The sequence below is a fragment of the Scyliorhinus canicula genome, chromosome 2, assembly GCF_902713615.1.
Source record: "Scyliorhinus canicula chromosome 2, sScyCan1.1, whole genome shotgun sequence".
Lineage (NCBI taxonomy): Eukaryota > Metazoa > Chordata > Chondrichthyes > Carcharhiniformes > Scyliorhinidae > Scyliorhinus > Scyliorhinus canicula.
The window spans coordinates 78444851-78516939 of NC_052147.1; the positions used below are offsets into that span (position 1 = coordinate 78444851).

At 45.9% G+C, this 72089-nt stretch overlaps 1 protein-coding gene across 1 annotated transcript; it reads left to right on the forward strand.

Moving 5' to 3' along the window:
- The first annotated feature begins 911 nt into the window (after positions 1–911).
- Positions 912–57866, forward strand: LOC119955151 (prolyl hydroxylase EGLN3-like). Its single transcript, XM_038781088.1, has 5 exons — positions 912–1612; positions 36099–36218; positions 41309–41445; positions 56600–56673; positions 56769–57866. Exons 1-5 carry the CDS (start codon positions 1274–1276, stop codon positions 56798–56800), a joined length of 702 nt encoding a protein of 233 aa, XP_038637016.1. The 5' UTR covers positions 912–1273; the 3' UTR covers positions 56801–57866.
- The last annotated feature ends 14223 nt before the right edge of the window (positions 57867–72089 follow it).

The window sequence follows — 72089 nt, forward strand, 5'->3', positions numbered from 1 at the left end:
AACACAATTCCAAGTCAGGATGGTATTTGACTTGAAGGAGAACTTACAGGATCATGGTGTTTGCTCATGCTTAGGAGGTGCTTTTGAAGAAACCTTGGAGAGTTGCTGAAGCACAGCTTGATGAAGGTACTTTGCAGCCACAGTGCACTGATAATGGGGGATGGGGGGGGGGGCTGTTGTGGGGATGAATGTTTAAGGTTGTGGATGGGGTATCAGTGAAGCAGTTTTTCCCCTCTTTAAGACCCCTCTTAAAGCCAACTATGTGACCAAAGTTTTAGTCAGTTCCTTTTGTTAGGCATCGTTTATTTTTCTGATTACACTTATGTGGAGTACCTTGAAATGTTTTCTTCCATTAAAGGTATTACATAAATATAAGTTGCTGCTACTGCTACTCAAATGTTGGCTCCAGTCTGGTGACAATACATAAAACAGCTCCAAAGTGAAGCAGAGAAACTCCATTCACCAAGTAATTTCACTTTGTTCTCTTCTGGCGCCCTTACTCTGGATTCAGATCGCATTTGCACTGTAATTGGAGAGTTGACGTGAATGGCACTTTATAACGTGAATGCACCTTTAAGTTTTGTTTAAATCTAATTATTTAATCAAAACCTCTTGACTCTGAAACGTCTTTCTTTATTACAGTACTTGGAAAATATTTGGTGATATCTGCTAGTTCCTTCAATTTCTGTCATAGACAAAAAGCGGCGCACTTGAATGAGTTCGTTTCATGATTCAGCCATATTACTGATTTTCAATTAAATGTCACGTGCAGGGTTTTCCAGCCATAAAGAAAGAGACCGTGAATATATCACCGGAAAACTGTGCCCGTTTTCTTTTCTCTTATAATATTTCTGCGGACTGATGAAAGAGTTGTTGGCTAACAGGCTGGCACCGTGCAACCCTGCCTACATGATGCGCTGGAATTCCTCAATGGCGGCGGGGCAGTGTCGGCCCAGCCTCTCTTCCCAGCTCCTCCCACCCACACTCGGCACGTCGCCGGCCTGCTGCTGTGTAATCAGTGCATGGTGTAAGTTCAACAGCGTTGGTGCTGGAAGGCCAGTTTTAAGTAGTACTGATGTACAGGGAATTGAGGTCCGAATGTTTCTACGGCAGAAAATAGTAATTATCTGAGTCAAAGGTGAAAACAGCGATATTACTCAATGAGGTCAAGAACACTTGCAAGCTCATTGGTCAAAGGTTTCTAAAAACAACTTGAGTTTAAAAAATAGTAACCTTGGATCCTCTGATCGGATTCGAATTGCGCTTTGCTAAGATGTTTTCAGACCTCGAGAAACAAGTGAGGGAGTGCATTGTTCCTCGTTTAATCGAACACGGCTATTATTACATTGACAACTTTTTGGGAAGTATAGTCGGAGATTGTATTTATGAAGAAGTTCGTAACTTGTATTCTGTTGGAGCGTTACGAGATGGACAGTTAGCTGGTCAGAGAACTGGTTACTCCAAAAGACACCTGCGGGGTGATCAGATCGCTTGGATTAGAGGAAACGAGGACGGATGTTATGCAATAGACTTCCTTCTTTCATTACTAGATAAGCTGCTTATTCTTTGTGGAGGAAAACTTGAAAATTACAACATAAAACACAGATCCCAGGTAAGTTGGCTGGTTACGTTTTTCAATGTGTATAAATTTGGTTGACAGCAAATTAAACTAGTATATGTTCAAATTGGCTTGTTGAATTAGGACAAATATCTGAAGTATAAGTATGTTTTGAGAAGCTGTCATCAGCTGCAGTGTTTAGTTTACTATTTTAGAGTTTAAAATATGCGTTGTGTAGTGCAATACCATAACCGTCCTCATGTTCGCAGAGTTTTTATGGCCAGATTACCTTTTGCATTTAAATATAGAAACAGATTTCATGATCGGAGAGAGACGACATTGTCTTTTTTTATATTTAATTTGTATTGCAGCACTGGTTGGTGCACACACCTACAGAAACACAAAACCAGCCTTTGCAACTGCAAAAGGTTATGGCCACCACCAACCATTTAACTGCTGTTAAATTCACCAATTGGTGTTTATTTTCTGGCTTGTTGGTTGTGTCAGACAGCGCACGTTCTGGGAGTTATCACTTCCTGCACAATTTTTCCTTGGAGCCAAAGTAACGTCATACAAATCGATCGTAAGTGTTCAAACCAGAATTTAAGTGAAATGTTAGAAAAACATTTTATATATTGAAAGGAGATGTGAATGATGTATACTAAATAGTCTGGAGAAAGTAAACCCAGAAAACCCTTTCAACTAAATTGACAATTAAAGCAAGTGAATAAGATTTCCAATGAGTTAAAGACAAACTTAGACAAAAGCCTGGATGACCTCTGGATGGAGTAACAGAAATGAAAACTATTGGAACCCATTTGGAAGCTGCCTGAAGATTAGGATGGCAATGGAGGCAGGCAGGAAATGAAAATACCTGCGCAGGCTGCCTTGCCAGTTAGCTATTGTTGTTCTTGGCACTAGCAACTTTTATAAGATGGGGAGAGGGCAGCCCCAAGAGCCTGCCCGATGTGATGCAGATGCACTTAAAGTTGTTAAAGAGCTCATTGAAGACTGGTGGGGCTGCATGCTGGGTTAGGGGCAGAATGGGCATATGGAGGCAGATACACAAAGGAGTCAGCCATGAACACTCCTAGAAAATTAGTTGGGCGCACAAAAGGAAGAAGGGTCCAGAGGGGATTTGGTTATTGGCACACTGGTGCCATTGTGCTTGCACAGGTTGTCGGGAGAGTGGCCACCAAGTGCTTGGCAGTGCAGGGATCGTCACCCTTCTAACATCATGGGGCAAAAGAAGAAGGGGAATGGCTTCCAAATACAATTGGGAGGCTACCCAAGTGCAAGGGGGACAGCAGTTGACACTGGAGGCACAACTTTCAAATTTCAGATCTGATGGAAATAAGGAGGAAAGACAGATCCCTGGATCTAATGAGGAGCAGTAAGGTAGCAGAGGCCACACTCACAACTTGGCCTGTATCCCCCCCGCATGGGACAGCTATCTAGACATGCCAGAGAATTGGTGCTGCAGGAGGCTGCAACTCCAAGCAGATAGTCACAACGACTTATAGCCTTGTTGCGGAAGACCTCAATTTTTACAATATAGAACAGTACAGCACAGAACAGGCCCTTCGGCCCTCGATGTTGTGCCGAGCAATGATCACCCTACTCAAACCCACGTATCCACACTATACCCGTAACCCAACAACCCCCCCTTAACCTTACTTTTAGGACACTACGGGCAATTTAGCATGGCCAATCCACCTAATCCGCACATCTTTGGACTGTGGGAGGAAACCGTAGCACCCGGAGGAAACCCACGCACACACGGGGAGGACGTGCAGACTCCGCACAGACAGTGACCCAGCTGGGAACCGAACCTGGGACCCTGGAGCTGTGAAGCATTTATGCTAACCACCATGCTACCGTGCTGCCCCTAATATGGTTGGCCATGCCTGCCAGTAGCCATCAGCCACTGTGACCTTGATCCTTTTTGCCTCTGACTGCATCCAAGGATGAGCAGTGGATCTTTTGTGGCAATTTGCAAATAGCTGCACACTATTACAGACAGATGGGCCTCGCAGGTGCAAAGTGGGTTTCACCTTCATCACTGGATTCTCCCAAGAACAGAGCAGGTCATCGGGGTATTTAGTGATCATCCAGTGAAATTCATCAAGAGGAAAGACATTCTCATTCAATGTTCAACTGATCTGGTATTATCATAACAAGAGCTTCCTATACCAGTGACCTTCGCTCTGTCACTTCTATACTGTGCTCCTCTTGTGGCATTGGATAAGGTGGAGGCTGCATCCCCAATTAGTGTGTCTTGCGACTGAGATACATGTGGCAATTGTTCCTGTTTTGGAGGTGCCAATGGGGGCATCTCGCCTCCAGTGGCTCTTTTTTTACTGGCATCACTGCAGGACCAGTCACTATCACCTGGGCCTTGCTGCACAGATAATCGTTCAAAGGAGCCAAGGAGGTACATAATGGGTGGTGATAATGTGTAGAAAGGAATCTCCTTCTACTTTCTGGGCAATCCCGTGGGCATTATGTGCCAGTTTCTCCTGCATAGATGAAGAAAAATAAGACACTGCAGGTCTCCATGGCCAATGTCAAAGGCTCATGTGTGTCAGTGCTGGCAGGGCCTCAACAGCACTCTGGTCCTGAGTATTGTTGATGGGTCAGTTAGTACCCTGGATGCACCTTCCTCCCATGCTCAGGAGCATGATGTGTCCTCTGCCTTCTCAGCTGGAGTGTCTGCTGGAGATGGAATGCTCAGAGGCCTGTCCTGAGGGCTTGGCATTGCACTCATAATGTTGCCACGGTCATTGAACGCGGGACCCAGTTCCTATGGACTACAATCTTGTCAGCTCACTGCCTCGGCTACCCTGATCCAGCCTACGTGTTCTGGATGGGTGACACTTTTCCCTGAGACCCTTTGGAAACAAGACCATCCCATCACCCTGACTCCCTTGAGTAGGATCTTCCAGTCGGCATCCACAAAGCAAGAGGCTAGGTTCTAGCCCCCTCTCTCTACTGTTCAATCGGTTACAATACCAAATTATTCAGTGAAACAGGAGCTATGGTCGTGAGTCTTTATCAGGCTGTGTTCAGTTTAAATCAGGCCTGCTCTTTTTTGGACCTGTTTCTGTGGCCACTAATTGACCCCCCCCCCCCCCCCCCCCCCCCCCCCCCCCCCCCTTCCACCTTCCAACCAATTAACAGTTTGCCCTTGTGAAAATCACCTGGAAGGAAGATTCTGCCCAAATAGTTGTAATAAACATGAATCCTTTTAAGAAAAAGGAAACATAGCATTAAAAGTGGCAACCTTTTTCCAATTTCAGCTAACTGTGCAAGAATTAAGTTTCATTTTTTTAGTGACGCCTTCATCAGTTAACTATTTCCAAGCATCCTAAGTAGTCTCAACGTTCTTTAAAACTCAAATTGAGTCTTTTTGTTTAAGCTAACAGGTATTTTGTTATCATCTTAAAAATATGTAAAATTACAAGAAGTCTTTAAGTAATATTTTAATTGTGTTAATTTCCATATTAAATGTCAGACTTCTATGAGGAAAGCATTCTTCAGTTTTTGATAGTGAAGCATTTGTAGTAGAGCAGTTTCAGCCTCCGCACTTATTTTAGTGATTTCCTTATGACATAAATTTTCAAACTGGGATGCTTGCATTCAAAGAGACCTGCAAGGTGATTGGATTTCTGTTCAATTGCCATGTTTATTTTGTATTTGTTGACTGCAGATGATTTTTGTTATTGTATATACTAATTTAAAAAACTGCAGTCAATGATGACTCTGGATTTCTTTGGATAGATATTTTGCAAAAATTAGGACAGGAGGATCCAAGAACATCAACATGAGTGAGCAATACTTGTACAGGACTACATAAATAGTACAATTTTAAGTCTACACAAATTCTAGAGCAGGGATTACCAAATTGTGTATGGGTCATGACCTTTCTGAGGAGCGGCCTGCTCAAATTGGCAAGGCTGCATCCCCAACATGGTTGCTGCCTGCCTTTGCTGCTAGCACTAGACAGGCAGCATCTGCCCCCTCAAGGCACTCTAATGTTAAAATCACTGAAGTTAAGAAAGTTCCTCCGCTTTTCTGAGAATACGTTATAATTTTGATTTTATGCAACCACCACCAACAGCTGGTATTTGTGATGTGAAACAACCTATTCTAGGGAGGAAATTTAATGCCCTCTCCCATGGTGAGTTTGATGGGGGTTCACATATTAAACAGGTGAGAGGGTGGCAATAGTGGGGGGCACCAACTTCCTGACCCCAACCCAATTAAATTTATGGCAGGAAATCCTATGGACGGCTTTCCCCGCCACCAAACTGAGGCCGTTAAGTGGCAATTAACACCAGCGGCATGTGGTTAATTGTTATGTGGAAAGCTTGAGAAGCAAACACTTGCTTATGAGCTCCTGGGGTGTACCTTGTTTAAAGCCACTTGGTGGATTCCACTGAGACACCTCTTTCCTTGTTGCTGATTTTTCTTCTCGTACCCTGTGACTGCCTGCCATCACTCATTGTGCCTGGGCTCATTAAACCCTAGGGCTGGGCTGGGTGTAGTATTGGCAGAAGTCACCACTTCCCTGGTGACACTGGCCATTCAGTGAAGAACTGCCAGCCTCTATCTCACTGTTTTTGATTTCGGAAAAGTCCTGCCACTGCCCTGCTTAGTGACTTTCCTATCAGAGGTGATGAGCATTTGCCAGCTCTCCAGACAGTGGCGAGACCCCTGTTGTCTCCATTTAAGTACCACCCCAGGTGTTCTTAACATGTAGCTGAACTCTATTCTGCTGAGTCTACCTACATTGCACTGCATAATGTGCTGAAACTACTTAGCATAAATCCAACATATCCATTTGTTCATGTACCTGTAACGCTCTCCTCCAACTTCTTTCATTTTCTCAGCACGAGCTAAAGTCCTACACCATGACTCCAGAAAATATTGTTTACTATCTCTCCTTGTCCTTCTCAAGAAAGTTCAATATCATTGACCACTAAGTTAACCCTTGCATTGTTCAATTTACAACTTGGCTGTCTGGATGCAGCCAGCACATGGTAGCAAATTCCATTAATTGTATGGAAATTGGGCTTAAGTAGTGATAATTGATTTCTTGCCAAGCTACGGCGAGCTTCCGATTTCACACCTATGCCTCTTTCCTGAAATTGCCTTCAAACATAACTGCTTCCAGCTTGGACTACTATAGCATTCTGCGTGCTATTTTCTCACTCTCCATAAACCGTACCTTGTCCAAAAACATTAGTCCTATGGTATGTTTCTGGTGGCTTGCCATTGGCTGCTGGCAGGATCTTCCAGGCCTGCCACAGAGGCCATCTTGTGTTATTTGATGGCTGTTAATGTTATACTTAATGATTTCTTCCCTGGTCTTGGTCCACCCTATCTTTGAAATCTCCAGCATCCCTAGTTCCATTTCTCTAACTTAAAACTTGCATTCATCTCTCTTCTTGTTCCTTCAGTGGCAGACTCTACCGTCTACTTGGCCAGACTCTTTGGAACGCCTTCCCTGCACTGTCCATCACATCCATATCTTCAATGGTGGGGGGGGGGGGGGGGTGGGGTGGGGGGCCCTCGGCTGTGTTGGGGGGGTACCCTCCCAAGGGTTCGGCTGCCATGGGAAGAGAGGGAGGCGATTGTGGGTGATGGGGGGGGGGGTCATGGCAACAGCATGGCAACCCCTGGGGCATGCCTAAGGGCCATCCCGCTCCATGGGATGGGTCCGGGTTCTCACCCCGTCCCGCTCGGTGCCCATGGGGCGGAGGGGCTGCTGGTTTGAGCCCCGGCTACCCCTACATCATCTGGGTCTGCCCGCCCTGGATGCTCCCTGATGTTTGCACCAAGGTGTCGACGCCCTCGGTAATGCTGCTCAGTGACTGGGACATGCTGTGTAGCGCCTCAGCAATACCCACCTGCAACTGGGACAAGTTCTGCAAAGCCTCGGCCATTCATGTCTGAGAGCAAGACATGTCCCGCAGCACCACATCAAGGTCGGCCTGGTACTGTGTCACATCCATAGCGAGTCGGATATTCTGCTGAGATCCTCAGTCATGGCTGTCACTGACTGTGCAGCGCCTTGGACGCTTTCACTAATGATGCCAACATTGTGCACCAGTCTCTCCACTGTGGTTGCCACGCTAGCATTGTTGGCCTCAGTGCCATGCATTGCCAGTGACATCTCCTGTGTCTGTAGCCTCCAGGATTACTCCAATCGGCTATGGACCTGCAGGAGTGTTGCTGACATCTCCTCTGAATGTCTAAGCCGCACCCTCGCCCTATCACTTCCACCAGCTCTGGGTAACCCTGTACCAGAGCTCAGCATCAGGCTGGGACCCAGCTAGGTCCTGGGATCCATTGGACCTCCAACTGTGTTGCCTGGGGTTCCTACCTCCACCTGATGTGCATCAGCAGCTGTGTGGTGCTCACTAGATTGTGCCCCAGAAGTCTGACAAACGTTTTCCACCGAGGTATGTGTATCTGCACTGGCAAAGAGTGGGGATGACAGCTGTGATGCATCAAAGTGTTCTCCTGGGAGGCTGGAGAGAGTGCCACCTGGGATGGACTGGCACCATCGGCTGAAGGACCTGCGGGCGAATGAATATGTGGTCAGTGAGAGGGATGGGTCAGTCAGTAAGACAATAACAACTCGCGTTACACAGGTTCTCTGGGTGGAGCCTGGTAGATCCTTACCTCTGCAGCTTCTGCCAACCACCTCATTGGTGACCACTCTGTCCTCTGCCACCCCCGCCACCTCCAGGCCCCGTTCCTCTAACATGGTGAGGATTCTTAAGTCCGGCACGCTTCTGCCAGTCTAAGCCCTCTCTCGCCGATTATGCGAGAGCTTCTCTTGCGGGGAGACAGTGAGGTCTTTGTTAGCCACATGCGTGCTTCACAGTGGTGGCAGCGGGGTGTAAAGGAAGGGTTAGGGGGAATGAAGGGAGAGGAGGGTAAAGGGAGGATTGGGGGCCGCATGGAGAGTTAGGAGGAGTATGGATACTCACATGGGGTGGAAGATCTCGGGAGGGGGGTGTGGGTGGAACCGTGCTAGGCGTTGGTGTCAACTCACACATGCTGCCCGATGTAGGTCATTGACCTTATGGCACTGGAGACCAGTCCTCCTAGTCACGCTCACCGAGCTTACAGCTGCCGCCACCTCGTTCAGGTGGCACTGACTGCCCTGTGGGTCACCCTCCTGGACCCTCGGTCTCAACCACATTTAGGGGTCCTCATCGCCGATTCTTGGACCAGTCTTCTCGGCACCATTGCTGCAAGCTGACTGGGTTGGTTGTGCAAATGCTGTTGTAAGCTGCTCGACTTTGTTAGTGGATGGCTGGCGAACGCAGTGCTGGCGAATTGGCTGGTGAGCCTTTATTTGCAGCAAGAAGCCTGTGGGACCTTGTTATGTGGACCAATTAACATTGAGTAGCATTGCTGACCTTGCAGGGCTGAGCGTTGGGAACCTCACGGCAGTTCCCGCTTACTACCGGAGAATCGCGCCTCAATGACTGAGCATTCATAAACCCCTCGAGTAGGAAACTCCAAAGATTCACAACACTTTGAATGAAGAATTTTTTCCTCATCTCGGCCAAATTGGCTGTATTTTATGCCGAGATGATGCCTCTCATTTATAGATTGTGCAGCCAGGGGAACCTGCTGCTTAGCCTCTCTACCCTATAAAGCATTCTGAGAATCCTATGTTTCAAATTCTAAACTCCAGAGAACATAGGCCCATTCTACTCGATTGCCTCTCATGGGACATTAATCTCATGGACTAATCTAACTGGACCTTTGTTGCACCCCCTTTAAGGAAAGTATAAGCTTTCTTAGGTACTGAGATCAAAACTGTATGTAGTACTCCACGTGTAGTCCTGCCATGACACAATGTAAGACTTGCTTAGTCTTGTATTCCAATTGCAAAAAACACAACATACCAGTTGTTTTCCTATTTATTAATTGTTGTGCCTACATCTATTTAATGTACAAGGCCTCCCAAATCTCTGTGAAGAGCAACATTTAATAGTTTCTCACCATTCAAAAATATTCAGTTTTCTTAACCTTTTTCATCCTTCCTAGCAAGTGAATAGTGACCCATATTGTATCCCAAATACCCCTTGCCCACTCACCTTAATCTGCCTATATTCTTATGTAGATTCTTTGTATCCTCCTCACAGCTTCACAGCTTAGTTTTGGTCCCTTTTATTCATATAGATTGTAAATCGCTGAGGTCCCAACACAGATGCTTCCAGCAATCCACTAATGACAATCTGCCAATCTGAAAATTATCCATTTATTCCTGTTCATATTCTATGTTTTCTAACTTTGACCAATCCTCTTCACTCGCAAATACATTATCAAATTCATGATACTGTGATCACTTCCCCAGAGAAGTCCTTACTTTGAGATTGCAAATTAACACCGTCTCATCTCTCAACACAATATCTAAAATAGCTTATTTCCTTTTTTGGTTTCCTGGGAGTATTATTGGGAATTGTCTTGAGTGCACTCCATGAGCTTGTCCTCCAAAATAATTTGACCAATTAGATTTTTCCAGTCTATATGAACATTAAAGCTCTGCCAATGATTGCATTTTGTTTCTTACATGGTCCTTGATACTGTTGGTGTTTTCTGCCCTTCATAATTTCTTCAGCCATGTTGAATGTACTTTTGCACGCCAATGTCCTTTCTCATTGGGGCTACCGTGCTTTTGTTTCCAAATGTCAAGAACCCGTGGAATATTTAATTCCCAACCGTAGTCACCATGCAGCTATGTCCCTGTAATGCATTTTCTGTATTTGTGCTATTAATTTATTAATTTTTGTTTTATCTTGTTACAAATGCATTTTGCATTCAGATAAAGTGCTGAAACGTCCTATCATTTTCCCCTGACATGAATTTATTTACTGGACTATTACTATTGAACACTTTGTCCCTTCCTGTCACATTATGTTTATCTTTACCCAAACTGCTACACAAAGTCAGGGCCTTTACTTTTCAGGGCCTTTTATCTTTTCAATTTAAAGCTTTATCTACAGCCCGGTTAATTGATTCACCAGTCAGCTTTAAATGGAATTCATCCCAAAGAAAAGCTATCCTTTTCCTCATTATTGGCATCAGTGCCCTGTGAATTGAAACCTCTGTCTGGCATTCTATGTTTTGAACTTCGCATTTGGCTGTTTGATCCTATGCCAATTTGTGCATTGAAAGGAACCATTGAGGTTCTGCTTATTAATTTATACGCTATATTTTCAAACTCCAAGTAGAACCTTATTCCTCGCTCAGCTCATAACATTGGTTCCTACATGGACGATGACAACTGAATTGTTTCCCGCCTACTCTTAAGTTCCTCTTCAACCATAATGTATTCTCCTTCATCTTGGCACTGGGCAGGCAACACAACCATTGGAACGTCCAGTCACAACTTCAGTTGTCACCCTAACTATACTTTCTCCTATCATTCCTTTTCATTCCCCACTTGAATGCCTTCCTGTACCATGGCATTGTGGTCAGTTTATTTATCCATTGTGCAGACTTTGTCCTCATCCATACAGGCAGCAAGAATTGTTGGCTCGGTAGGCAGAATGGCTTACTTCTGTTTCTAAAGTCGTGTATTCATATGAGCGAGGGCAAAGGCCGAGGCTCCTCCAGCGTTCCATCTGGGGTCCACTTACCTACCTGATTTGCAGTCACATGCCTCCTCCAGATCACCAACCAGATTTGTATCACTTCCTAACCTAAGAGGTGTGACTGCCTTCTGGATCAGTGTCCAGGTAACCCCTGGGTTTCTCCCTCTCTCCGGTGCTCCATAATGTCTGTATCTCACACCCAAACTCAGCAACTCTGCTGAAATTTGATGCAGCCACCTGGGCGGCTTGATGGTTGACACTGCTGCCGCTGCATGCCAGGGACCCCAGTTCGATTCCTGCCTTGGGTGACTGTGTGGAGTTTGCACATTCTCCCCATGTCTGCATGCGTTTCCTCCGGGTGCTCTGGTTTCACAATCCAAAGATGCACAGGTTAGGCAAGGTTACAGGGATAGGGTGGGGGAGTGGGCCTGGGTAGGGTGCTATTTCAGAGAGTCAGTGCAGACCCAATGGGCTGAATGGCCTCCTTCTGCACTGTAGGGATTCTATGGAAGAATTTGCATTCTTTAAATATTGCCCGATAACAAACCACGACAATCATTGAAGGCAAAAAGTGGTACCTCCTTTCCCCTCTGCATCAAATTTGCACTCTCCAATTTCTGACCTTTTACATTTGTTTTTGATGAACTCTATTTACTCTCCGAAGCAGCCGATAATTTACTTTTTATGCACCTTTTCAAGCCATATCCAGGTTATAAATGTTCACTTGGCTTCCTACCGCAGTAATTAACCTCTATTCAGACAATCGTTTACAGCTGATTGAGTGTTAATTCCCACTGCTAAATGTTAACTCAGATTATTTTACAGTTTCTAAAGTTAAACCCAAAAAGTTAACTAAATTTCAGTTAGATTGCTCACCCACTACTTCGCAGAGAATTGCTACTCTCACCAAATTAATAATTTTTCTAGAAAGTCAAATTGTGTTGGTGCCGCTTCTTGCTCTTGCCCTGAACTAAAATATTTCCTAAACTTTGTTTCCAGCCTCCTGTCATTTTCACCTAGTCCACCTCTGACTCTTCCCTTCCTTGATTGTCTTTATGCCTGGGGATAGACTGTAGATGTAATCAACGAATACTTCCACGCCCAGGGACTCCACAGCTTCGTTGACCACATTTCCTCACACCCTGGGCGGGGATCTCCAATCCCGCGTGCAGAGTGTCCATGCCGTCGCAAATGCCGTCGCGTTTTACGACGGCGTGAACGCGTGGCTCCCAGGACAGATTATGGCCCCTACAGGGGGCCAGCACGGCGCTGGAGTGGTTTGCACCGTTCCAGTTGCCGATCCCGGCGCGGGATCTGCGCATGCGCAGTTCTACCGGCGCCAGCTAGGACATGCGCAGTGGCGCCGGCGCCAACGCGAGCATGAGCAATGGTCTCCTTCAACGCGCTGGCCCCGACTCAACATGGCGCAGGACTACAGGGATCGGCGCTTAGGTTAGGAGGCCCCCAGCCACAGGGGCCGGCCCACCGATCGGTGGGCCACGTCGGAGGCCCCCTCCGAGGTCGGAGGTTGCCACCCGTCCCTTCAACGCCGAGGTCCCGCCGGCTCAGAGCAGGTTAGAATGGCGCCGGCAGGACTCGGCTCTTTTCTTACGGCCGCTCGGCTTATCCAGGCCAGAGAATCAGCAGGCCGGCTGCGGAGAGTGGCCCACGACTGGCGCCTTGCCAACCACACCAGCGCCGATTCTCCGCTCTGGGCAGAATCGCGTGCTGGTGTCGGCGTGGCGTGGCCCTTTTGCAGGGATTCTCTGGCCCGGCCCAAGACCGGGAAAATCCCACCTGCTGTTTCTTGCAAGGGCTCTATTACCATTCTCCCAGTTTCTCTGTCTCTATATTATTTATTTGTTAGACAATACAACCTTGCAAGCTAGCTTTTCTGATATGTCTTCATTTTACTTAAATTGAGGATTCCTTCTAGCATGGTTCCCTCTCCCTCCACTTTGATCTATTTCATGTGCACCTGCTCTCAGTACTCCATGTTGTTGTCTTTGTGCTTGCTTTTCACCCGCCTGGCTTTATATTCAATAGATCTTGAATATTTTTAAGCAGAGGTAAATAGATTCTTGACTAACAAGGGAGTCAAAAGGGTTTGAGGGTGGGCAGGAAAATGGCATAAGGTCATAATTGAATCAGCCCTGATCTTACTGAATGGTGGAGCAGGATTAATAGGCCGATGGCCTTCTGTGTATGTTTTATTCTTATAGATTATTTTACACCATTTCCACCACCTCTTTTGTGATATCACCACCAAACACATTTTCCCTTCCCTCCACTTCCAGCATTTCGGAGGAACCGTTTCCACCGTGTTCCACCGGGGTAGCACAAGTGGATAGCACTGTGGCTTCACAGCGCCAGGGTCCCAGGTTCGATTCCCCGCTGGGCCACTGTCTGTGCGGAGACTGCAGGTTCTCCCCGTTTCTGCGTGGGTTTTCTCCGGGTGCTTCGGTTTCCTCCCACACTCCAAAGACATGCAGGTTAGGTGGATTGGCCATGATAAATTGCCCTTGATGACCAAAAAGGTTAGGAGGGGTTATTGGGTTACGGGGATAGGGTGGAAGTGAGGGTTTAAGTGGGTTGGTGCAGACCTGATGGGCCGAATGGCCTCCTTCTGCACTGTATGTTCTGTGTGTTATTCTGGCCCACCATTCGCCACTAGGTTCTTCTGCTCTCTTCCCAAAGACAGGTCCAACATACAGTGCTGCGATCTCCACCATGGGTGGGCAAGGAGACCGTTCCAAATCTGCACCAGGCTTCTAGCCAATTGAACACACTGCCTTCTCTCCACCCCCCCCCCCCCCTCCCACCGAAGGAGTCTGACTTTGTATGGCAAAATGCATGTTGTAGTCCAGAGCTATGAATATGATGATAGAGGCTCCAATTTCCATTCCATCACATGCTGACCAGGAATCTCTCTCGTTCCTGTTGAAAGATTTTTGCAGCTTGCTGCTCAATCTGTGTGGCCACGTTATGAATGCACCTTTCTTGGCATCCACTTCCTTTCCTATGGAACCTGCCCATGCAAGTCCAGAGATGCAATATCTTCCTTTTTACCTCCTACATGTGTGATATCATTAGGTTGGGTGTACAGCACCCTTTGTGGGCTTCCATCTGTACTAATTGTGCTCATGTGCAGGTTCCAATAACTTGGCTCCGTACATTTCTCATGTTACTTGGCATCTTTCAGGGGGCTGTCATTATCTTGTCATGTCAAATATAATCATTATATTTGAGAATTCCATTGGTGCAAGTGACATTGATGGATGTCAAAAATAAAATCTTACCCAGATGTGTGTTACCATTTACACACCTCTAAAAGATCACCAGCTAATTTTCTCTCTGTTTGGACTGAAATGTTTGCTTTCCTCTCTATACTCCAAGCCTTTTTTTCTGGCTAGATTAAAACATTTGCTTGATGTCCTGTGGAACTCCCCACAGATGTTTGTTTCCAGGATTTTCAGAAATGCATTTGTCATCGTTAGGCCTACGAGCCCAGCTTCTTTTCTGCCACATGTCCAGGTATCAAAGCAGACTGCTCCAAGCCAGAAGATGGCACCATATCTGCTATGTCACCAGTAGTGGGCGCTAAGTCTACATGTGCACAGCTCTCTGAGAAAGTAGGTCCAATGTTCCTAATGATATTAGAGAACCTTTGTATCGCCTGCAAATGTTTTCCAAATGTGCCCCAACCAGAAATCTGGAACACAGGACCTTTATGACCGCAGTCTTGCCATCATTCTGAAAGTTGTTCATGCGGCCTCTATTATGATGGCGCATGCTACAGATATTCCTGGAACTGCTATTTAAACTGCACTACTTTTCAGTTGTCTTCCTGTGTGCCACACAAGCTGCTAACAAAATCTTCCAATGTTTTTTTAAAAGGCAGAGCATGCAAGTTCCAGATCCACATGACTCTGGTCAGCAATGATGTCTTGCTTGTGTCACTACCAGATGCTGCTCCTCACTCGTGACCGAAAGCATTAAACATTGTTTCTCTCTCCATCTGTTGAGTGCATCCAGCAATTTTTGTTGTTATTTCATGCTGAGTGTATATTTCAAGAAGATATAACTGAACTCTTGGATCTTACCTACCTAATAAGATCATCAAGCATCACCTTGCAGTGTGTGGGTTATAGTGACCATACTTACAGGGATGAATAATACTCACCGTTGTCTCTGAATTGCTCTTATCGGCACTTTCCAATTTTCATTCCAAATAGCATGACCCTAACTTCCTGTCAAAATACTTCTGTATTTGCATAAGCAACCCTGAAGATGTACAATCGGTCTTTCGGATGGTCTATGCAATAGATTATTGTGATTACCAACAAGGATGGTGTATGAAACCTGTAACACAGTGATGGGCAACCTACAGCCCTTTGGATTTGCGACCCATCTGCATTCTGAATGTGGCTTACGAGACATTTTGTTGACCATTACCCATGTGCAGAGTTGCCACAATCTGCAGATTTCCGTCTCTGTAGTTTTTTCCTACTGGCATGACTGGAGTGATGCACGTTAAAGCAAGGACAAGTGAAGTCAGGTGCATATTTATTGCACATAACTGAGAGCTATGCACTATCTCTGCTTCCAAAGTGTAAATATTTATTTTGTTTTTATGGCCTCATTCAGCACTTTCAGGATTCTACGATTCTGATGGGGACAGGACATGGATTCTTGGTTGCCCTCCTCCTGTGAACGCCTGCTCCCTGGCTTTTTTTAAAAAAAATGGCTGGCACACTGGCACAGTGGTTAGCACTGTTGCCTTACAGCTCCAGGGTCCCGGTTCAATTCCAGCCTTGGGTCACTGCTTGTGTGAAGTTTGCACTGTCTCCCCATGTCTGCGTGGGTTTCCTCCCACAGTCAAAAGATGTGCAGATTAGGTGAATGTCCATGCTAGTGGGGTTACTGGGTCACGTGGATAGGGTGGAGGTGTGAGCTTGGGTGCTCTTCCAAGGGCTGATGCAGACCCGATGGGCCAAATAGACTCCCTCTGCACTGTAGGGATTCTATATTATGGCCCCAGCTGATTTTATAACTTGCTGGGAAAATCCCAGAATGGCTCAAAAAAATTATAACTTTTACTTCTTTTAAATAGAACATGGAGGAACAGTCACAGGATTGCTAATTAATTTTAACAAGAAAAAAAAAAGCATTTATTAAACATGAAAAGTTAGATTATTATACAATATTTCCTTAGTTTAAAAATTACACACAAACTTTAGGATTAACACAGATTGCAAAGTGCTTCGTAATCTACAATAGTCTCATTAACACAGTCCATTTTAAGCACACAAAATGATTGTGGCCAAATACATATACTCCAGTCTGAACCCAAGTTAGTGTCTGTGGATTTCTCCTCGGAACCCCCAGACTCCACTCCCAAAAATACGCTTTAAAATCTTTTCTCCTAATAATATTTTCGCTTGCATTACAATTCAAAACAGATTTGCCAAATAACATTTTTAAACCAAGCTTCCACTCCACTTTTAACAATGAATCCAATACAATTTTACTACACCTGTGGAAGGTGAGTTGAAGTAACCATGGAAATTTGTGGCAGGATCTAAATTTAAAAGGAGGTGGTGAGTGAATCCAATCCTTTTAAATTTAGATCCCGCCACCAATTTCCATAGTTATTTCAACTCGCCTTCCACAGGCTGTATGAAATTTCACTCATCTGAAGATCACTTCAGATATATTTCTGGCAGCTTAGCCTTCTTCTCAGCTCTGTTTGTCTTCATAGAACAGTGTTCTATTACCATAACCATGACTTTCTGGAAACGTCACTTGATTTCTCTAGTTTCCTTAACTAGCTGCTCTTCCAAGCAAAGCTGAGAGAGATATTCCCTCTCTAGCCTTCTAAAGCAAACTGCTTCTGGCAGAGGTGTAAGAGCTTCCTTCTCTCTCCATCTATCTCCCACTGCAGTCAAATAAGCTAAACTAAAATTTGAAAGTTTCTCTACCTTACAAGCACACGGTTAGCACTGTCGCTTCACAGCGCCTGGTTTGATTCCCAGCTTGGGTCACTCCCCGTGTCTGCGTGGGTTTCCTCCCACAAGTCCCGAAAGACATGCTGTTAGGTAATTTGGACATTCAGAATGCTCCCTCAGTGTACCTGAACAGGCCCGGGAATGTGATGGCTAGGGGCTTTTCACAGTAACGTCATGGCAGTGTTAATGTAAGCCTACTTGTGACAATAAAGATTATTATTATATTGCGAAGCAACCTCTGCTGGTTTATTTATTTTTCACATCGTAGCCTGCTCTAAGCACAATAGAAACTCCCTTGTAATAAGCTAAACTAAAACTTGAAAACTTCTCTACCTTACAAGGCCCAAATTTCTGAGTAACCTCTGCTGGTGTATTTATTTTACACATCGTAGCCTGCTCTAATGCACAACCCCTACACATGCAAATACTTTTGACCAGAATGGATCTGGTTATAGGTTTTGCCCTTCCAAGAACATAAATATTAAATTAAACCACTTAAAACTATACCTTATTTCTAATGTTTATCAATACAAATATAAATCCCTTAAAACTATATTTTTGTTTTCCAAACCATGAAGTTGACGAAAGTTCTATTTAATATATATGTATGATTATGCATTTGCTAAGGCTTGTTATGAAATACTTGCCATATGTTAAATGTATTTAATTTTATTCATGAAGTCATGATTAGTGAACAAGCCTGATTTCAATCTTGCGGCCCACTGAGATGAAGGACGGCCACACATGTGGCCCACTCATTAGCCTAGGTTGCCCATCACAGCATGTTTATTCCATATCTGATGGGCAAGTTCAAAGTGAGAATCTTGGTTGGATCCTCAGCTGAGCTCCACTTTTGCCACTTCGGGCCAAGTATGAGACCAGACCTGTGAGCTCCAATTATACAACTGGTCTTGACTAAAGGTATGGGGAAGGAGCTCCCTTCCCTCTCTCCGTCCCCTCCCACTCCATTTAATATTTGAGGCTGGGCAGAGGTTTCATTCTTGCAAATGGACAAACATAATCCCAATTAATGGACTGGTGGATGTTGTATCAATTTGCAAAATCTGCTGAGGAACAATCACAGATTTCTGGATCATGACATAAAATCAATCAGCATTCGTGTTCCTAGGAATATCATTCATTAGCATGGTTTCACGAACATAGGCACAAAATCACAGTAAACTACAGTGAAGAAAAACCATGCCTCCCATGTTTTTCCCATCTTTCATTTAAATACCTTCAAAGTCAATCCTGTTAAATGCAATTACTATGCCATCATAAACCAAGTAATCTGAATTAGACCTTTTAATGTACTTTTTAGTACATTGCATTCATGCAGATTTGGTCTGTCTCTTGTGGGGACCACTAATTGGATTCAATTTGAGTTTGAATTAGCTTTAGGAGCAGGCAAGGAGCTGGATTAGGGGTTCGCCCCTGTCCATATTCTGAGTTCTGGCTTTGTAACTCTGAAAAAGTAATAAATTAAAAAAAATACTGCATTGTATCTACAAAGATGTTGATGTAATTCAGCCACTTCAGCATGTCAGTGGAGCTGTAGGAACTTGTGGCACAGCACTTCCGAGGGGATATTAATTGAGAACCTGCAGGGCCATAGTGCCTGATTGTTCAGTTAAATTAATCAACCTTTAGATGTTGCTGATCACTAAATGGCAGATTTTTAAAACCTGTAATAACTTTCTGAAAACTAGATATAAAACACGTGGTCATATCACGGTGTGTAAATTGTGGTTTAGGAAGGTGAAAAGACTGATTGCTTTTCCTGATTTCAATACCCAGGCTTTAAAATTATTGTTAACTAGTCCCAGAATGGGCACTCCTATTTATTTGCAGCACCGCACTATCAAGTTCTGCTTTGATTGAGGTGTTTGCTTGTACAATAACTTACTTCACTGGAGTTTGACTATCAGTGTGTCCACGTTCTGCACGTAGCACTGTCGTTAAATCAACAAGCAATTGGCTCAGAGCCAAAACTCACCGGAAACAGCTATCCTGCTCCCAAACATTTCTGTTCATGATGATGTTGCAAATTATATGATATAAATTCCATCTAATAATTATATTCTTTACATTATTTCTTAAATACTTGTATTTAATGTTTTTACATGCCTTCGTTCTTTGTTCAATTTAATTGTACTTTTATAGGGTTCATAAGCTGAACAGGCTCCCTCCATCTAGAGCTGATTACATCTCATTCTTGAGTTGGTGATGTTTATTACTTCTAGGAAGTTTGATTTCTCTGGTCGAGTGGGGTTTGTAGTGGGAAGCTGCTGTGTTTGTTTATAGATTTCACTCTTGATTTATCCAAGTTTATAAATTACATGATTTGTGAGTGGACATAGTGGTAAATTTTAAGATGAAAAAGCCACATCTGCCACCATGATTTTAGTTTTCCTCACCCTTATCTTGCAAATTTCTTTCACTTTCACATCCTATTTTAAAGGTGTTGCCTCCTTTAAGAGTTCCAGGCTCACATGTATGCCCGTTACCCCACTCAAGTCATTCCTCAGTGAGAATACACCATAAATATTGACAGGCTATTCATGATGGCACAGCGGTTAGCACTGCTGCTTCACAGCACCAGAGGCCCGGGTTCAATTCCAGCTTTGGGTAACTGTCTGATTGGAGTTTGCAATTCTCCCCGTGTCTTCAGGGGTTTCCTCCGGGTGCTCTGGTTTCCTCCCGCAGCCCAAAGAAGTGGAGGTTAGGTGGATTGGCCATGTTAAATTGCCACTTAGTGTCCAAAGATGTGTAGGTTAGGTGAGGTTATGGAGATAGAGTGGACAAGTGGGCCGAGGTAAGATACTCTTTCAGAGGGTTGGCACAGACTCTGTGGGCCAAATGGCCTGCTTCTGCACGCTAGGAATTCTAATTATGAAGGCAGAATAACCGATCACAATTTTATCCTTGTATCTTTCATGAACCTCTGATAACTTTCATGTATCTCTGATAACTATCGGATGTGGGATCCTTGGCTGATTGGCCACTCACTAACACAGGAAGTCGAAGACTATTGCAGAACACTTCCCATCAGCCTAGTTCACAGAATGGCCTCCTCTGCTGTAAGGAAACCCCGGGGTACCGGCAAAACGGAGCATCCTGCCGGTGGAGAATCTAGCCCCTTAATTTTGAATGTCTTTGTTAAATCTCCTCTCAACATTCTCTTCTCCAAGGAAAACAGTTCCAACTTCTCCGACCTATCCAAGTAACTGAAGTTTCTCATCCCGGGAAACATTCTTGTGATTCTTTTATACAATCTCTGCAATGCCTTCAGGTTCTTCCTCAAGTGTGGTGTCCAAAACAGGATGCAAATCTCCAGTTGAGGCCCAACCAGTGTTCCATACAAGTTTAACATATCTTCCTTGTTTTTGTACTCCACGTCCCTTTCAGTGAAGCCGAGGGTGCATTATGCTGCATTAACCATCTCTCCACCCGTTCACAGAATCATAGAATTCCTACAGTGCAGAAGGAGGCAATTTTCCCCATAGAGTCTGCACAGCACTCTGAAAGAGCACCCTACCAAGGCCCAATTCCTGTCCTATCCTTATAACCCTATCTAACCTCTGGACACCTGGGGCCAATTTAACAAGGCCATCCACATAATCTGCGCATCTTTGGACTGTGGGAGGAAATTGGAGCACCCACAGGAAACCCACACAGGGGAGAACGTACAAACTCCACACAGACAGTCACCTGAGGTCAGTATTGAACTGGGGGGGCAGCACTGCTGACCGCTCTGCCACCTTCAATGTTTTATGCATATTTACACCCATGTTCCTTTTGCTGCTGCACTCACTTAGTCTCTCCGCATTCATCCTACCAAAACAAAACCATTCACATTTCCCTGCATTAAATTTCATCTGTCACTTGACTGCCTATTCCACCAACCTATCATGTCCTTTCGTAAAGTTCTATACTATCCTTCTCACTGTTTACAATACTTCTAAGTTTCAGATAAATCCCAAAATTTCAAAATTGTCCTTTTTGAAGGTTTCGGTTCCTAATATATGTCAGGAGGAATAGGGTCCCGACACCAGCCCCTGTGGATCTCGACTATAAACCTTTCTCCAAGCAGCCAAAGACCATTACTCTATGTCCATTCACTTGGCCAATTTCATATCCACTTTGCTACTGTCCCTTTTATTCTGTAAACTTTGCTCACAAGTCTGTTCTGTGGTATTTTATCAAAAACCTTTTAGAAGTCTATGAATACCATATCAGTGTTACCCTCACCAAACCTCTCTATTACCTTATCAAAAAATTCAGCACGTTAGATAAACAAGAGTTGCCCTTAAAAATACATGCTGGCTTTCCTTAATTAACCTGTGCTTGACCAAGTGACTTTAATTTGACTGAAATTATAATTCCTAGAAGCTTCCCCACCACTGATGTAAGTTGACTAAACTGTAATTTTTTAGCTTATTTTGAACAAATGTATGGCATTTTCCGCTCTGCAGTCCTCTGCCACCACCCTGAGCAGAAGGAAGATTGGAAAATTATGACCAATACCTCCACAATTTCTGCTCTCTCTTCCCCAGTATCCTTGGATACATCTCACCTGATCCTGATGTCATCAGCTGACTCAGCCCATGTTTGGAATCTTCCTGTTCTGTTTAAATTGTAGAATTTTGTTTTTTCCATTTAATTTCTCCATAACTAAATATGCTCATGTTAGTCAGGAGATAAATAAATAGTGAGGAGGATAGCCATAGACTGCAGAAGGATATCAGTGGAGAGGCCAGGTGGGCAGAGTGGCAAATATAATTCAACCTTGAAAAGTATGAGGTAATGCACTTGAGAAGGGATATCAAGGCAAATAATTACACTATGAATGGTAAGATTCTGGAAAGTACTTAAGATCAGAGGAACCTTGGATGCATATCCACAGATCCCTGAAGGTGGCAGGGCATGTAGAGAAAGGGGTGAAATAGACCTAGAGATACTTGCCTTTATTAGCTGAGTAAGAAGTCTTACAACACCAGGTTAAAGTCCAACAGGTTTGATTCAAACACGAGCTTTCGGAGCGCAGCTCCTTCCTCAGGCGAATCTTGTAGAATTTTGTTTTTTCCTTGTGACATTCACCTGAGGAAGGAGCTGCGCTCCGAAAGCTCGTGTTTGAATCAAACCTGTTGGACTTAACCTGGTGTTGTAAGACTTCTTACTGTGCTCACCCCAGTCCAGCGCCGGCATCTCCACATCTTTATTAGCTGAGGCATAGAATACAAGAGCAGGGAGGTCATGCTGGAACTATACAGAATGTTGGTTAGGCCACAAGAGGAGTACTGCTCACCACATTTTAGGACAGATGCAATTGCATTGGTGAGGGTGCAGAGGGCATTGGTGAGGGTGCAGAGGGCATTGGTGAGGGTGCAGAGGATATTTACTGGGACGCTGCCTGGCCTGGGGGGGGGGGGGGGGGGGGGGGGTCAGCTATGAGGGGAGATTCGATAAGCTGGGGTTGCTTTCCTTGAAGGTTAAGAGTGGACCTGAGAGAGGTGTATAAGATTAAGGGGCATAGATAAGGTGGATAGAAAGGCACATTTTCAATTGGGGGGGTCAATAACCAAGGAGCATAGATTTAAGGTAAAGAGGTAGATGGCTTAGAGGGGGGTTGAAGGGAAAGGTTTCACCCAGAGTGTGGCGGGAGTCTGGAATTCACTGCCTTAGTTGAGTCAGAAACTCTCTTTAGATATTTAGATATTCACTTACGCTGCCATAACCCCCAAGACTATGGGCTAAGCTCTAGAAAATGGAATTAGTGTTGTCATACCTTTGTTGATCGACGTGTACTCGGTGTGCAGATTGGCCTTTTTTCACCACTTTTTTATAAATGTGCTTTTTATTCGACTTCAGCAGAAATAGCAAAAATGTTTCAGTTTAAACAAAATACGTTACATTTTTAATTAAAGTCACTGGGACAGGAGTAGCACAAAACAATTTGGATTATAACCGCAAGAATCTTTCTAGTGCTTGAATTTGGTTTTAGTGTTCACAGCATCGAAAATCTCTTTGCTTTCAGTTTCTAAAGTAGTGCTCTGCAGCCACTTTTCTCCAATACAATCAAAGCAGATACTACCACAATATATATATATATATATTATATATATTGTGGTAAACCACTGTTACTGTATTGTATATATTGTTTGTTGTCTCTGCTGGCTCCGCCTGTGGCTCCTCCCCTCCGGCTCTGTGTAAAGGTGGCCAACCTCTGGCCCTGCCCCAGTTCGGGATCAGTTGCCAGCATGTTCTCGTTTAGCTTATTAAAGCCACAGTTTCATTCCACAACTCGTCTTTGTTATAATTGATGGCACATCACCACCGTCATCAACAAAATTACCCATTGGACATATCCTCTGCTGCAGGGGTGCACGTTTGGTTGGACCAGAAGATCCTGCCAGCGTAAATAGCCGGAAAACTTCGGCCAATGTTTCAGGTCAATGACCAATTCCTGGTGGGATCTTTATCAATATTTTGGGCAATGCACTTGCGTGGAATGATCTCACATATTGCCACTTGCCATGTTGCATTTTGTACAGGCACACACATTTGTGCATTGTCTGGATCACGTTGAGCAAATAGAGCTGTTATTGCTTACCCCTGTTACAAATGGGTTGTTTGCCATGCCGCTATCCATGTAAGTTGCATTTCTACCAGATTGGATAAGGATATTAGAACCAGTTGGATGTTTGCAACAATTCACCGGCTTTTTTTAAATTGCCAGATTATTGTTTTAAACTGAATTCACATTTTTCAGCTGCCATGATAGGATTTGAATTTACAATCACTGGTTTAATAACCTAGGCCTCTAGATCATCAGCCCATTAACATTGCCGCACTCTGATCATACCTATTTTACTTGTAATCTGAATGTAATGTTACCCCGGTAGTAGGCATAATAAAATTGCGCTGATTTATTTTTTAAAAAACAATTTTTGCAAAGGGTTATAAATGTTTTCTGTATAGCAAATTTTTTAAATGGTTGGAACAATTTTGTTCATTTTAAGGTATGCGGTAGCACAGTGCTTAGCACTGTTGTTTCATAGCGCCAGGTCCCAGGTTCGATTCCCACTTGGGTTACTGTCTGTGAGGAGTCTGCATGTGCCTGCGTGGGTTTCCTCCGGGTGCTTCGGTTTCCTCCCACAAGTCCCGAAAGACGTGCTTGTTAGGTGAATTGGAAATTCAGAATTCTCCCTCTGTGTACCCAAACAGGCGCTGGAGTGTGGCGACGAGGGTAACTTACACAGTAACTTCATTGCAGTGTTCATGTAAGCCTACCTGTGACAATAATAAAGATTATTATTATACTTTGACATTTTCAAACATGTAGATCGTATTGACATGAGCTCCACTGGAATGGAAGCTGATAATTCTGCTCATAACAGCGCTGAAGGAGCACAGATTCCAGGAGCAACAAGTGGCCATATTCAAAGTGAGGGCTGAAAGGTTTAGGTGGGGTTTGAGGAAAAGCTTTTTTACCTAGAGAGTGGGAACGGTCTGGAATGCACTGCCTTGGAGGGTGGTAGAGGCGGGATGCTTTACATACTTTAAAAAGTACCTTGATGAGTACTTGGCATGCCATAACATTCAAGGCTAGGGGCCAAGTGCTGGCAAGTGGGTCTTCTGCACTGTAGTATTCTGTAGGGTACTAAATATAGATTGGGTAGTTGAAACTCTGCATTACATGGTGTTTGGTAATCTGGTACTTTCAGAAAATATTAAGCAGGTACTGTGATTCATAGAGGGCTTCTCTTGTGGCCCAGTGGCTTTGTTTGTCTTTTAAATACCATAAATGTCAGCGTATAAGGTGACCTTTGAAGCCTTGAAATCCCTCCCAAAAACAGGAGTTATTTATGTGTTGAGTTTTTAAAAAAAAAGGGAGAACCACATGTGTTTGCCATTTTGTCATTCGGCACATGGTATCTGCTCTATGTCAGCATGTCTTAAACTCCCATGCATCTTTGTGACATAGCCCATTTTGCCTACTTGATCCCTTAAACCCAGTTATAAGGCTCCAGTAAGTGAAAAATTGAGGCAGACTACTATTCTGAGTATAGTATGTCATGGATGAAAAGTGAGGTCAAGTTAATCGCCCAAGTAAATGTGAAAACATGGTTTTTGGGGCGAAAGAAAGGCACACATTATATACCAGATCATCTTGGACACTGCGAGTGTCCATGTCGCCTCAAAACAAAACCAGTAGTCTGTATATTTATGGTAATGATTGGTCTCTGAGCTCTGCTGTCTGTTTTTACAGAGCAAAACTGAAGTATAAATTATTGGAATGAAATCAATAGTTGCAACTGCTGTGGCTTTCACTTCATGACTGTGAGCACGTACTGCACTGTACACTTAAGGCATGAAGTATTTGCAGATCCACGCAGAGCATAACACTGACCTCATTCCATTCAGCTTACTTGCCAACAGAAGCTGTTCTTTCAGTAACAAGATAAGGCTGGAACATTTGAGTCATGAAGAAAATACTGCACTGATTATTGTGCAGAACTTTAATTACATGCAGGATGTGTGATCAATATTTGTACTATTAACTTGAGGCACATTGGCACAGTGGTTAGCACTGCTACCTCACAGCTCCAGGGTCCCTGGTTAAATTCTGGCTCGGGTGACTATGTGTGGAGTTTGCACTTTCTCCCCGTGTCTGCGTGGGTTTCCTCCCACAGTCCAAGGATGTACAAGTTAAGTGGATTGGCTCTGCTAAATTGCCCCTTAGTGTCCAAAAGGTTACGTGGGGTTATGGGGATGGGGTGGCAGTGTGGGCCTGAGTTGAGTGCTCTTTCTAACGGCTCCTTCTGCACTGTAAATTCTATGATTCAGTGATGTTGTTGGAACCCCATGCACACTAAGCAGACCATTTGTAGTGCCATTAAATGAATCTCTGTCATGCAGCAAGGCATTATTCATGTATCTTCCAAAACCTTGGGCAAATAAATATAGCTGCCAATTTTAATTATATATTTCTGTAGTGTTTTTTTTTTACTTGCTGCTTCTAAGATCTATTTTCTCAATATATTTTATGAAACATTAGAAAAAATTCAATGTTTTTAATGTTTATTGTGTATCATGTATGCAAAATCCACCTCTGCTGGGGATCTCCACTGAGATGAGAAAATGATTGCAAATTACTGATGGAATTTGCCCTCTTGTTACCAAGTTGTTAAAATCATTTGAGTCAATTGTCTGGATTCAACGAGTGTAACTTTTTTCTAAAGATTAAAACTACTCTTTTAATTATGAATCCATTGCCCGTTTCTACTTTAACATGACTCAGTTATAAAGTTTCACTGTCTGAGACACACTACTAGTAAAACTGCCTTCTGTTACTTTACTTAGTAGAAACCTCCTCTCCTCCCATGTGCAGTCCAATATTTTCTATCCTGGGCTATACGATGCCAAAAGAGCAGATGTGTGACTAATTACAATCCTATGCTAGATAGTGCATCTGAATAGGTTGGGTGGGATAGAATCCTGACAGCGCAGAAGGAGCCCATTTGGCCCATCAGGTCTGCGCCGACCCTCTGAAAGAGCACCCTATCTAAACCCACTTCCTCGCCCTATCCCTGTAATTCCGTGACACCATCTAACCTACACATCTTTGGATTATGGGAGGAAACCAGAGCTCCTGGATGAAACCCCCGCAGACACTGGGAAAGCATGTACAAATTCCACGTAGTCACCCAAAGCTGGATCGAAGCCGGGTCCCTGGCATTGTGAGGCACCAGTGTTAACCACTGTGCCACAACGCCGCATGGTCTTTCACAAATTGTACTTAAAAATTCAAAAGTGTTGCGCATTCCTGGTAAAAAAACATGTTTTACCTTTTTAATTACATTTAAATGTGTTGGGACTTTTTGCTAGATCTCTACGCCTGCCTCCCACACCAGGAGAATGCTGGGAAGTAGGGACAGCATAAAATCGGACAGATCATGGGGCACTTCGACCAATCTGTCTGATTTGGTCCTGATTTCATTTGAGGTTGAAGATGAACTGCACTTTCTTGGTGTTTGATAAGGAGTGCCTTCCATTGGGTAGTAATAGAGTTTCTATTTGTTTTTGGTTCCCTGTCTCCATCTGATCTGGATGATAAGTCCAAGGCTTAATTGGTTTCCTTCCCAATGATACCAAGGCTTTTTGGTTCCTCAAATTTCCTTGGTCTTTTTCAATTCTACTATGTTGTCGAACTCTTTCTATTACTGGCTTTCTTTGTTTCAGCCTCATATACACACTTTCTTCCTGGGCTGTAACATTTTTAAGTCTTATGCTGTGTGTCTGAAGTTGAAATTGAGTTTATTTGTGCCTTTTCTGCTCTTTTATGCTTTCTAATTCTCATGATAATCTGAGGTAATGTTGGGTTGTAGTTTTGTGGTCGAACTGGATGTTGTGTTCACTCATGTCTTCCCGTCAATAATTCTGAAAGTGAGAACCTGTTCTGTAGTTAACGGCGAAGTTAATTGCTTTGTTCCTTTTCATTAATTCCTTCAAACTGTCTTGTCTCTTTCTGCCTCTGTTTGACTGAGGACATCTAGGTGAATTAGTCACATTAAGCAATATTCCTGCACAAAGTTGTGGAACAGATCGTGAGAAAACTTGTCTCACGCCACAATGTCCGTGGTGCTATGTGCCATGAAGATTCTCTTCAGTGATATAATGATTGCCTCTGCTTCTACTGTGATAGAACATACAGTGCAGAAGTAGGCCATTCGGCCCATCGAGTCTTCACTGACCCACTTGAGCTCTCACTTCCACCCTATCCCTGTAACCCAACAACCCCTACTAAACTTTTTTGGTCACTAAGGGCAATTTATCATGGCCAATCCACCTAACCTGCACGTTTTTGGACTGTAGGAGGAAACCTGAGCACCCGGAGGAAACCCACGCAGACACGGGGAGAACGTGCATACTCCGCACAGTGACCCAGCAGGGAATCGAACCTGGGACCCTGGCGCTGTGAAGCCACTTGTGCTACCGTGTTGCCCATGATGTTCTGCAGTCTACTCTCTTCAAAACTATGTGGAGTATTAATCAATGACAGTGATGAAAACTTTGTTTTTTAACTCGAATAAATTCATTCCCAGGCACTCCCATGGCCCCAAAGGAAAAGAGGAGAGTGCTTGGGGTTCACCCTGCTATTGGCTGTTCGCTGCACACACAAGACAATTCAAGATTAACTCTTCAATGGGATGACTAATGCCTGGCTACCAGACTGGCTGCTGGGTTCTTGCTCGGTATATTGCTGTCACCAAGTGGCTTTGATAGATATTGAGGGTGTTTCAGAAATGACTGGTCTGTCTGTCATTTATAAAGTAAGAAATTATTAATTGAGGTTTCTTCTCAGTTGGGAAGTGTTGGTATAATCTGGTCATCCATCTGTCAATACTCTTTTATTTGGGTGTATTCATCATCCTCCTGTTGTGCTTGCTTAATCTCTTCAATGGCTGTAAGTGTTCCGTAATAAATGGAATATATGCTTCCACTTCCTCAATAAAATTTGAATTCTCCAGTTTGACTCTTTCCGCTGATATTCTTGATGGTGCATCATTTTTCAACTGCAATTACTGAGTGGCTTTTCCTTGAAAGTACTCGGTAATTGAATCATATCTCAAGAATCAGTCTAAAACATTGAATTCTAGGTTACATTTTTGTAATCTCCTTTAGGCTAAGAAGAGTAACCAAAGGCTTGCGATCAGTTTCCATTTTAAACTTGATGGTGTTCTTCTTTTGCAAACCTGAAGCTGTTCAGTATCTGGAGAATTTCTTCCTATAATTGTCCCAGTGTTAAGCTTTTTGTGAGGCTTCAGTGCTTTGGAAGGGTTCCAGTAGTGGCAATGCAAACTCCACCTTTGTCCTAAGTTCTGGATCTGTTGCTGCTTCAGAGGTTTGAATGCTGGGGGTGCATAGAATGGGAAGCTCTGTTGACAGCGACGGGACCAGAAATCTCTCATTTAAGAAATTGTCCCCAAAACGCTCTGAACTCCTCTTTCAGGCTGCTTTTGCCAACCTGATTTGCCCTATCTATATGTAGATTCAAATCACCCATGATTATCGCCATAACGTCCTCACAAGGACTATTACTCCTTCCTGTATACTCCACCGTAAGTGTGATTAGTATCAATGAGTAAAGCGTTAATCATGTTGAACTTGACAGTCTTTATTTATTGTGTCAATTTCAGGAGCAGTTCAAAACTTGCCAATTACTCACTGGTTTTGTACATAATGGAAACCTGGAGAGTGGGTTTGGAGATTGCATGAAGGATGAGAGGTTATAGAGAGGGCATAAGGAATATGGTCTAACAACCAGGTACAAGACTGAGGGTCATGTCCCAGTGAACCAAGATGGGCCTGCTAACCAGTCCACTTTGCTATCCGCACACCTCTTATGCCACTTCTGACCTGCTTCTGGGGTGTTTCTGACTGCTGCCTGACTCTGGCAGCCAGAGCAAAGCCTTGTGGAAGTTGCCTAACTTTTGTGAATGCAACTTTGGGAAATGGCCCAACTTGTAGTTCCCAACTCTTTAGGGGGAAACTCCAGCCTGGAATTCTTTAGATAAACTTCTGAGAAGCATTTCATGCTTACCTGAAACTTTTATGGCAAAACAGCTAAGCCCTTTAAATATGAATATGTTCTTATTCTTGCAATAAAGCAATGTTATTATGTACATCGAACCGACTGAGCTAGGTATAACCTGCCTGAGCCTTGGGACCTAAAGCAGATGTTCAGTGAAATTCCATTTCACTGGTAATATGTATTCTCGGGTCCCATTAATAAGGCATTAGGTAATCTTAATTTTCAGTGCACGTGTGAAACTTAACATTTGCAGTTAACAAACTATTACAAATTTTGGTTTAATATTAGCTTCTAAATAAATATTTAGCTTCTAAAGTGCAGGAGAAGGCTATTCAGCCCATCCTGTCTACTATTAAATCTGTGTTCGCCACATTCTTTGTCGTCATGGAGTATTCTAGGCATTCATTTCAGCAAACTGTTCACATGTAGACTACACGATAGCTATATTAGTCGAAGGTAAAGAAAATGATTGAAAAGCACAGTCCACTTATTGACCGACATTCAGAAGGCTGCTTGAAAACTGGTTACAGTGACAATGTGAATGAAAATAAGAAAATAATAGACTTGTTGGATAATTGTACTAGTTACATGGAGCATACAGTGCAGAAGGAGGCCATTCGGCCCATCGAGTCTGCATCGACCCACTTAAACCCTCACTTCCACCCTATCCTTGTAACCCAATCACCCATCCTAACCTTTTGTTTGGTCACCAAGGGCAATTTATCATGGCCAATCCACCTAATACTGTAAATATCAGTATTTACAATACAGGAAGTGGATACCATGCTGGGCATCCCATGGAAAGGAATATCCCGTCAGGGGCAGAGTCTCGGCAAAATATACGCAAGTAAAGTAACAATAGTGAAGATAATAATAGTGTTAAAGAGTGACATCCTTAAGCCAGATGGTTTCCATCCCAGGATTTTAAAGAAAGGAGGTGATTACATTCCAGATGTGTTGAATATAATCTTCCATTGTTATCTCGGTTTGGGAACAGTTCGGGTAGATTGGAAAATTATGAATGGTAGAAAGGTGATAGCTAAAACCCGACCAGGTCGTCAAACACATATTGTAAAACAGTTACCAGGGCGCATTTAACTTTAAAAAGGATCGATTTTGGCTAGATTCAAGACTCCGAAATCTGTTTCTTGAAGGAAGGTTGGATCTTTAAATAGGACATGGAGTTGCATGGTTCATTGTCATTCTGCTTTTGAAATGAAAGTCCTGTTGGTCAGGTTTTTTTGAGTGTCTGGGAACCTGGCAGCTTCCTCGAGATGAGAACTGGGTCAATTCAGGAGTCAAGTGCCTTCACACTGGTGACGTTGATCTGACACCAGTAACTTTCATAAAATAAGAAATCTGATATCTGTTATTTACTGTAAAAATGAAACCACAAGATTCCATGGGTTAAACAAAATATTTTTTACTATACAAGCGTCAAATGAAGACAAATATGCAATACTATTGCGTAATCCCCTATACTCTCAAACCCAGAATCAAAGCAAGTTAAACTTGAATTAACAGATTGCAGTTGATACTATCAATTACACATTGAGCGAAAATAGGGTCCCGGTCTGGGTGCTGTTCAGTTCGTCAGTGCAGGAAGAGATTGGGGTGCCATTTTTAAAAGCCGCCCAACATTGAGGCTCCCCCTCAGAATCCCCATCACGGCCTCTGGATCCCCACCCCTACTGTCCCAACGTATCTCTTTGGGGTCCTCGAGCCCCCTTAAGAGCAAGGCACCGATGTGCAGTGCCAGGATGCTCAGAGCCCAACTACCCGGAAATAGCTGGGGCGCTGGCAATAATTTTCAATTCCTTTCTGGCCACAGGAGAGGTGCTGGAGGACTAGGTTAGCCAATGTGGTATCATTATTGAGGAAGGGATAAACCAGGAAACTACAGGCCAGTAAGTCTAGCCTGATGGGGGAAACTATTGGAAGCAATTCTGAGAGACAGAATTAATCTGCATTGAGAAAGGCAGGGATTAATCAAGAACAGTCGTCATGAGGAGGCCGTGTCTGACCAACTTGATAGAGGTGACCAGGTGTGTAGATGAGAGCAATCTATTTGACATGGTCTATTTGGACTTCAGCAAGGCTTTTGATACGGTCCCACATAGGAGACTGATAACTTAAGGTAAGAGCCCATGGAATCCAAGGAAATTTGGCAAATTGGATCCAGAATTGGTTGAGTGGCAGGAAGCAGAGGTGGTGGCCGATTGATGTTTTTCTGACTGGAAGCTTGTGTCCAGTGGGGTCCTGCAGAAATCTACATTTTTGATTGGAGATTGGACAGGCTAGGACTTGTCTTTGCAGCGTAGGAGACTGAGGGGTGATCTTACAGAGGTGTATAATATCATGTGAGGCATGGATAGGGTGAATGCACTCAGTCTTTTCACAGGATTGGGGAATCGAGAACGAGAGAGCACAGGTTTAAGTTAAGAGAGGAAAGAGTTAATGGGAACCTGAGGAACAACATTTTTACACAAGTGGGTGGTACATATGTGGAATGAGCTGCCGGAGGAAGTGGTTGAGGCAGGGACATTGACAACATTTAAAAGGGATCTGGACAGATACATGGATAGGAAAGGTTTAGAGGGATATGAGCCAAATGTAGGCAATTGGGGTTAGCTTAAATGGGCTTTTTGGTTGGCATGGACCAGTTTGGCCGAAGGGCCTGTCTCCGTGCCATAGATTCTATGAAATCAGTGTTGGGGCTCTTGCTGTTTGTGGTTTACATAAATGATTTAGAAATTAATGTTGGAGGGTTGATCAGTAAGTTCGCAGATGATCTGAAAATTGGTGGGTGCGAAATAGTGAGGAGGATAGCCTGAGATTACAGGAGGATTTAGACAGGCTGGTCAGATGGGCTGGTAAGTGTCAGGTGATGCACTTGAGCAGGACCAACAAGGCAAGGGAATACATGAATACGGCAGAACCTGGGACGCATAAGGATCAGAGGGAACTGGGTGTGCATATACGTCCTTTAAGGTAGCAGGACAAGTGGATACAGCAGTTCAAAAGGCATATGGTATAATTGCCTTTATTAGCCAAGGCATAAGAGTTTTAAGAGCAGGGAGGTTATGCTGGAACTGCATAAAACATTGCTTAGGCCACAGCTACAGTATGTGTGCAGTTCTGGAATCCACATAATAAGAGAGATATGATAGCAGAGACATTTTATTCTCATAGAATTCCTACAGTGCAGAAAGAGGCCATTGAGTCTGCACCAACCCTCTGAAAGGGCACCCTACCTAGGCACACTCCACCGGCCTATCCCTATCACCCCACCTAACCTGCACAGCTTTGAACACTAAGGGGCAACTTTAGCATGGCCAATTCACCCACCCTGCACATCTTTACCGGGATGTTGCTTGGACTGGAGAGTTTTAGTTGTGAAGAGAGATTGAATAGACTGGGGTTATTTTCCTTGGAGCAGAGGAGACTGAAAAGGGGACATGATTGTGATGCATAAAATTATGAGGGCCATTGATAAAATAGACGGGAAGAAACTTTTCCCCTTGGTGACCATGGGGCAAGATGTTTTCGAGGGATGTGAGGAAAACCTTTTCCCTCTGGGGTGGTGGGAGTCTGGAATTCGCTGCCTGAAAGAGAGGTGGAGGCAGAGACCCACGTAAAATTTAAGAAGGATTTGGATGTGCATTTGCGATGTCAAGGCATACAAGGCTATGGGCCAAGTGCTGGAAGATGGGATTAGAATACTTGGATGATTATTTTTGACTGGTGCAGATGCCATGGGCCAAAGGGCCTATTCTGTGGTGTGGACCTCTAGACTCGGTCACAAAGCCCTTCAGAACTCTGTCATCCTGACAAAGAACTTCAGCTCCTCTTCTTCTAGGATTTACTGTGATCCTCAACCCACAGCAGCACACTACCAACCCAAGTTCTAGAGGCATGTTCATCACCAAGACTGGTACATGGGTTTGTAGAACCACCTCAACTCTGCTTACAATGATCTGTATAGTGTAGATCCACCAATAAAGAACAAAGACAAAGAACAAAGAAAAGTACAGCACAGGAACAGGCTCTTCGGCCCTCCAAGCCTATCCCGACCATGCTGCTCGTCTAAACTAAAATCTTCTGCACTTCCAGGGTCCGTATCCCTCTATTCCCATCCTATTCATGTATTTGTCAAGATGCCCTTTAAATGTCACTATCATTCCTGCTTCCACCGCCTCCTCTGGCAGCGAGTTCCAGGCACCCACTAGCCTCTGTGTAAAAATAAATTTGCCTCGTACATCTCTAAACATTGCGCCTCGCACCTTAAACCTATGCCCCCTAGTAATTGACCCCTCTACCCTGTGAAAAAGCCTCTCACTATCCACTCTTTCTATGCTCCTCATAATTTTGTAGACCTGCATATGGTCGCCCCTCAACCTTCGTCGTTCCAGTGAGAACAGACCGAATTTATTCAACCTCACCTCATAGCTAATGCCCTCCATACCAGGCAACATCCTGGTAAATCTCTTCTGCACCCTCTCTAAAGCCTCCATATCCTTCTGGTAGTGTGGTGACCAGAATTGATCACTATACTCCCAAGTGTGGCCTAACTAAGGTTCTATACAGCTGCAACATGACTTGCCAATTCTTATACTCAATGCCCCGGCCAATGAAGGCAAGCATGCCGTATGCATTCTTGACTACTTTCTCCACCTGTGTTGTCTCTTTCAGTGACCTGTGGACCTGTACACCTAGATCTCGCTGACTGTCAATATTCTTGAGGGTTCTACCATTCGCTGTATATTCTCTACCTGCATTAGACCTTTCAAAAATGCATTACCTCACATTTGTCTGGGTTAAACTCCATCTGCCATCTCTCTGCCCAAGTCTCCAAACGATCTAAATCCTGCTGTATCGTCTGACAGTCCTCATTGCTATGCGCAATTCAACCAACCTTTGTGTCGTCTGCAAAATTACTAATCAGAGCAGTTACGTTTTCCTCCAAATCATTTCTATATACTACGGACAGCTGGCCTCATGCGCAGTTCTGGAGCGGTATTCTCTCCCCCCCCCCCCCCCCCACGCCGGGTGGGAGAATCGTTGGAGCGGCGTGCGAATCGTGCCCCGACCCCCGCACCCAATTCTCCCACACCCCCCCGAAACCAGCGCCGTGAGAATCGCGCTGGGCTGCTCGGAAAATCGGCGCTAACGCCGAGCAGCGATTCTCCGGCCCACATGGGCCGAGCAGCCAGCCAAAAAATGACAGTCCTGCCGGCGCCGTCCACACCTGGTCGCCGCCGGCGGGTACTCATCGCGAAGGCTTGGAGCGTGGCCTGTGGTGGGGGGGAGGGGGCTTCCGAAGGGGTCTGCCCCACGATCGGGGCCCACCGATTGGCGGGCCTACTTTCCGCCGCGGCCAGCCCTTGAACACCGACCCCATGTTGGGTTGGGGCCGGCGCGCGTGAGAAGTTCCCCGCGCATGCGCAGGATGGCGCGGCCCAATTGTGCATGCGCAGGATTCAGCTGGCCCAACTGCGCATGCGTGGGTTGGCGCGGTGCCCATTTGGCACCACGTAAGGAGGCTGGAGCGGCGTGAACCGCTCCAGCGCCGTGCTGGCCCCCTGTTAGGACCAGAATATGTCGTGACCGGGTCCTGTTCACACCGTCGTGAAACGCGACGGCGTTCACGACGGCACGAACACTTGCCCTCAATATCGGAGAATCGTCCCCCTGATTTTTTACAATTGTTAGGCCAATGCACATGCGCCTTGCCAATAAAAATCCGAACTCTGCGCATGTGTGCCTCATTCCGAGCCGGTGCATGCATGGAAGGTCCGAGGTTCATTGTGACTTGGAGATGCAAACTGCGGAGCTGAAAACTAAGATTAAATTTACTTTTATTTTCATTAATGTTTAATCATTTTGAATCTTATTTTGTGGCACACTTGTGGAGCCGCCACAACACATCTGTTGGGAGCCTCTAGCCCAGAGAACAGGCTATTTTAAATACAAGTGTTGAGCAATGAAAAAGGACTAATTAATAATCTTGTAAAGGAGTCTAAAGGCTCAAAATCACCCATTAACAGCTTTTTTACACAGCGGGTGGTTAGGAATGCACAACAGGAAATTGAATAAGCCCCTGAAGACAGAAGAAGTTTGCAGGGGTGTAGGATTGGCTGACCGTGCCCTTGCAGAGAGCTGGCACAGACCCAATGGGTTGAATGGCCTCCTTATGTGCTGTAACTATTCTAACTATTCTATGATTCTAACCATGCATTGTTGCTGACTAATGTATAACTGATAATGAAGAAAAATTGCTTGCAAGTAAACTTTCTTCCTTTCCTTTTCAGGCAATGGTAGCCTGCTACCCAGGGGATGGGACAGGGTATGTTCGACATGTTGACAACCCAACTGGTGATGGTCGTTGTGTGACGTGTATTTATTACCTGAATAAAAACTGGGATGCAAAGGTATGAAATATTACTTTCCTCCTTGGGAAAATTGTAAGAAAGCTGCTCTAAACAATTTGTTTATATGGATTTTATTTGTATTATTTCAGACAGCACTTTCAAACGAAACAGACTGATAAAGTGATTTTTTTCCATTTAAAAAAAGTCTGTTATTATTCATTTTGAGGCTGGTTTAGCACAGGGCTAAATAGCTGGCTTCTAAAGCAGACCAAGGCAGGCCAGGAACGCGGGTTTAATTCCCGTACCAGCCTCCCCAAACAGACACAGGAATGTGGTGACTCGGGGATTTTTTTCCATTAAAAAAAGTATTATTATTAATTTTGAGGCTGGTTTAGCACAGGGCTAAATATCTTCAATTGAAGCCTACTTGTGACAATAAGTGATTTTCATTTCATTTTTCATTTCATTTTCATTTTGTGTCATATAAATAGCTGCATCAGCAACTGTACTTTCAAGACTATTTTTGAAAGTGTTGGATACAGTTTTGAAATGCATCATACAGTAAACAATTTATTTGATGTTAACACAGGTTGAATGCATCAACTCGGGAGCTAGCGATTCATGATATCTTGGTTAAAACTCATTTGCCCCAACACACCGTGCTGAAACTGTGATTTCCATTATATTGCTGTAGGGAAAAATGCAGCAGAAATCAGGAAAGAAGTTAAGTTAGAGATTGTCATCAGTATTTTACCCTTGCACAGTGCGTACCGATCACCCTGCCTAGTGTTGCTGAATGTTTTGAACCAATCACACTATCCTTGTGATATCATAGAATTTACAATGCAGAAGGAGGCCATTCGGCCCGTCGAGTCTGCACCGGCTCCTGGAAAGAGCACCCTACCCAAGGTCAACACCTCCACCTTATCCCCATAACCCAGTAACCCCACCCAACACTAAGGGCAATTTTGGACACTAAGGGCAATTTATCATGGCCAATCCACCTAACCTGCACATCTTTGGACTGTGGGAGGTAACCGGAGCACCCGGAGGAAACCCACGCACACACGGGGAGGATGTAATAGAAAGAAGGACAAAACGTGATGAGGTAATCTAACTTTAATATCCCATTTTGTTCAGATGACATAGTTTGTTCATGAAATGGCACACGGGGTAGCACGGTGGTTAGCACTGTTGCTTCACAGCTCCAGGGTCCCAGGTTCGATTCCCAGCTTGGGTCACTGTCTGTGCGGAGTCTGCATGTTCTCCTTGTGTCTGTGTGGGTTTCCTCCCACAAGTCCCGAAAGACAAAGAAAGTTACAGCACAGGAACAGGCTCTTCGGCCCTCCCAGCCTGCGCCGATCCAGATCCTTTACCTAAACCTGTCTCCTATTTTCCAAGGTCTACTTCCCTCTGATGCCGCCCGTTCATATACCTGTCCAGATGCCTCTTAAATGATGCTATCGTGCCCGCCTCTACCACCTCCGCTGGTAAAGCGTTCCAGGCACCCACCACCCTCTGCGTAAAAAACTTTCCACGCACATTTCCCTTAAACTTTCCCCCTCTCATCTTGAAATCGTGACCCCTTGTAACTGACACCCCCACTCTTGGAAAAAGCTTGTTGCTATCCATCCTGTCCATACCTCTCATAATTTTGTATACCTCAATCAGGTCCCCCCTCAACCTCCGTCTTTGCAACAAATACAATCCTAATCTACTCAACCTTTCTTCATAGCTAGCACCCTCCATACCAGGCAACATCCTGTGAACCTCCTCTGCACCCTCTCCAAAGCATCCACATCCTTCTGGTAATGTGGCGACCAGAACTGCACGCAGTATTCCAAATGTGGCCTAACCAAAGTCCTATACAACTGTAACATGACCTGCCTACTCTTGTACTCAATACCCCGTCCGATGAAGGCAAGCATGCTGTATGCCTTCTTGACCACTCTATCAACCTGCGTTGCCACCTTCAGGGTACAATGGACCTGAACTCCCAGATCTCTCGGTACATCAATTTTCCCCAGGACCCTTCCATTGACCATATAGTCCGCTCTTGAATTTGATCTTCCAAAATGCATCACCTCGCATTTGCCTGGATTGAACTCCATCTGCCATTTCTCTGGCCAACTCTCCAATCTATCTATATTTTGTTGTATTCTTTGACAGTCCTCCTCGCTATCTGCAACTCCACCAATCTTAGTATCATCTGCAAACTTGCTAATCAGACCACCTATACCTTCCTCCAGGTCATTTATGTAGATCACAAACAACAGTGGTCCGAGCACGGATCCCTGTGGAACACCACTAGTCACCCTTCTCCATTTTGAGACACTCCCTTCCACCACTACTCTCTGTCTCCTGTTGCCCAGCCAGTTCTTTATCCATCTAGCTAGTACATCCTGAACCCCATACGACTTCACTTTTGCCATCAACCTGCCATGGGAAACCTTATCAAACACCTTACTAAAGTCCATGTATATGGCATCTACAGCCCTTCCCTCATCAATTAACTTTGTTACTTCCTCAAAGAATTCTATTAGGTTTGTAAGACATGACCTTCCTTGCACAAAACCATGCTGCCTATCACTGATAAGTCTATTTCCTTCCAGATGTGAATAGATCCTATCCCTCAGTATCTTCTCCAACAGTTTGTCTACCACTGACGTCAAGATCACAGGTCTGTAATTCCCTGGATTTTCCCTGCTACCCTTCTTAAACAAAGGGACAACATTAGCAATTCTCCAATCCTCCGGGACCTCACCCGTGTTCAAGGATGCTGCAAAGATATCTGTTAAGGCCCCAGCTATTTCGACCCTCGCTTCCCTCAGTAACCTGGGATAGATCCCATCCGGTCCTGGGGACTTGTCCACCTTAATGTCTTTTAGAATACCCAAAACTTCCCCTTTCCGTATGACAACTTGACCTAGAGTATTTAAACATCCATCCCTAGCCTCAACATCCGTCTTGTCCCTCTCCTTTGTGAATACCAATGCAAAGTACTTGTTAGGTAATTTAGACATTCTGAATTCTCCCGCTGTGTACCTAAACAGGTGCCGGAATGTGGCGACTAGCGGCCTTTCACAATTACAAGCCTACTCGTGACAATAAAGATTATTATTATTTGGGGAGCCTTTCAATTGCTGACCGGCCATTTCTCACTTTCAAAACAATTGACATTTGTAAATCTGAGGAGGATCTTGTGCATGTATTTGCCAGCTTCAAACAATTTTCACAAAGGCAAGAGGTTGTTTGTGTAAACCAAGATACTGTGCCTATTGTAAAGATCCTAATTGAAAATTTCAAGCTGAAATGTGTAAAGCAAACATGTTGCGTTCCAGTTCCAATTTCTTTCTTTCTTCAGGTGTTGAAGACTGCTGGAGATCTCCCCTAATAGTCAGTTTCATGTTTTCTAAATTTTTTGTGGGCCAGGAAGAGCAGCATTACTGTAAAATTGCATGTCATCCCAAATATGTCGTGCCAGCTGGCTGCGTTCAGTGGCTGGATGATCTTCCTCCTCACTGAAGTGACAGACTGCAGTGATGTGCCCACTTGTGAAGGAACAGAGTGTACGGTAGCTAAATTTGCTGATGATACTTAACAACTTATTTTCCAATCCATCTTAAGAGGAGGTAAAGGATCTGCAAAAGACTATAGGCAGGTGGATAAAAATATGGCAGGTGAAGTATAATGTGGGAAATTGTGATCTTGTTCACTTTGGCAGGAAGAATAGAAAAGTAGTATTCTCTTCAAATGATGAGGCTGAGGAACCCAATGGTATAGATGGATCAGGGTTACCTAGTACATGAATCACAGTTTTGGTCTCCTTGTTTGAAAAAGGATATAATTGCATTAGATACAATTTGGAGAAGGTTCACTCAACTCATTTCTGGGATTAAGGACTTATCTTATGAAGAAAGGTGAAATAGTTTGGCCTATCTGCACTGGAGTTTAGAAAAATGATGGATGATCTCACTGAAGATTTGAGGGGTACTTAGGGTGAATATCAGGAGGATATTTCCTCTGGTGGGGGAGACTAGAACTAGGGGGCACAGTTTAAGAATAGGAGGTCTCCTTTTTAAGACGGAGATGAGAATTTTTTTTCCATTCAGAGAATGTGCAATTCTTTCCCCAGAAAGCAGTGGAGGCTGGGTCATTGAATTTATTCATGCTGAGCTAGGTAGGCCTTGGATAGACAACAGAGTCAAAGGTTATAGGGGAGAGACAGGAAAGTGGAGTTTAGACCACAATCAGATCAGTCACGATTTGGCAGTACCTTCCAAACCTACTACCATCTAGAAGAACAAGGGCAGCAGATACATGGGACCACCACAACCTGGAGGTTCCCATCCAAGTCACTCCCCGTCCTGACTTGGGAAATATATTGCCGTTCCTTCATCATTGCTGGGTCAAAAATCCTGGAATTCCCTCCCAAACAGGACTGGGACTGCAGCAGTTCAAGAAGGGAACTCGCCACCATCTTCTGACGGGCAGCTCGGGTTGGGCAATAAATGCTGGCCTAGCCAGCGACACCCACATCCTGTAAAACAGTAAAATGATCTTATTGAATGCAAAACAGGCTTGAAGGGCTGAGTGGACTACTCCTGCTGCCATGTTCTATTTGGCTCCTGCAGCACACCAAGGAAATGTTAAAATTCTGAACGTGCAAGTTTCTTAGTTGCTGAATGCAGTGTTGGCCAAGCAGGATGGGCACACCACCAATATTGCACCATTCCTGAAAGTCTCCCCATTATGTATGGGCGACCAGAAAATATCAGGCTATCTTGAAAAAGTGATAACTTGCATATTGCCAATGCTTATTCTGTCAGGCTTTATCTGAGTTGGAGATCTGCCAGCGCTTGCTATGGCTGATTACTCTTGCTAGAAGACTGTGTACTTATTTCAGGCTTTGATCCATGTCTTAATGTATAATCGGAATATATTATGTTTTCTATTTAAAAGCACTTTATAGGTTGGTTGTCATTGTATTTGTTGTTTTACTTCTGTTAACTTTCAGCCATTGTTTCTCTTTAGATAGTAGTAATCATAAAAACTACTGTATCAAAGTGTATTACTATTAAGTATGCTAGAATTGCCTTTCAAATGGGATATTTCTTAGCTTATCTATTGAAACTTATGCATTTTTTCAGGTGGATGGTGGTATTCTTCGAATATTTCCAGAAGGAAAGTCCTATGTAGTTGACGTTGAGCCAATGTTTGATAGATTGTTATTATTCTGGTCTGATCGAAGAAATCCACATGAAGTGCAGCCAGCATATTCTGTCAGGTATGTCCCTGTTGGAATCCCTTCAGAGATGACTGTAACCAAACCATACCAAGGTACCCAACCTGCAAAATGTTTAGTGTAATTTGGCCAGTTGGTTGTCGATAAAACATCAAAATTATTTTGCAATTCCAAAGCAGAACTGTAATGTATTAAAAAAATTACAGATGCTTGATGGTCCGTTTGAACTGATTATGGTCCGCTGAATGCAATTATATTTTTTGATAAATTAAGTAATTAAGTAACCCAGAAAAACTATGGGTGGGGGGGGATATATTCACCAACACATTATCTGGGTGCACAATTGTGCGAATAAATTGGTGGCCAAGAGGTTCATGCTTATTCCTGGTCTTGGTCAAATGTGCGTTCGCAGTTTCTGGTTAGTAACGTCAGTGGTACACTGTTATAGACTGTGAAAGCCAAAACTCTATACAGAGGTCTCTCAAAAGTCAAACTCTGAGAACTTTGATTTTGTTCATTAGGATTTGAGCATTGAAATAAATTTTACACAGATGTTACTCTACAACTGAGCACTTGAAACCCTTGACATTGGGGCGGCACAGTAGCACAGTGGTTATCGCTATTACTTCACAGCGCCAGGGTCCTAGGTTTGATTCTTGGCTTGGGTCACTGTGCGGAGTCTGCACGTTCTCCCCGTGTCTGCGTGAGTTTCCTCCGGGTGCTGAATTCTGCCTCTGTGTACCCGAACTGGCGCCGGAGTGTGGCAACCAGGGGCTTTTCACAGTAACTTAATTGCAGTGTTAATGTAACCCTATTTGTGACAATAAAGATTATTATTATACATAGGCCAGATATGAGGATCCGCCAAGTAATAGGAATGATCCCAGATACCATTGAGATAATGATGAGATTTAAAAGAAGGTATGGGAATTAAAATAATATTGCTCGCAACTTCCAATAGCCTTTGCTGCTGTCTGAACTTGGTCTAAATAAGACCAGTGGTCCTTTGGTCAGTTCAACCAGAAGAGGGCTTATCAAGAGCTCATCAGGATTCTATCAAGAATCCGTGTCCCTTTATGCTGATTATCTGCTGTTATATGTTTCCAATCCAGGCTCCTCAGTGGGGGACTTAATGGGACTGCTTGGGAGACTCCGGGCTTTTTCAACTACAAGTGAAATTTGGGGAAAAGTGAGCGTTTTGTAGTGTTTTCTCCAGGAGTTGGGGGCGGGGGGAGGGGTTGGCATTTTGAGTGGCACCAACCCAATTTAGGGATCTGGGATTGCAGGTGACTCGGGACTAGGCTTGGGTCCATAAATTGAACTTTACAAGTTTGGTGAACAGGGTTAAGGAGGCTTTACTGAAGTGGGATAACTTCCCTTATCATTGGCAGGCCGGGTGCAGGCGAAACTGCCTCCATATTTTCTGCGTGGCCATCACTACAGGACTCTCCGAATACCTCCCTGGGGCAAACATAAATGGCAGGCGGTTAAGATGAATATTTAGCCCCGGTTTTTATTCTTGTTTCAGTGCTTGCTGGTCTTATCGCTGAAGTAGTTTTTTATGGGGGTGGAGAGGCTGTTTTCAATGCTGGTGTCAGCAAGGATTAGGAGAATGGTGTTCCAGAGAATATGACATTTGGGGGAGGGGGTGACTTAAGTTGGGGGTGGGATCGAAGTTGATACTGATTCAAGGGAACCATGGGTATGAGCCTGGGAGGATGGACGTGAGGTTTTCGAAATGAGAGGAGCAAGGGGTAGTGGAAGTAAAGGATCTGTTTCTAGAGGACAGTTTGCGTGTTTGTAGAAGTTGGGGGTGAAGTTTGGGGTCCTGCGAGGAGAGGGATTTAGGTACGTGCAGGTGCAAAATTTTGATAAAAGATCTGTCCAGTGGCACCGCCCTCCTTGTTACTGGAGAGGGTGTTGTCGGTGATGGGGTTTGGAGGGGGGATAGTCACGGCGATTTATGGGAGGATTTTGGAGGAGGATAGGGGTGTCTTTGGAGGGAGTTAGTCCAACTGGGAAGAGGTGTTTGGGATGGTGCTGGAGGAGGGATTGTGGTGTGAGGTGCTGTGGAGGGTTTTGGGGTCGTTCTTTGGCACCATAATGGTGATCCTGCATGTGGATTTAGAGCCCAGTCCCCTGGGGACCATATTCGGGGTGTCGGACTGCCAGAGTTGCAGACGCGTGCGGGGATAAATGCTTTAACCTATGTCTCTGATCGCTTGCAGGCGGGTCCTGTTGGGGTGGAGGTCAGCTTCACCATCATGTGCTTTAGTATGTCTGGGGAATCTAATGGAATTCTTGTTTTTGGAAATAGTGAAATTTGCTCTGAGGGGGGCGAGTGAGGGGGGCAAGTCCACAAGAAATGGGGAGTCTATTTGTATTGCATTTCAGGGAGCTGGTTGCTGCCAACTGCTAGTGGAGGGGGGTGCAGGGACGGTTTTGGGGGGAAGGGGGTCCAGGGGGGTTGATTTGGGTTGGTTTTATTTTGTAAATGTTGTGTGGTTTATGTCATTTAATTGTTTTTTTAAATATTTTTATTAAAAATTTTAGTACAAAACCTACAAAAACACAGAATTACAATTGAACAGTAAGAACCCCCTCCAGCACCCCCTCTCTTCCTTTACAAAAGTGAAACTTACTTACTAAGTCCCCCACGCACCCTGTTCCTTACCACCCTTCCCGTAGCTAACAGTGACCAGCCTTCAAGGACGCAAGTCTGTCTTTGTGCCTCCTCCACATTGTTCAGTTTCTCCGCCTGCGTACCTGCCACTTTAATTGTTTTGCTCAGTTGCTGCCTTACTGGATCCAAAGCTTCCTCCACCGTGGTTTTAAATGAAGCCTTCACTTCCGGACCTTTTCTTGGAGGCTGAATTGGCAATCGGCGACAGGAACAAGGGCTTCAGGGTGAAGCTGGATGATTTAGAAAATAGGTCCAGGCACATGAACCTGAGGCTGATGGGTCTGCTTGAGGGAGTGGACGGCGCAAGGCCGACCCGATACTCCCGCTTTGAAATTTTCCCAATTGATGAGCAGTGATGTGGTATTTGCTGCGCTGGTGCTCGACAGGTCACACAGGGCCTTGAGGCAGAAAATGTGATTGAATGAGCTCTTGAAGTGCTCATCCATATCTCCACCAAATTTCTTCAATTTTCTGACTACCACCCCTCCTGCCATCATGTCGTGGGCGATGGGCATGGCTGCCTCCTCTGCCATCTTTGATGCCTCGCTGGGGCTCGACGTTTGAAATTTCACTCCTGTCCGTCTTCAATGTCAGTTTCAACATTGTCTTCTTTGTGATCAGTTTCACTGCGTGGAAAGTCAGTTTTTAAAAAGATTATTGCGATGGGGCAGATAAGCCCAATTGCCGGAGCCTGCATGTGAGCTACCCAAGATGGGGTCGCTACTTCATGCCACGGCACCGGAAGTCCGTGTTTAATTGTTAAATGTTAAAATATTTTTTTAAAAATCTGCTTTAAGTTCAAACTAATGTTCAAAGCTGAGATTTAGCTGCAGGTGTTCACCAGTTGGGGGAAACAAATTTTGCATTTATTTAGTACCTTATCACATCAAAACGACTTGACAACCAACAAATTAAAAAATACAGTCCTTATTGTCACATTAGCAAACACAACAGCTAATTTGTTGTCCTGCAATAGTTGAGGCATTTATCCACACACCAAAAACTCCAAAGGAGCAATTTTCCCCAAATTGCACAGTGTGTTGGATCAGGTGAGAGAGGCTGTGTGAAACCCGCCGGCTTCACAGGCGCCTTTCCTCAACTGATTTAACAACATTCTGCAATTTCAAAGTGCTGGCGAGGATCACGCAGCCGGCTGGAGGAGGCGAGCCCTGAACACATTGGCAATGTTAGGCGCCATTCCCCCCCCCCCCCCCTCCCCCATTCCCCCAGACACATCAGGACACACTCAATCATCTGGTGGACAAGGGGAACCCAACCGCCCACGCCCAGCATGTGCCCCCATGGCAATCATGGAGCACTGCCAAAGTGCCAGTGGGCAATGCCCAGCCATATCACTCAATCCCCAGGGTCTCGAGACACCCTACGCTCTTGCCGTGGTCATCATGAGTGGTCTCCGCTTTTGAAAACCAGTAGTGTTTCGTGCTGGAGGTGAGGGAGAGGGAGGAGGAAGAGTTGATTGGATGCTATGGCGTCATGCCCTTTGATAATATGTCAATATATTAGAATGTATGGAAATCAAGGGTATGAACCTGATTACATCACTGGGGGGGGGGGGGGGGGGGGGGGGGGGGGGGGTGGCTGGAGGGAGAAGAGAATCTCAAACTAAGATCTCATTGGCGCAAATCCCATTTTTGGCCATTCATGCGATTTTAGCGACTATAATTCATAAGGAAGCTATTGTTAACAAAGCTTGATTTATTTACATATTTATAATGGTCTGCGTGATGCAGCATCTCACTCCCAGTGCGGTTGCTGAGCTATCAGTGGCGAAGGGCAAGACGCCTGCCTTCTTCCCCTCAAGAATCTTTGGCCAGTCCGACACCTCAAAATTCACGAAAAGTGGACACTGCTCCAGCCTGACCCCACGATCTCCGACATGGTCTCAAAGTACGAGACCCAGAACTCAATCAATTTTGGGTAGGACCTGAACATGTGCGAGTGGTTCGCTGGCCCCCTTAGGCACCATTCACACCTGTCCTCTGCACTGGAAAAGAACCCACTCATGCGTGCTCTAGTCAGGACTGACCAATGGACTACTTGGCTCAGCCCGGCGCAAGAGGAGGTGGAGTTTACCATCACAAGATCTCACTCAAGATCCCTTCCTCCAGCCCCAGGCCCAATTCCTCTTCCCACTTCCCCTTTATTTCTTCTAACGGAGCCTTCCCTGTCTCCAGCAACCACCCATGTATATCAAATATCTTCCCTTCTCGCATCTCATCACGAGATAACATCCTGTCCGTCAGTGTATGTTTCGGTAACTGGGGGAACGAAGAGAGTTTGAGAACAAAGTCCAACATCTTCAGCTAACTAAACATGCTCCCCCTTGCTGGTTGATATTTTTCCACCATCTCCTCCAGTACTGCAAACCTACCCTCCACAAACAGATGCTTGAACCCTCAAACTCTCCGTCTTCCAAATCTTGTACGTTGCATTAATCCCCAATGGTGCAAAGCTATGGTTCCTGCAAATTGGTGGCAATAATAACATGTCACCCAATCTAAAATGCCTACAAAATTGGTTCCAGATTCTTAGAGACGCCACCAATATTGGGCTTGTTGTGAATCTGGCCGGAGAGAATGGGAGAGAGGTAGTAACCAATGCCTGTAGACACAACGCTACACCTCTTCAATCGGCCCTGACACCCGAACCACCCTTTCATCTTCTCAATATTCGCCGCCCAGTAATAGAACATTTAAGCCCTCCCGTACGCCGTCCTGTTCCTGTCTGTAGTTAGGCTCTTCGAATCTTGGGAGTCTAACCCGAGCACACAAAGGCCGAGATTAACTTGTCCACCCTAACAAAAACAAATTTGGGGAGGAAGATCGGGAGAGACTGGGACACAAATAAGAATCTCTGCAGAATATTCATTTGAATCATCTGCACTCTCCCACCAAGGAAAGCGAGACAGAACCCCAACTCTTCAGGTCTTCTTTCACCCCCTCTACCAGACTGACCAAATTCAGTTGATGCAACAGAGCCCACCTGAATCCCCAGATATCTAAACTTAGTCTTGGCCAGCTTGAACAGCAGCGTTCAAATCTGCCCCCTTCCCAGGGGGTTTATGGGAAAATTTTGATCTTGCCCACATTTAGTTTGTATCCAAACTTCGTCAGCAGATCAATTATCTTTCCCACCGAAACATACAACAGCAAATCGTACACATAAAGGGACATCATGTGCTCCTTGTCCCCTCTTTCAATACTTCTCCACCGATTTGACGGCCTAAGCGCGATGGCCGAATATTTGATTGCCAGTGCAAACAACGACGGGGACAACGGCCATCCCTGCTTCGTGCCCTTGTAGAACTGGAAATACCCCAACTCATCATATTAGTCTGGACACTCACCCTGGGAGCACTATACAACAGTCTCATCCAGGAGATAAATGTTGGCCCAATCCCAAATCGTCCCAGAACCTCGAATAGGCACCATCATTCAACCCAATGAAAAGCCTTCTCTGCATCCATGGAGATGATTACTTCAGATGGTGACATGACCATATTCAACAGTCGCCTGATATTGGCCAACAACTGTCGGTCCTTGACAAACCCAGTCTGGTCCTCCGAGATCACCTCTGGCAAACAATCCTCCAGATGCTTTGCCAGAATCTTAGCCAGAATCTTTTGCCTCAGTAGTCAGTAAAGAGATAAGCCTATAAGACCCACACTCCACAGGATCCTTGTCCTTCGGGATCAGAGATATCAATATCTGCGGCAAAGCTGGCAGCTCCCCTCGTGACAGTGAGTCTTGAAATGAAATGAAATGAAAATCGCTTATTGTCACAAGTAGGCTTCAGTGAAGTTACTGTGAAAAGCCCCTAGTCGTCACATTCTGGTGCCTGTTCGGGGAGGCTGGTACGGGAATTGAACCCTGCTGCTGGCCAGCTTGGTCTGCCTTAAAAGCCAGCGATTTAGCCCATTGTGCTAAACCAGCCCCTATAAATGTGACGCCAATAATGCTGCAAACTGCTTGTAGTATTCCATCGGGAAACCATCCAACCCCGGTGCCTTCCCCGATTGCATGGAACTGATGCACTCCATACCTTCCTCCTTTCCCAAAGGTGCTTCCAACCCCTGCCCCTTCACCTTCTCCACCACCGGGATGTTCAACCCGTCCAAAAACTGTTCCGTCCCCGAGCCCTCATCTGGGGACTCAGATTTATATAGCCCCCGGTTGAAAGCCTCAATCTTGTCCAGAGCTGTCACCAATTCTTCCACCACCCCTCTCATCCTTAACCTGGGCTATCACTCGTGTGGCTGCCTGCCGCCGGTGAGCCAATAGACAGCTGGCTTTCTCACCACACTCCTAAAATGCCCCTCGTAAGCGACAAAGTTGGTTCACCACCTTCCAAGTCAATACCAATTCAAATTCCATTTATAGCCTCTTTTTCTTTCCATAACAGCTCTGTTGTTGGGGCTGTGGAGTACTGCTAGTCCACCTCCAGAATTGAGTCGAACACCCTCTGCCTGTCCAACCTCCCAACCGTGCCCTGTGGGCCTCGTATGATCACCGCCTTCAGTGCTTCCCAGAACATAGGGCAAAACTTCCCAGTTCTGATTGAAACCTACATAGTTTCCTGTGGCCGAAGCTATCTTCTCTCAGAACCCCTTGCTCGCAAGGAGTGCCATATCCAACCTCCACAGGGACACTGTGCTCAGTTCGCCTCCAGCCACACATCCACATGATGTGGTGCATGATCCAATATTACTATCGCCAAGTACACAGCCCCCACTACCCCTGGGAGTGCTAATTTCCTCACCACAAGAAAGTCTATTCGGGAGTATACGTGATGTACATGCTAGAAGAGTGAGAAGTCCCTCTCACTCGGGTGGCAAACCTCCATGGGTCTACTCCCATGAACACTGCCAACTCTTAAGTTACAAAAGACTTGGACTCGACCTATCCATCCTCGGATCCAATGCACAGTTGAATTCTCCCCTATAATCAACTGATGTAAATCAAGTTCAAGCATAGCTGCCAACACCTTCTTAATAAAGTCAACGTCATCCCAATTTGGAGCATATATGTTTACTAAAACTTATTAAGAAGGCATATGGTATACTTGCCTTTATTAGCCAAGTAAGAAGTCTTACAACACCAGCTTTATTAGCCAAGGCATAGAGCTAAAGAGCTGGAACTGTATAAAATGTTGAGTAATATACAGCCAGAGTATTGTGTGCAGTTCTGGAATCCACATTTTGGGAGGGATATGATAGCACTGGAAAGGGTGCAGAGGGAATTTACCAGGATGTTGCCTGGGCTGGAGAGTATTAGTTATGAAGGGAGATTGGATAGACTTAGGATTGTTTTCCTTGGAGCAGTGGAGATTGAGGGGGGACCATGAGTGAGATGTATAAAATTATGAGGGGGAAGTCCAGCTGGATCCAGGCCTTGTCTCAGTTCAAGGCCCACAAGATGGTCACCGTCACCGCCCTCACCCAAATCCCTCAACAAAGAAACCTGTCTGCAATCTAACCCCCCCCCCCCCCCCCCCCCCCCCCCCCCCGCCCTCTCTCCTCTTTGGCTAGTCAGCCATCCCCCCAATTCCAAAAGGCACTCTTTCTCTTCTCTCTCTCTCCTCCCCCCCCACACCCACAACCCACCCAGCCAGTCCCAAGCTACCAGCCACAACCCCTCCCTCACATTGACTTTGTTAACTAGCATCCCTGCTGGCATGATTGCCCCCACTTGGAAAACAAAGAAATAAAGCCCAACCAGAATAATCCCAAACAACTCCTTACCCCACTCCCCCATCCAAAAAGGTACATACCGGGAAGAACAACCCCAAATTCCTCCCCTTGACAAGACATGAAACCGAGAATAACAAAATCATCAGAAATGGTTCGATGAACCTGCAAACCTTCAAAAAAACTTCATAACTGTTCATGAACACAATCAGTTCTCCCCCAGACCATTCTTCCTCATGAAATCATTTGTCTCCTACGGGCTATTGAAATAATAGTCTCTGTCCCAAAACGTGACCCACAGTTTTGCTGGGTACAGCATTCTGAACCGTATTTTGCTCTTGAAGAGTGCCATCTTGGCCTTGTTAAACCCAGCTCGACGTTGAGCCAGATCAGCCCTGATATCCTGATAGATTTCAATGGAGTTCTCTCCCAGCTACATTCTCGCATGGCCTTTGCCCACTTTAAAATTTGCTCCTTATCCATATTACTAGGATCACTACAATGCAGAAGATGGCCATTCGGCCCATCGAGTCTTCACCCGCCCTCTAAAAGAGCACCCTATCTAGGCCCCCACCCTAACCCCTCCTCACCTTTTTTGGGAAATTTATCATGGCTAATCCGCACATCTTTGGACTGTGGGAGGAAACCGGAGCACCCGGAGGAAACCCACACATAAACGGGGAGAACATACAAACCACACAGATAGTGACCCAAGGCTGGAGTTGAACCTGGGTCCCTGGCACTGAGGCAGCAGTGCTAACCACTGTGCCATCCTTGATGCTTATGTAGGCGGACGATCACCACCCGCAGAGGACCCCTGGATCTCGACTTCTGGTGCAGTTTCCACCATATTCTCATTCATGCCACCACGAGGGTCCTCTGAATCTGGAGGGTGGGGGGCTTTATTCGATATATTTTTTCTTTTTTTCCCTCTTGTTGGATGCTGCAGAATACCACACTGGAGGAGAAGCCAACTAACCTCCGTTATTTGCTCCCATCACAACACCCCTTTTCTGGGTAAAAAGGGCCAAAAACCAAGGCCGTGATTCTCCCTTACCGCGTCCAAGTTCCGACGCCAGTGTCAAAATCAGCGAGGACGACTCCAGCGTCAGACCCAGCAAAAGTGCGCAAATTCTACACAACGGAAGGGGCCGTGCTGGCGTCACGTGAAGCGCGACCTGCAATGGCGTCACTGACGCGCGTGGTGTAATTGACGTCACACGGCGTTGCTGTTAAATTGACTCCATCAGCAGAGACACGGCAACGCGGGAAGATGGCCACTCGGCGCACAGCGCCAAAGTTCCAGGACTGGGACATCGAAGCACTCCTGGACACCGTGGAGTGGAGGAGGGAGGCCCGGAAATGGCTGCAGGGTTGCTACCAACACCAGCTGACGCCTGTGGAGGGAGGTGGGAGAAGCCGTCAGCGCCGTGGGGCACAACCCCCAGGACCGGCAGCCAGTGCCACAAGAAGATCAATGGCCCAGTCAGGGCAGCCACGGTGAGTACCCCCCACTGTGCCCATGGTGGCCCTCAACCCCCCCCTTCCCCCCCCCCCCCCCCAACATGTGGCACTGCACCCCCTTCCGCATGATGGATGGTACAGCCGTAGCTGAGATGCACAGGGCTGCACCCACCCATGCACGCTGCATTGGCAGGATGGCCTCTGAGCCTATGCCAACATGTAACCAACCGCTGGACTGTAAGTATATGTCCACCTAACAATAATCTTTCTCTCCTCAACCCCCAGGAGAAGCTCGCCTATAACAACCGGGAGTGTGCCAGGACCGGTGGGGGTCCACCTGAGTCGCAGCCCCTCAGCGTTCATGAAGGGAGGGCCCTGGACCTTGCAGGTGGACCCGAGGACTGGGAGGTTGCGGATGCAGAGATCGGGGGCGCACCACCAAGTGAGATACCCCTGCCCCCCCACCCCCCCGCCCCGCCTGCGTATCTAACTATGCATGTCGTCTTGTGTATTGCAGGACCACATGGCGATCCACCCGTCCCTGCGGATGCAGGCCATGCCAGGGCGACCACAGGCCAGGGATAGACCTGGGCCATCAGGCGTAGGCTGCCCCCATCCAGTGCCGGGCCAGTACAACGTAGGGACGGGGAGGCAGCCACACCAACAGCCCCCCCCCCGTCCCAATCAACCCAAGACACAACGACACATGGCACCCACACTGATGACACTGACACCCAAGACACCCACATACACCCAGGACACACCCACACACACGAACCCAGGACACACCCACACACACGAACCCAGGACACACCCACACACACGAACCCAGGACACACCCACACACATGAACCCAGGACACACCCACACGGACACACATGAACCCAGGAGACACACACATGGACACACACACATGAACCCAAGACACACACACACACACACACACACACACACACACACACACATGAACCCTGGACACACACGGACGCAGGACACACAAGCCATGGGGACCCTGGACTTCGGCTCCGATGAGGACATCAACGGAACACCACTGCTATCTCCTACACCATCCACTTTCGCAGAGACTCTTACCTTGGTTGGGCACTTTAGTGATGAGGCTTCTGGGACACCCTCTAATGCACACAACACAGCTGTACCTGTACAACAGGTGGAGGTAGGAGCAGCTGAGGGGGCGGATGGTCAAAGGGCAGCCCGTCCCAGCAACCAGCTGCCGCCCAGACAGGTCCCGGGTTCCTGGAATTCCCACCCATGGACCCGATGCAGGGGTTGACGGCCGGCTTGCAGCAGCTGCAGACGCAGGTGAAGGAGTCCACCTACCTGCAGGTGCAGCAAGTGATGCCGGTCATTGCTGGCACCGCACAGGTAGCATCCGCGGTGGAGGCAATGGGTGCGACGGTGTGGGACATGGGCAGCCGTGCAGGCAGCGTCCGTGGCCCACGACATGGCTGCCCTCTCACAGGCAGTCATGAGCAAGAGCCAACTGCAGATCGCAGAGGCGCTCAACGCCTTTGCCCAGTCCCAGCAGGCCATGGCCCAGTCTCAGCAGGCCATTGCTGAGGTCATCGGCAACATTGCCCAGGTGCTGGCCGGCGTCGCATGGGCACAGACAGGGATGACCAACTCTCTGAGCTCAATGGCTGAAAATTTGCAGACCTTCATCGATACCAGGGCGGAATCCAAGACTGGCAGCGCCAGGTGCCGGAGGTGCCTTGGGTGCTGGATCCATTCGCATCCCTGTCCCATGGAGAGTCCAGGGGGCCCTCGGGCACCCCGAGGGAAGAGGAGATGCTGGGGCCCGTTCCGAGTCCCCCTGCAGAGGAGGTTCCGGAAGACCAGGACACCTCGGACTCTTTCACCCAACACCCCCCCCCCCCCCCCTCCTCCCAGGTGCATCAGGTGGGCAATGGGCAGAACAGGCTGGCACCACGCCATCCAGGTCGCCCGAGCCGCATCCTGGTCCATCCAGGCCGGGCCGTGCCAGGAAACGGACACCAAAGGGGACCCTAGTCACAGGCCAGGAATCACAGGAGTCCGCCTCCAGTTCTGCTGTACCTTCTAGTGAAGCACCTAGACGTAGTCATAGGACCCGTAAGGCCAGAAAGTTTGACACTGAGTAAGTTGGCACGGGTGCAGGGCACAGACTAGTTATAGGGGCTAGGGCACGTGTCTAATTCATTTGTAATTAAAATCACTTTCACTAGGGTGCCTCTGTGCTCTGTCCGATGCGTGCGTGGGTGGGGCGTGAAGTGAGCACCAGTGTGTGTGAGGGGTGATAGGAGGTCGAGCTCAGGTGAGTGTGGCGTGCGCCCCTAACACCCCGCGTCACCCTCGCCACCCTGCCCCCCGGGCAGACGACGGATCCGTGCGCCACTGTGTCCAGGCCGCATGCAGGGACCTCCCAGGTGGAGGGTGTTACTGTGGCCATGAGTCAGACATTATCTAACGATATGGAGCCCAGAGCTCATCGCAGAGCAGGTTGTCATCATCCTCCATGCCATGCAATAGATTTGCTTCCACTGTCGGCTGTGTGAGCACTGCTGGTTGTGCTGCAGAGGTGTATATGTAATGGAGGGGTGGTGTGCATGCGGGTGGTTGTTTGTGGGCTGGGTGGTGGGCGGGGTGAGGGTGATGGGGCGGGGTGGGGTTGGTGGAGTGCTGTCTGCCCATGCTCAGGGTCCCCATCCCCCCCCCCCCCCCCCCCCCCCCCCCCCCCCCCCCCCCACCCCCCCCACCCCCAGTCTGTGAACAGTGCGGCTATCAATTCGTCCCATGCTTGCTGGCTCAGTCGGTATCGGTGGGTAGCCTCCTGTCCCTGTCCAGTCCGTATGTCCCGTGCATTCCCACCCTCCTCCACATCGCCCTTATCTGGGGAGGCGTGCCCATCGTTGTCTTCCCCCTCCGCCTCCTTCTCTTCCTCTGCCTCCACATCGCCCCTCTGCTGGGCTATATTGTGCAGGACGCAGCACACCACAACGATGCGGCTGACCCACTGCGACGGGTAATGGAGGGCACCTCCAGAGTGGTCCAGACACCTGAAGCACATCTCAAACCCAAAGCAGCTCTCAACCACACCCATGGTCGCTGCATGGGCACCAGAGTAGCGGTTCTCCGCATCGGTCTGTGGCTTACCGTATAGGCGTCGTCAGCCACGGCTGCAACGGGTAACCCTTGTCGCCCAGCAACCAGCCCCGCAGCCGGGGGGTTGTCCCTCGAATATGGCGGGGATGAACGATTGTGCCAATATGAAGGAGTCATGCACACTGTCTGGGTATCAGGCGCAGACGTGCAAGATCTTCATCCGGTGGTCACAGACCACCTGCACGTTCATGGAGTGGTACCCCCTCCTATTCGTGAACACGGCCCTGTTATCCGCTGGTGGCCGCAGGGCGTCGTGCACCCCATCGATCGTCCCCTGGCCACTGCAGCTAAGCCCGCTGCCTGGGCATTCTGGTGGGCACGGTCCACAGGGAACTGAATGTAGCGCTCTGCGATGTCATAAAAGCCGTCAGTCACTGGACGGATGTACTGGTGCACCGATGTCTGGGAGATGCCGGACAGGTCCCCACTTGGCGACTGGAACAACCCGTGGCATAAAGGTTCAGGGCCACCGTCACCTTGACAGCCACCGGGAGAAGGTGTCCACCTCCAGTCCCACGTGGTGTAAGGTGTGCCATTAGGTGGCAGATATGGGTGACGGTTTCCAACCTCCGTGAGGTCCTGGTACGACATGCGACGCCGCTACACGGGGCCTCATTGGGTGCTGCGGTCGCCGTGACACCACCTTCTCCTCCTCATCCTGTCGGGTGGACGGAAATCCAGCCTGGATGCCTGCCATCTGCCCCCCTGCAGCACACTCCCCTACGGCAGCCTCCGCCGCCTTCCTGGCATGCCCCTCCTCCAGCTGCTGTAGGGCTACATGTAAGACAGCGGCCCCTGCAACGGTGGCCAACATCGCTGGGTGATTGCCAAACATAACGGTCTGCAGGTGGTGGGGGTAGATGACAATACATCATTGCACATGCCCACCTCCACAACTTGGTGTAATGGGCTGCATGGTCGCCACTGTTGACAGGTGGCACCTGGCCACGCAAAACAACCTCCGGTCCCCCAATCCCCAACCTCTGCATCCACCAGCCCCGACCCTCCCCCACTCTTCCCAGACACCAGCCCCGACCCTCCCTGGCCGGCCTCCACCAAACGCACCCCACCGCCCCCCAGCAACGGCCTCAACATGTGGCAGCCCCGCCACACCAACCCCTACCACCTCCTTCGCCGGTGCAGCCAGCACGACTGGCTGACGCCGTCAAATACCATGTTTGATTTGATTTGAGCTGCAGTCACATCGGCGGGACTTCGGCCCATCCGGGCTGGAGACTCGCACGAGGATCGGGGACCAGGACGTCGCGCCAGGTCTGCCAATTCTGTGGGCCGCGCAGCGCAGTCCCCCCATGTGCCCCCTCGGCAATTCTCCGAGCCGACGCGGGCTCGGAGAATCCCACCCCAGGTCTCCAAGTGGAAGCCACCTCGTGCACGACCGCTCAACTTGTAGCCGCCACCGGAAGTCAAATCTAAACTCCAGTTAGGTTCTTGACAGCGGCAAAGGACATCCTGCTCCACAGCTTTTTTTTTAAATTCTGAATTATCCGGACAATAGAAATTTACTTCAAGGAATTCCTGTGCCCTGAAGCATATGCACCAGAATTCGGCAACATATATTTGTTCATTTATTATGTACTGAACCATAACTGGATCCTTTGAAAAGAAGCTAATGTATAAAATTCCTTCCAGTAAATAATGTCTTGCAGAAAACTGATGAGAAGCTCTGTTGCCAGCAAGAAATTATTTTGGTTGTGGTTGTTTTTTGCTGACTGATGCTAGTGGACTCATAGATGATTAAATACTGAGAACAGTTGGGTTTAATACAGGAAATGAAAATGCACTTGCGGCTGAAATTCCACCGACCCCCCACTCCAACCGCCAACCACCACTGGTGACGAGGTTGGCTCCCATTATGTAGTTACAAAAAGGTTTAATCTTTTGAGATTGTGTTAGTAATAGTTATATTACTGCTGAACCAACAAGAAACCAGGAGCAGTGGAAAATTACTCATTTGCTCTTGCTCTCTTGCTCTTTAAGTAAGTCACTGGCAGGACAGGAGGCCCAGCAAGTGTTACGTAACCACTGGGGTGAAGACCTGTCATCTCATCACCCATGTGAAGATGAACCCTTGGAGTTCAAAATAATTTTCTAGGTTGTTGAGGGCAAAGGTATTTGCAGAGAAATTTGTGAAATTATTTCTACATAGTATTTTTCTGTTCTAGATATGCCATTACTGTATGGTATTTTGATGCAGAGGAAAGGGCTGAAGCCAGAACTAGGTACCGTAATCGAGCAGGTATGCTATAAATATTAATTAATTTTTTTTGTGAATGATTTTGGACAATTTGCATTAACAAATTTTTACATTAATTTCCTTTTATTTGTCTCCAGCTCCTGGACAAGCTACAAGCTTTTCATCATGACAATAATAGCAATGAAACTTGACCAATGAGCTGAGTCCTTGACTGGTGGCAATTCACATGATCTTTTCATCTGCTCCAAAGAGAAGTGTCCCTCCAACATAATCCCATTTAATGTCATGCTTTTGAATAATAGTTGTATGTTAACTTCTACTTTTATCCGTAAAGGAGATGGTACTGGCTGCTGTATAGTCTACCTTTCAATTAAATTTATTTCAGCACTATTAATCTGTAAATCAATATTGCACAAAATTGAATTCCATGTCAACATGATTATACTTAATGAATATAGTAAGAGTGACAAGATGTATTAAATATTATGGCCATTTCAAATAATTAGGTCTAATATTGCACTTTATACAGATTATTTCCAGATTGCAACAGCGCTGATCAATGCATTTTAAATAGTTTTTTTGTTCTTCTATTTAAAAGCTGTTGAATGATTTTATTTGCAGCATTTTTCTATCTTTCACCATTTGAGGGTGCTTGATCATCACCTCCTGATTGTAATTAAGAATATTTGTTCCACATTTATGTACCACATTGTTTACAATGTTCCGCATTGTAAATGAAGCTGATAACCTTGCAGCGTTATCTGACTCTTCTCTATTTATATGGAAGCTAAATATATAGTTGTGCAAAAGTACACAATTCTTTTGATGTTACTATGAATAATCTTCATCACACTTCATTGTAATTAATCTTATTGAGGCTTTTCCTTTTATCCTCTAGTGAATTGGAATGTGTTCTTGTTTATGAGCACATTGTGCATTACCATATCAAACTTGTCCGAAGAAAGAATACAACATTATATGTGAAATTATTTCTGTTGCTACCTTTAATGGGGAGTATAGTTTCATGGAAATTCCTAAAATAACTTGAATATGTGAGCAACAAAATGACGGAGTTTAGAACTGGATGCTACCTTGTATGCTGGTCAACAAATTGGCAATCCAGTAGTGGCAATAAACAAATTGTACTGGAAGGTATCTTTGAAAACGATAAGACTTGTATCGCCAGATAATAAAATGGTCCCTGCAATCAGGACAAAGATATTGTTTTACATAAAGAGGGTTGAGTGTATTTTTTTTCTCTCCTTTTTAATGTTTTTAAATAATGGTTGACTCTTCTACACTTTTGGTTTCTTGCAACCAATTAATACTTTAAACAGTCAGGCTCATTTTCACCCTTTCTGTGTCACATTATAGAATGGAAGAAATATGGATTTTCACAAAAAATATTGTTTTATAAAAGTTTCTTAATTACATAACTGGCATCTTTTTAATATTTGACCAAGTATTTCTCAGAATCCATTACTGACTGTGATGTACTGTGACTGGGAACTACTTGAATCTGCACATGTTAAATGAGATAATCGCCTGACCTAGAATTTACAACACAGTAACAGGCTATTTGGCTCAACTAGCCCATGCTGGTGTTTATATTTGAATGTGCTTTTAAAAAATATATATATATTTATTCAATAAAATGGCTACATTTATGGACTATTTTTACAGCATCTTAACTAGGCAAGACTGAGCACTATTGAGAAACAAAGGTGGCTTTGAACCAAGAGTTTTTTCTAAAGAGTATACTTTTTCCCTTCCATGCAGAACACTGGGAAACATTGCATTAGAAAAGTAAACATCAACTAAAACATGAGATTAACATTATTTTTTGAGATCAAATACTAATCGTCACAAGGTACTTGAAATACAAATGATAGTATTGGGTATTTATCCTTTAGAAATGTTGCTCCTATCACATTGCAATGCTCAGAGTTATCCATCTGTATAGCTTTGGACAAAAAATGCTGACATGACCTGTTGTTCCCACTTAATAATATCCATTTCTGAAACAATCTTCATTTCTGTAGAATATCAGCAGTTCTTCCAGTAAGGTTTTGCAAACACAATCATTCCTAATCAAATATTTGTTTAGAAAGGGACTTATCTGCACAGTGTATTGCTGATAAAACGTGTTGCTGTGTGGAAATGTTGGACAACTTTTACAAAAACCATTGTAGACCCTCCCCAAGAGCAGGAGGGAAGTGGTGGGGGTGGGGGGTGGGGGGGGGGAGGCATTCCCATCACCCACATGCCTCTGCTGGAATTTTTCCAGGGAGAAGGAGTTGGTATTGGGCAGCCCATCCCACTCTGGTAACATCTGAGGCCAATTAATAGCCATTTGAACACCTACTCCCACCACTGCTGGTACCCTCTCACATGTTAAACCCTGGTAAGCTGGCTGTTGGCTTGAGGGGGTTGGGAGTGGCTTCTCTGCACTGTTTAGAGGCCACCTTCAAGGTGATTTCCTTGCCTGTTTGACTAGCCCTCCAAAACTACCTCACTTACTTTGGTGTGTGGCACTCAGCATCAATACTCATGGGGGAGTGCTGCAGTCCCAGCAGTGGTCACCACTTCTAGTGGTTCTATTGGGAGTGAAGAGCTGCTAGTCATTTGACTGGTTTACAGCACTCAATGTTGGATTTCTTGCCAGATGGGTACAGAAGCTACAATGCGAGCCAATTAACAACACTATGACTGTTAAATCAGGTTGGGGCTTCCCAGCAATGCGAAAGTAGACTCGCCCCTGACTTTTTAGGCAGAACCATCCTCCACATGAATTCTGGCCAATTTAGTTAACAGGAAATTCAATAGTTCTCTGATCCCAGATTCTACACAGCTGCAATAGCATAGCTCTGTCCAAAGGATGGCATTTGAAATCTGTACAGAATTCCTTGAGCTGCTGCCAATAGTTACGCAAATTCACTGTGAACATGCTGTGCAATGCATGAAAGAAAAAAGCGAGGAAGTATGTTGCATTGTGGACTGCATGTTCAGAACAACATTAGGCTTTGGAGAGGGTACAGAAGTATGTTTCCAGGGATAAAAGATTACAATTGAGTGGTTAGACTGGAATAACATATGCTAGTTCCCTGTAGACCAGAGAAGACTATCATAGAATTTACAGTGCAGAAGGAGGCCATTCAGCCCATCGAGTCTGCACCGGTTCTTGGAAAGAGCACCCTACCCAAGGTCAACACCTCCATCCTATCCCCATAACCCAGTAACCCCACCCAACACTAAGGGCAATTTTGGACACTAAGGGCAATTTAGCATAGCGAATTCACCTAACCTGCACAACTTTGGATTGTGGGAGGAAACCGGAGCACCCGGAGGAAACCCACGCACACACGGGGAGGATGTGCAGACTCCGCACAGACAGTGACCCAAGCCGGAATCGAACCTCGGATCCTGGAGCTGTGAAGCAATTATGCTATCCACAATGCTACCGTGCTGCCTAATAGAAGATTTAATAGAAGGCAAAAGAAACTGATTGCAGTAGCTGAAGTGATGATAACTAGTAACCACAGATTTAAGCTGATTGGCAAAAGAACATGTTAAGGATTTTTTTTACACTAGTTACATATTCTAGAAATGGATCATAGGTCCATTCGTAGATCGTGGGCACCGGAGCAATAGGTCAGAAGATGAAAGCATTGAGGGAGAACTAGGGAATAGGGCCAGTATGGCTCTGAGGCAGAGCAGACAGGGAGATGTTGCTAAACACAGTGGGCCTGTTGGCCTGAACTGCATATGTTTTTAATGCAAGAAGTATTACAGGTAAGCACAGTAAGAAGTCTTACAACACCAGGTTAAAGTCCAACATGTTTGTTTCAAACACTAGCTGTCGGAGCACTGCTCCTTCCTCAGGTGAATGAAGAGGAGCAGTGCTCCGAAAGCTAGTGTTTGAAACAAACATGTTGGACTTTAACCTGGTGTTGTAAGACTTCTTACTGTGCTCACCCCATTCCAACACCGGCATCTCCACATTATTGCGGGTAAGGAAGATGAACTTAAGAGCTTGGGTTTGTACTTGGAACTATGATGTTGTTGCCATTACAGAGACCTGGTTGAGGGAAGGACAGGATTGGCAGCTAAACATTCCAGGATTTAGATGTTTCAGGCGGGATAGAGGGGGATGTAAAAGGGGGGGGCGGAGTTGCGCTACTGGTTAGGGAGAATATCACAGCTGTACTACAGGAAGACACCTCAGAGGGCAGTGAGGCTATATGGGTAGAGATCAGGAATAAGAAGGGTGCAGTCACAAAGTTGGGGGTTTACTACAGGCCTCCCAACAGCCTGCGGGAGATAGAGGAGCAGATAGACAGATTTCAGGAAAAGAGTAAAAACAACAGGGCAGCATGGTGGTTAGCATAAATGCTTCACAGCTCCAGGGTCCCAGGTTCGATTCCCGGCTGGGTCACTGTCTGTGCGGAGTCTGCACGTCCTCCCCGTGTGTGCGTGGGTTTCCTCCGGGTGCTCCGGTTTCCTCCCACAGTCCAAAGATGTGCGGGTTAGGTGGATTGGCCATGCTAAATTGCCCGTAGTGTCCTAAAAAGTAAGGTTAAGGGGGGGGTTGTTGGGTTACGGGTATAGAGTGGATACATGGATTTGAGTAGGGTGATCATTGCTCGGCACAACATCGAGGGCCGAAGGGCCTGTTCTGTGCTGTACTGTTCTATGTTCTATGTTGTGATGGGAGACTTCAACTTCCCCAATATTGACTGGGACTCACTTAGTGCTCGGGGCTTAGACGGGGCAGAGTTTGTAAGGAGCATCCAGGAGGACTTCTTAAAACAATATGTAGATAGTCCAACTAGGGAAGGAGCTGTACTGGACCTGATATTGGGGAATGAGCCCGGCCAGGTGGTAGAAGTTTCAGTAGGGGAGCATTTCGGGAACAGTGACCACAATTCAGTAAGTTTTAAAGTGCTGGTGGACAAGAATAAGAGTGGTCCTAGGGTGAATGTGCTAAATTGGGCGAAGGCTAATTATAGCAATATTAGGCAGAAACTGAAGAACCTAGATTGGGAGCGGATGTTTGAGGTAAATCAACATCTGACATGTGGGAGGCTTTCAAATGTCAGTTGAAAGGAATTCAGGACTGGCATGTTTCTGTGAGGAAGAAGGATAAATACGGCAAATTTCAGGAACCTTGGATAACGAGAGATATTATAGGCCTCGTCAAAAAGAAAAATGAGGCATTTGTCAGGACTAGAAGGCTGGGAACAGACAAAGCCTGTGTGGAACATAAGGAAAGTAGGAAGGAGCTTAAGCAAGGAGTCAGGAGGGCTAGAAGGGGTCACGAAAAGTCATTGGCAAATAGGGTTAAGGAAAATCCCAAGGCTTTTTACGCGTATATAAAAAGCAAGAGGGTAGCCAGGGAAAGGGTTGCCCACTGATAGAGAGGCAAGGGAATCTATGTGTGGAGCCAGAGGAAATGATACTTTGCATCAGTATTCACCAAAGAGAAGGAATTGGTCGATGTTGAGTCTGGAGAAGGGTGTGTAGATAGCCTGGGTCATATTGAGATCCAAAAAGACGAGGTGTTGGGCGTCTTGAAAAATATTAAGGTAGATAAGTCCCCAGGGCCTGATGGGATCTACCCCAGAATATTGAAGGAGGCTAGAGAGGAAATTGCTGAAGCCTTGACAAAAATCTTTGGATCCTCACTCTGTCTTCAGGTGATGTCCCGGAGAACTGGAGAATAGCCAATGTTGTTCCTTTGTTCAAGAAGGGTAGCAAGGATAATCCAGGGAACTACAGGCCGGTGAGCCTTACGTCAGTGGTAGGGAAATTACTAGAGAGAATTCTTTGAGACAGGATCTACTCCCATTTGGAAGCAAATGGACGTATTAGTGAGAGGCAACATGGTTTTGTGAAGGGGAGGTCGTGTCTCACTAACTTGATAGAGTTTTTCGAAGAGGTCACAAAGATGATTGATGCAGGTAGGGCAGTGGATGTTGTCTATATGGACTTCAGTAAGGCCTTTGACAAGGTCCCTCATGGTAGACTGGTACAAAAGGTGAAGTCACACGGGATCAGGGGTGAGCTGGCAAGGTGAATACAGAACTGGCTAGGTCATAGAAGACAGAGAGTAGCAATGGAAGGGTGCTTTTCTAATTGGAGGGCTGTGACTAGTGGTGTTCCGCAGGGATCAGTGCTGGGACCTTTGTTGTTCGTAGTATATATAAATGATTTGGAGGAAAATGTAACTGGTCTGATTAGTAAGTTTGCAGATGACACAAAGGTTGGTGGTATTGTGGATAGCGATGAGGACTGTCAGGGGATACAGCAGGATTTAGATCGTTTGGAGACTTGGGCGGAGAGATTGCAGATGGAGTTTAATCCGGACAAATGTGAGGTAATGCATTTTGGAAGGTCTAATGCAGGTAGGGAATATACAGTGAATGATAGAACCCTCAAGAGTATTGAACGTCAAGAGAGATCTAGGTGTACAGGTCCACAGATCACTGAAAGGGGCAACACAGGTGGAGAAGGTAATCAAGAAGGCATACGGCATGCTTGCCTTCATTGGCCGGGGAATTGAGTATAAGAATTGGCAAGTCATGTTGCAGCTGCATAGAACCTTAGTTAGGCCACACTTGGAGTATAGTGTTCAATTCTGGTCGCCACACTACCAAAAGGATGTGGAGGATTTAGAAAGGTACAGAAGAGATTTACCAGGATGTTGCCTGGCATGGAGGGCATTAGCTATGAGGAGCGGTTGAATAAACTCGGTTTGTTCTCACTGGAACAACGGAGGTTGAGGGGCGACCTGATAGAGGTCTACAAAATTATGAGGGGCAGAGACAGAGTGGACAGTCAGAGGCTTTTCCCCAGGGTAGAGGGGTCAATTACTAGGGGGCATAGGTTTAAGGTGCGAGGGGCAAGGTTTAGAGTAGATGTACGAGGCAAGTTTTTTACACAGAGGGTAGTGAGTGTCTGGAACTTGCTGCCGAAGGAAGTGGTGGAATCAGGGACGATAGTGACATTTAAGGGGCATCTTGATAAATACTTGAATAGGATGGGAATAGAGGGATACGGATCCAGGAAGTGTAGAATATTGTAGTTTAGTCGGGCAGCATGATCGGCACGGGCTTGGAAGGCCGAAGGGCATGTTCCTGTGCTGTACTTTTCTTTGTTCTTTATATACAACAAGTGAAGAGGTACTCAAGAGTGCATACTTCTGTGTTAATGTTATTGCAATTACACAGCTCTTGCTTGAGGCTTTTCCCTGCCTAATTGATACTCTTAACTGCAAAGGGGGGGGGGGGGGGGAGCTTCCACCTCACTTGGGGTGGCTTCTGGCCAATTTCCATCCAACAATCTACTCTGAAAACTCTGCTCACATTTTGACACCTAAGACAAAATGACCACAGCAGATGAGTCAATCCACTATTACTGATACAATCCATAACATTCTAAAAGCGTCAACAACAATCTATATAAAACAAATTTTTGCCTGGCCAATCCACCTAATCACATCTTTGGACATCTCATAAGTAGAATCTTCTTTAAAAATTAGCCCCATCTCTCAGTGTTAACGGATTCTTTAAAAAAATCATAATGTGCGGATCTTGATATCCGTCCATTTGTTTTTTGATACATAATGTTTCCAAACAAATAGATTAACGAACAAGAGAGAAAACATTGGGTGGAATTCTCTGAGCCGCCCGGGCGTGATTCCTACCATGCTGCTCCGACGCCGATTCTCCGGTCGGTGGAGAATCGGCGGCAATCGTGCTGGCGCAGATGCCGCGGCGCCGGTCGGGGGCCATTGAAAGCAGTCCCCGCGGTGATTCTGTGCATTCGACGGGCCGAATGCCTGCTGAGTCCTGCCGACGTCGTTTGCGTATGGTCCTACCCGGCAGAAACTCGGCGTTCTGGCTGCGGGGAGGGTCCTCCACGGTGGATAGGCCTGCGATTAGGGGCAACCGATCGGCGGGCGCGCTAATTCCAGGGAGGGGCTATGTTCCTCCATGCTGGGCCCCTGTAGGGCTCTGCCATGTCGCCGTGGGCTTGCGCGGAGACGGCTGGGGCGCGCATGTGCGGACCTGCGGTGGCCATGTATGGACGGCTTTCAGCACTGGAGCAGGGCACAGTACTCTGGCGCCGGTCTAGCCCCCGAGGAAGGGGTGAATGACTGGGCCTAGAGGCCCATTGATGCCAGCGTCGCTCGGGCCAATTTTGATGCCGGCGTCATTTCAGAGAAATCCCAGCCGTCATCTCCCCTCGCCTTTAGTGGTGGAATTAATGGTGGTTTGCAAGAAGGAATTGAATACGTAAATGGAAGGAAATTTTATGGATATAGTAAAAGTGCGGGGTGGTGGAACGAATTGAATTGAAGGGCTGTCCCATACTCAATGGGCTAAATGACTTCCTGCACTGTGCTATCTTATTCTGAGATATTACATAGCAGTCTTTCTATAGAATCCCGACAGTGCAAAAGGAGACCATTTGGCCCATTGGGTCTGCATCGACCCTCTGAAAGAGCACCCCACCTAGGCCCACTCCCCCACCCTATCCCCTGAACTCCACCTAACCTGCACATCTTTGGACATTCCATAAGTAAAATCTGCCGTTTTCAGTCCTGATGAATTCATGCATCCATTTGATGTGAATATTCTATAGTGCTGCAGATTTTTGTTGACCAATTAAATTGCGGAGCTATAAAGATCTTGACTTCAACTAATCAACAGACTGAGAACTGTAGACAATCAACTGTTTCTGTCAACAGAATTTCTCCAAATAGGTGTTGATGTCCAATAAGATTTTAAGCTTGCATACCCACATATGGGAGGTACATTTACATCTAATTATCAATTTTTAAAAAGATGTACATGATTTTCATTTATTCATGATGAGGGCTATTATAGATTTGAAGGGTGTTGTGATCGATTTAAATGAGCCGCTTGTTAACAGCTACAGAGAAATGAATGAAAAATTGAAGTGGAAACAAGAATAGATTTCAGCATTGAGTTATCGAACCTGGCACAGGTATTGTTTCGAGAATTCAATATAAAGAGAAAATTAAAATGCTCCTTCAAGCATGGAATGGAAGCAACCACGGTATGTTTTAATTACATCCAATGGTGAGCATTGACACAAAAATATTTTTCAATTTCACTGAGTTAATGAGCTAAAACATTCTAATTCCATGAATCATACAGTAATTTTGTAGGTTTATGCTACCTCTGAAACTTTTTAAGAAATCTGTTACCAAACATGTTCTTTATCAAAAGTAGAGTTACCATTACATATGTCCTGGTTATTTGATAATCTTTGCTACTTCCAAATGAACAGACCGAAACAAAATCATTCAATTTTGTCTCCACACAATGTTGTGATGTATGGCACAGCCTTTCAGTAAATCAATGGGAGTAAATCAACAAAACAATTATTCTTTGAAACTGATTACCTACGTTACAGAAATAAAATATATTGAGGTATGTCGGCTGAGGAAGTTCCGAAAGTCCCACAGAAGGCAATAGAGCTAGTGAGGATTAAGGAGACTATTGGAAAGCCAATTTAAAAAGAGACTTCAGTAAAGAGCACGGAGAGAGAGGGCAAGACTTCAGTAAAGAGCGCGGAGAGAGGGCGAGACTTCAGTAAAGAGCGCGGAGAGAGAGAGGGCGAGACTTCAATAAAGAGCGCACAGAGAGAGGGCGAGGCTTCAGTAAAGAGCGGAGAGAGGGCGAGACTAAAGTAAAAAGCGTGGAGAGAGGGTGAGACTTCAGTAAAAGGCGCGGAGAGAGAGGGCGAGACTTCAGTAAACAGCGCGGAAAGAGAGGGAGAGACTTCAGTAAAGAGCGCGGAGAGGGAGAGGGTGAGACTTCAGTAAAGGGCGCGGAGAGAGAGAGGGCGAGACTTCAATAAAGAGCGGAGAGAGGGCGAGACTAAAGTAAAAAGCGTGGAGAGAGAGAGGGCGAGACTTCAGACTTCAGGAGAGAGAGAGGGCGAGACCTCAGTAAAGAGCGCGGAGAGAGAGAGGGCGAGACTTCAGTAAAGAGCGCGGAGAGAGGGCGAGACTTCAATAAAAAGCGTGGAGAGAGAGAGGGAAAGACTTCAATAAAGAGCGGAGAGAGAGGGCCAGACTGCAGTAAAGAGCACGGTGAGAGAGAAGGCAAGACTTCAAAAGGGTGCGGAGAGAGAGGGCGAGACTTCAATATAGAGCTCAGAGAGAGAGAGGGAGAGACTTCAGTGAAGAGCGCAGAGAGAGAGTGGTAGAGACTTCAGAAGATGAAAGCATTGAGGGAGAGCACTCTTGGGAAAGACTGCTGTTTGTTTCTTTCAAAATTGAAAAAAAACCGGTAAAGAGACGTCACAGGAGACTGTAACCTGATTGGCTGAAAGGCAGACTGGGCTAAAGTTGAATATCTGGAGTTACTGATTTAAATACTAGTTTTAATTTGAATCAGATTACCATTTTCAAGTTGATTTGAATTACTATTTAAAAAACATTTTATTTGACTTAAATAACTATTTTGGGTTGATTTAAATTAATATTTTTAATTTGATTTAAATAACTTTTTAAATTTCAAATAAATAACTTTTTAATTTGTCAGATCAAAAGGGATAAATACTCAGTTTAAAAAAAAAATTAAATAGTACACAGGGATTGGATTTAATCTGACACAAAAACATTTTTCTAAAGTTTAATTTGAAAGGTTTAATTTAAAGGAATAATTCATGGCAGGACAGCTCCAAGGTGTGGTCTGCTCCTCTTGCTCCATGTGGCAGGCTGGGGTCAGTTCCAGTCCCCAGGGTCAGCATGGCAGGAAGTGTCTCCAGTTGCAGCTCCTGGAAGCTCGAGTATCAGAGCTGGAGCGGTGGCTGGAGACACTGTGGAGCATCCGTGAGTCGGAGAGTATCGAGGATAGCACTGATAGAGAGGTGGTCACACCGCAGGCTCAGACTCTGCAGGCAGGAAGGGAATGGGTGACCAACAGACAGAGCAAGAGAGCAAGGCAGGTAGTGCAGGAATCTCCTGTGGCCATTCCCCTGCAGAACAGATATACCATTTTGGATACTGTTGAGGGGATTGGCCTCTCAGGGGAAAACAGCAAGAGCCAAACTCGTGGCACCACAGTTGGTTCTACTGCAGAGTGGAGGGGTAATAAGTGTGACAGTGCAATAGTTAGAGAGGATTCAAATGTAAGGGGAATAGACAGGCGTTTCTGTGGCCGCAAACGAGACTCCAGGATGGTATGTTGCCTCCCTGGTGTTAGGGTCAAGGATGTCTTGGAGCGGGTACAGGACATTCTGGAGGGGGAGGGTAAACAGCCAGTGGTCATGGTGCACATGGGTACAAATTACATAGGTAAAAAATGGGATGAGGTCCTCAAAGCAGAATACAGGGAGCGAGGAAGGAAGTTAAGAAATCGGACCTCGAAGGTAGTGATCTCAGGATTATTACCGGTGTCACGTGCTAGTCAGAGTAGAAATGACAGGATATATAGGATGAATACGTGGCTGAAGAGATGGTGTCAGGGGGAGGGTTTCAGATTCCTGGGGCATTGAGACCGGTTCTGGAGGAGGTGGAACCTGTAAAAATTGGACAGGTTACACCTGGGCAGGACTGGAACTGATGTCCTAGGGGGCTATTTGCTAGAGCAGTTGGGGAGTGTTTAAACTAATGTGGCAGGGGGATGGGAACCGATGCAGGAAAGTCGGAAGGTAGTAAAACAGATACAGTGACAAAAGGTAGGAAGGGGAAAAGTAAGGTAGAGAGGCCATAGTCAAAAATCAAAAAGGGCGACAGAGGGCAGCAGAGCAGAGCTACTGATCAGCTGTTCTGGGGGAATTTGCATACGTGCAGTGCGGTCAGCCTAAGTTGAAGGGGAACCGGCGAAGGAGACCCAAGGAGTTTGAGTGAAGACAAGCATCCAGCAGAGGGCAGCAGAGCAGAGCTACTGATCAGCTGTTCTGGGAGAATTTGCATATGTGCAGTGCGGTCAGCCTAAGTTGAAGGTGGTTTGTGGAGGGGCTGTTGGCAAGTGAGTGTTTCCCACCCTACCTCCTCCTCTAACCAACCCCCCCACCCCACGGTGGTTGGGAAGCGGGAGCAGGGGCCTGTCGTGAAGGTGAGTGAGTGCCTTTAAATTTGCTTAACTTTCAGCGGGAGCAGGGTTTGAGGTAATATCAGGTAAGCTCTTCCTTTCTTTTTCTTTTTCTTGTTTTTTTTTTAATCTAGAGGTGATGTCAGGGAAGGCAGTACAATGCTCCTCCTGCAGAATGTTTGAGGTGAGGGACGCCGTCAGTGTCCCTGCTGATTTCATCTGTGGGAAGTGCACCCAACTCCAGCTCCTCAAAAACCGTGTTAGGGACCTGGAGCTTGAGCTGGATGAACTTCGGATCATTCGGGAGGCAGAGGGGGTCATAGATAGGAGCTTCAGGGAAATAGTTACACCAAAGACTGGAGATAGATGGGTAACTGTAAGAGGGACTGGGAAGAAGCAGTCAGTGCAGGGACCCCCTGCGGTCGTTCCCCTGAGTAACAAGTATACCTTTTTGGATACTTGTGGGGGGGACGACTTACCAGGGGTAAGCCATGGGGTACGGGCCTCTGGCACGGAGTCTGTCCCTGTTGCTCAGAAGGGAAGGGGGGAAAGGAGTAGAACATTAGTAATTGGGGACTCAATAGTCAGGGGCACAGATAGGAGATTTTGTGGGAGCGAGAGAGACTCACGTTTGGTATGTTGCCTCCCAGGTGCAAGGGTACGTGATGTCTCGGATCGTGTTTTCCGGGTCCTTAAGGGGGAGGGGGAGCAGCCCCAAGTCGTAGTCCACATTGGCACTAACGACATAGGTAGGAAAGGGGACAAGGATGTCAGGCAGGCCTTTAGGGAGCTAGGATGGAAGCTCAGAGCGAGAACAAACAGAGTTGTTATCTCTGGGTTGTTGCCCGTGCCACGTGATAGTGAGATGAGGAATAGGGAGAGAGAGCAATTAAACACGTGGCTACAGGGATGGTGCAGGCGGGAGGGATTCAGATTTCTGGATAACTGGGGCTCTTTCTGGGGAAGGTGGGACCTCTATAGACAGGATGGTCTACATCTGAACCTGAGGGGCACCAATATCCTGGGGGGGAGATTTGTTAGTGCTCTTTGGGGGGGTTTAAACTAATTCAGCAGGGGCATGGGAACCTGGATTGTAGTTTTGGGGTACGGGAGATTGAGAGTATAGAGGTCAGGAGCACAGATTTGACTTCGCAGGAGGGTGCCAGTGTTCAGGTAGGTGGTTTGAAGTGTGTCTACTTCAATGCCAGGAGTATACGAAATAAGGTAGGGGAACTGGCAGAATGGGTTGGTACCTGGGACTTCGACGTTGTGGCCATTTCAGAGACATGGATAGAGCAGGGACAGGAATGGTTGTTGCAGGTTCCGGGGTTTAGGTGTTTTAGTAAGCTCAGAGAAGGGGGCAAAAGAGGGGGAGGTGTGGCGCTGCTAGTCAAGGACAGTATTACGGTGGCGGAAAGGATGCTAGATGGGGACTCTTCTTCTGAGGTAGTATGGGCTGAGGTTAGAAACAGGAAAGGAGAGGTCACCCTATTGGGAGTTTTCTATAGGCCACCTAATAGTTCTAGGGATGTAGAGGAAAGGATGGCGAAGATGATTCTGGAAAAGAGCGAAAGTAACAGGGTAGTTGTTATGGGAGACTTTAACTTTCCAAATATTGACTGGAAAATATATAGTTCGAGTACATTAGATGGGTCGTTCTTTGTACAATGTGTGCAGGAGGGTTTCCTGACACAATATGTTGACAGGCCAACAAGAGGCGAGGCCACATTGGATTTGGTTTTGGGTAATGAACCAGGCCAGGTGTTAGATCTGGAGGTAGGTGAGCACTTTGGAAACAGTGACCACAATTCGGTGACCTTTACATTAGTGATGGAAAGGGATAAGTATACCCCGCAGGGCAAGAGTTATAGCTGGGGGAAGGGCAATTATGATGCCATTAGACATGACTTAGGATGTGTTGGTTGGAGAAGTAGGCTGCAAGGGTTGGGCACACTGGATATGTGGAGCTTGTTCAAGGAACAGCTATTGCATGTTCTTGATAAGTACGTACCAGTCAGGCAGGGAGGAACGGGTCGAGCGAGGGAACCGTGGTTTACCAAAGAAGTGGAATCTCTTGTTAAGAGGAAGAAGGAGGCCTATGTGAAGATGAGGCATGAAGTTTCAGTTGGGGCGCTTGATAGTTACAAGGAAGCGAGGAAGGATCTAAAGAGAGAGCTGAGACGAGCAAGGAGGGGACATGAGAAGTCTTTGGCAGGTAGGATCAAGGAAAACCCAAAAGCTTTCTATAGGTATGTCAGGAATAAAAGAATGACTAGGGTAAGAGTAGGGCCAGTCAAGGACAGTGGTGGGAAGTTGTGTGTGGAGGCTGAGGAGATAAGCGAGATACTAAATGAATACTTTTCGTCAGTATTCACTCAAGAAAAAGATAATATTGTGGAGGAGAATGCTGAGACCCAGGCTATTAGAATAGATGGCATTGAGGTGCGTAGGGAAGAAGTGTTGGCAATTCTGGACAAGGTGAAAATAGATAAGTCCCCGGGGCCCGATGGGATTTATCCTAGGATTCTCTGGGAAGCCAGGGAAGAGATTGCTGAGCCTTTGGCTTTGATTTTTAGGTCATCATTGGCTACAGGAATAGTGCCAGAGGACTGGAGGATAGCAAATGTGGTCCCTTTGTTCAAGAAGGGGAGTAGAGATAACCCCGGTAACTATAGGCCGGTGAGCCTAACGTCTGTGGTGGGTAAGGTCTTGGAGAGGATTATAAAAGATACGATTTATAATCATCTAGATAGGAATAATATGATTAGGGATAGTCAGCATGGTTTTGTGAAGGGTAGGTCATGCCTCACAAACCTTATCGAGTTCTTTGAGAAGGTGACTGAACAGGTAGACGAGGGTAGAGCAGTTGATGTGGTGTATATGGATTTCAGTAAAGCGTTTGATAAGGTTCCCCACGGTCGGCTATTGCAGAAAATACGGAGGCTGGGGATTGAGGGTGATTTAGAGATGTGGATCAGAAATTGGCTAGTTGAAAGAAGACAGAGAGTGGTAGTTGATGGGAAATGTTCAGAATGGAGTTCAGTTACGAGTGGCGTACCACAAGGATCTGTTCTGGGGCCGTTGCTGTTTGTCATTTTTATAAATGACCTAGAGGAGGGCGCAGAAGGATGGGTGAGTAAATTTGCAGACGACACTAAAGTCGGTGGAGTTGTAGACAGTGCGGAAGGATGTTGCAGGTTACAGAGGGACATAGATAAGCTGCAGAGCTGGGCTGAGAGGTGGCAAATGGAGTTTAATGTGGAGAAGTGTGAGGTGATTCACTTTGGAAAGAATAACAGGAATGCGGAATATTTGGCTAATGGTAAAATTCTTGGTAGTGTGGATGAGCAGAGGGATCTCGGTGTCCATGTACATAGATCCCTG

What these genes read in the sequence shown, in the direction of transcription:
- LOC119955151 (XM_038781088.1), top strand. Translation starts at nt 1,274, where the DNA reads ATGTTTTCAGACCTCGAGAAACAAGTGAGGGAGTGCATTGTTCCTCGT. An exon ending in ACATAAAACACAGATCCCAG is followed by an intron (nt 1,613 to 36,098) that starts GTAAGTTGGCTG and finishes TTTCCTTTTCAG; the next exon opens with GCAATGGTAGCCTGCTACCC. An exon ending in CAGCCAGCATATTCTGTCAG is followed by an intron (nt 41,446 to 56,599) that starts GTATGTCCCTGT and finishes TTTCTGTTCTAG; the next exon opens with ATATGCCATTACTGTATGGT.